The sequence below is a fragment of the Astyanax mexicanus genome, unplaced genomic scaffold (genome assembly GCF_023375975.1).
Source record: "Astyanax mexicanus isolate ESR-SI-001 unplaced genomic scaffold, AstMex3_surface scaffold_35, whole genome shotgun sequence".
NCBI lineage: Eukaryota > Metazoa > Chordata > Actinopteri > Characiformes > Acestrorhamphidae > Astyanax > Astyanax mexicanus.
Genome location: NW_026040045.1, coordinates 284,168 through 353,800, shown reverse-complemented (window position 1 = coordinate 353,800; position 69,633 = coordinate 284,168). Strand labels below are relative to the sequence as shown.

The following is a 69,633-nucleotide window of genomic DNA, read 5'->3' as shown; positions in this document are numbered from 1 at the left end:
GTGGCAATAATCAAAAAAAGAGCAACCATAGACTGTATTATTTTCAGAAACTCACACACAAACACAAACCCATTAAAACACACACAAACACTCCTTCGCTGCCATAATGCACTCCAGCCAAGAGGAAAAAAATGCTTGTGAACATAACAGTGTTTAAATAATTAATAATCTAGGGTAAAGGAGACCTTAAACTTAATTAAACAGTGAAACTAAAGATTATATCTGTGTTCCATTCGGTTTTAAAATGTGCGTTGCTTCTTATTTACAGCAAAATGTAAAAAATATCTAACTACTTTACTGGTCTGTATTTTTACACCCAAGCCTGTGTTCAGTGAGTGTGTTTTTACACTGAAACCCCATAAACATTCCCTTTAAAAAACTGTACAGTCAAATAAAAAAACTGAGGATTCTTGCCATTTAAATTTATAGATTTCAACTGTGTTTACAGAAGATTCGTTGAAAGAGGTGTTTTTACTACATAATGTCACCTGTAGGTGGCAGTAAAGCAGTAAATGACCACTCGAACCTTAAAAACATAATGAAGGAGAGAGCCCACTCATTTCTTCTGAAGTGCACTTGATTAGTTAATAAGCTTTTCATTTTACACCCACTGAAGCACTGAACTGTTTAACTGTAAGTCCTTAACCTCGTTACTGTTTTCCTCAGTGCCTTTTTCTCTGAAATAAAAAGAACATTGTGTAAAAGGTATTTTACCTACAATAAGGAATCATAGGGAGTAGGGAGAAGGGACCATGTTGTGAACTGGACGCGCCCCACAGACGTGCCCTAGCAGCGCGCGCAGAGGAGCGGCTTATTGCTTGGTCTGAGGTAAGTGTGGCTAACAGTCACTGGAATGAGTTTAATGTGTGATAACGGTGAAAATACAACAAAAAACGCCACGTTTAATGTCTTCTTCGTATATTTAGTTAGAAATCCGACAAATAAATATAAATCATACAGAATTATTTAGAAAAGAAAGGCTAAAATACTGTTATTTCTGTGTTTGTACAAACCTTGGTAGCTAGCGCTCTAGCTAACAGGCAGCTCAGAGTTAGCAGGCTAACTAGCGTTAGCTCCCTCAGAATAATACAGGAATTCTAACATTTACACTCGTACACAGACCTCAGACACCTGAATATTTGAGAAACAGAAAATAAAAAAGCATAATGAGCTAGCTAGCTAGTTCATTATTGGGCTTTTCACTTTTTCAGGCAGTATTTTAGCTAGCACTAGCGGCTAGCCATCCACTGCAGTCTGCCATGCACTGGTTTAAACCGGTTTAATCTGGTTTAAACCAATGTAAAGTGTTCTAAAGACTGACTGACTGAACACTACTGCAACGCTGCTGCAAATTTTCTCTTTCTCCATGATTATGTATGTACAATTACAAGCATTTAAACATTATTTTAACAGGTTCTGTTCCTGACTGGGGTTATCTATTATCATCACTGTTCAAAATCTACCGCAGACACAATCAATAGTATAAAGCTGCAGTCTTGGAGACTGCAGTTTTAGGACTAGCAGTTGTAGGACCCTTTGTTTTCGCGACACTGCCACCTAGCGAAATTAATGACTTACTATTCCTTAATATAATATCAATGTTTAACTACTTAAAGATTTAAAGGCTTATTTCACACAAATATCACCAATTCAGCTACTTACACTTTTAGTGTTTATTTCACCCAAATATTACTCTGTCTTAAAATATGTCTTAGAACTCCCAACCACATATCAGAGAAACAAGAAAGACTTGGGCTATAATATTTAATATTAATATGTAACTTTATTTAATATCTGAAATGGATTCAAACTACTTTTCGGAAGATTGAAATCTTTTTGGAACTTCAAACTACTCTAGTGTCTATTAGAGCTGGGCGATATTGTAAAAAAAAAATCTCAATATTCTTCAAATATATGAGCAATTCTTAATTATGATTAAAAATGACAAATTTTCAGTTCTTATATATATATATATATATATATATATATATATTTAATTGTAAACAGACAGCACCATTTAAAATGAGGCAAACTCTAGTTCCTTTTAAAGTTAATTTTATTTTTTACAAATAGTAAGCAGCCCCCTTCAAACTTACATGCAGCTTTTATATTAAGGATGGTAAAAACATAACCTAATTGTTATATGCATCTTGAAAAGCAGACTTGATAATCTGTAAAATAAAAAAAAAACATAAAAGTATTATTATAAATGACAACACGTATTGTTTAAGATTATTAACTTATTAACTTATTCATTAAATAAGTATTTATCGTTACACCCAAGAAAGTAGGCTAACGTTACACTGGTTTAATGTACTGAAACGTGGTAAACATATAATACAGACATTGTCATATTTTATATTTCAATCAATGTGCTAAGCAGAACTAATTATCATATCGTGCTATTCTTTCATTAAAAATATAACTAAAAGGCTAATAGATGTTTTGAAGCAAGCAATCCTAGGTTAACACGTAATGTTAGGTGCTTGTAATGCTTTTTAGGCTAAGGTTACATATACAGTCACATCCTGTGTAGATTACATTGATGTCTAATTCAAAACATCTGAATATTTTAATACTTTAAATTTAGGCTATAACTTGATTCACTTTCCGACTGTAATCCATCGTGTCCACGATCACTTTTTTAAAGTGGCAGTGTCGCGAAAACTGCAGGTCCTGAAACTTCGGGTCCTAAAACTGCAGTCTCCGAGGCTGCAGCTTTACCCTTCTCGACACAATTAGTAACAAGCTCTCTGTTCTAAATATTTTTAATAAATGTATTTGACTAAAATATTCTAAAGTCTGTCTAAGGGGTTTTGTATTATTCAGCATTAAACTTTAATTGTTAATTGTAAATTATAGCAAATTAGGGTGTTAAACATCTATTTTGTTATAAATGCCAATAAATGTTAACTCAACATTGCAATTTAAAAAAATCACAATTTTCTTAAAAAGATGTGTAATAAAATTAATAAAGTAATTAATAACTAATTAACTCATTTTTCATAGTTATTGCTGTTACAGTATAAGTTGAAAATAATTTATTTATTTTCGGTTTTTAAAAGTAAGTAAGTTTTTGCCTGTTGACACACTAACAATGTTAACAACAGTAAAAATATGCTAGACATTTTAAATGTAAATTTTACTTAGTAAATTGTGGAGTGTACTGTAATGATTATAATAATAATAATACTAATACATTTAATTTATATAGCGCTTTTCAAGATTCTAAAAGACGCTTAAGTTTGCATCTGACATATAATTGACTTCATATTATTTATTGTGGTTGTGAGCTCAAAAAGAGTTACTAATTACTTCCTTTTTTAATTGTACAGGATCAAGAAAGCTGTGGCGTTATAGCACTTGTAAGTATAAACAATTGATCAATTTGAACAGTTAAATAATTCATAATTAGAAATGGAAAGATCTTAAAGTAAAGTCTGTGATCAGCCGATATTTCTCAATTTAGCCGATCCTCTGATCAGATAATATTAGTGAGATTAGGTTTATAGCAGCTCTGTGTAGCTCACTGTTCCTTGTTCAACAGCTAGATGTTACTCTTCACTAAATTCAATAGTATGTCTTTTTTAAAATCCTGCTTCACTAGCCTTAAGATTTACATTTGTTAGACAAATAATTTGTAGGCTGTAATTTATGTATGTATAAAACTTTTATCTGAATGTAGTTTATTTATTAGAGGTAGCTGTTAGAAGTTGTTAGAACAAAACCTAATGTTAGTGCAATTTGCATTTCTCTGTTTTTACAGGTCCCGAAAGTCCTTCTCCAAACTGACTCTGTTGAGAAAACGGCACCAAACTTACTCTGTTGAGAAAACGGCACCAAACTAACTCTGTTGAGAAAACGGCACCAAACTGACTCTGTTGAGAAAACGGCACCAAACTGACTCTGTTGAGAAAACGGCACCAAACTTACTCTGTTGAGAAAACGGCACCAAACTGACTCTGTTGAGAAAACGGCACCAAACTGACTCTGTTGAGAAAACGGCACCAAACTGACTCTGTTGAGAAAACGGCACCAAACTTACTCTGTTGAGAAAACGGCACCAAACTGACTCTGTTGAGAAAACGGCACCAAACTGACTCTGTTGAGAAAACGGCACCAAACTGACTCTGTTGAGAAAACGGCACCAAACTGACTCTGTTGAGAAAACAGAACAATTTGAGATAATATTGTTGTAAATCCATAACCATTTGAGATCAGACACTGTTGTGAATACAAAACACCCTTTGAAGACAGACATTTGTGAAAACTGAACCCCCTGAAAACGGAACCCTTTAAACACACTGTTGTGACAAGATAATCCTTTTTCCTTATTTATCCTGTTAGAATTTTCTTGTGATTTGTTTCAGTTCTGGTGATCTAAAGAAGCAGACTATCTGAAGCTGAAGACCATCTCCATCTGGACCTTATCTGCATTTCAAGACTGTCAAACATCCACATCTTTACATTTAGTTAATTTCCTTGCCATTTTATTGCTTATTCATAATTTTAATCCAACTTTCATGTATTAACGACTGCATATTGCTTGTGGATTGGATTCCTTCTGTTTTTGAATTATAAGTACACTTTATTGTTATATTAAATATTGTGTGTGGATACTAAGTTTTTTCTGAATTTATTTTAGATCTATTTAAGCCTTATAAATAAGGTTGTTTCATAAGAAACTATTTTTGCTTTTAGAAACTGACTCTAGTAAATTGATATCTTGAACCAACAAATATATCTTGGGTACTGAGTTTTGTAAGTGTGAAAATAATTTGATTAAATTGAGAAAAATATACATAGTCTTTGGGAAAACTGAAAGTCTTTAAAGAAACTTTGTAAGGGATATAAATATATATATATATATATATATATATATATATATATATATATATATATATATATATATATATATATATATATATATATATCTCATCTGGATAAAGGTTCTCCAATCAGAAAAGGTATTATTCCCATTTCAATCCATATAGTTGTGGACATTTTGTTAGGTTGTTATATACCTTGGGTACTGAGTTTTGTAAGTGAAAAATTATTTGATTAAATTGAGGAAAAATATACACAGTCTTTGGAAAAAACAGAAAGTCTTTATTAAAGAATCGTTATAAGGGATCTATATCTTATCTGGATAAAAGTTCTTCAGTCAGAAAAGGTATTATACCCATTTCACTCCATATAGTTGTGAACATTTTGTAAGGTTGTTATATATCTTGGGTACTGAGTTTTGTAAGTGTGAAAAATAATTTGATTAAATTGAGGAAACATATACACAGTTTTTGGAAAAAACTGAAAGTCTTTTTTAAAATAACATTGTAAGGGATATATATCTCATCTGGATAAAGGTTCTCCAATCAGAAAAGGTATTATACCCATTTTACTCCATATAGTTGTGGACATTTTGTTAGGTTGTTATTTGAGGTACTTGCTATACAGCAGTAACAAACTAATCAAGCAAAAGTAGCTAAACAATATATTTGAGTAGTCAACAATAAAACTGCAAGAACGTCTTAGTTTTACTGGGTAAGATTTACATTTTTTATACTAAAGTTTATTGTGGTATACTGTTAAAACTAAAAAATGCTGAGGAAAAGCAAGAAAGCCATCGCAGCAAAGCAACGTGAGGCAGCAAAGGTAAAACCTGGAAGTGCTGAACAGCCGGTAAACAACGTTAGTGCAAATGTGACCACAGTCTGTGCATTTCATAATCAAGACGATGACCGCTATGAGCTGTTTAGTAGAGGAGTTCAGTGTACCTGTAATTCACTTACATTTCTAGCAGTACACAGTGAAAATAATGACCTGACCAGCCTAAACCTAGACCAGATATTAACACAGGGTGATGCTGTTTATACTCAGGTTAAACAATCATTACTGAATGAAGGGAGGTTTCAGAGTAACCTGCTGACATCTGATGAGCTTCCCTGTACACTAGAGACAGACACGCAGTGTTACAGTGTTATTAAACACCCACAGAGATTCGGGTTTCTGAGAGACGAGGCCCCACAGGGGATGGATGAGTATGTGAATTTGGAGAGAGCACTAAACTGTCTGAGAGGTGATGTAACTGATGCTCTGCTGATCACTGGAGGAACGTGTGTTGCTGTGTTCAGAGATCGCTCAGGTAGATTCGGGTTCTTTGATCCTCACTGTAGAACACCTGACGGACTAGAAGCTGATGAGAATGCAGGTACAGCTGTGATGCTCACATTTGCAAATTTAGAGGACATGACTGAAAGATTACTAATACTGTACCAGGTGTGTCTTGACCTGCATGATGACCATCAGTATGAGCTCCTCCCAGTGTCTTTTATAAACAGAAACACAGCTACTGCTGCAGAAGCTACTGATAATCAAATAACAGCAGACCCCTGTCCTGATCTGCAGGCTGACATTAGCCAATCTGTGCCACAACCTGTGACCAAATTAACCAAAACTCAAAAAAGGAGGATATATTTACGTCAAAAACACATTAAGAGAAAAAAGCAGTCTGTACAGACAGAGGGAATAAAGAACAGATTAAACCGGAAAAACAAATATGCAAATGATCCCAAATTCAAAGAAAAGATGAAACAGCGCAGTCGAGTGTTTTACAATGAAAATGTAAATTACAAACTTGCAAAGCAAAAGTCTGTGAAAGTTAATTACATAATGAACCCAACGTATAGGACAAAGCAAAAACTGTACATTACCTACAGGTACAAAAATAATCCAGATTACAGGAAAAAACAAAGGCAGTATGTTACAAACAGCTATAAAAATAATCCCGATTACAGAGAAAAACAAAGGCAGTATGTTACAAACAGCTACAGAAATTACCCTGACTACAGAAAAAAGCAGAGACAGTACATTACAAACAGATACAGAAATGACCCTGACTACAGAAAAAAGCAGAGACAGTACATTACAAACAGATACAGAAATGACCCTGACTTCAGAAAAAAGCAGAGACAGTACATTACAAACAGCTACAGAAATGACCCTGACTTCAGAAAAAAGCAGAGACAGTACATTACAAACAGCTACAGAAATGACCCTGACTTCAGAAAAAAGCAGAGACAGTACATTACAAACAGCTACAGAAAAGATGAGGCTTTCAGGCAAAGACAGAAACAGTATTTTACTTATCGATACAGAACTGATCTGAATTTTTCTGAGCAGAAGAAACTGAAATTTAAAAGCCTGCACCAGACTGATGTGCATTTCAGGATGAATCACAGAGAACAGTGCTTACTGCGATTAAAAAATAGAACGTCTAGACGAAACACCCTACACAAGATACACTGTGCTCAACAAATACAGAGGAAATACAGACTAAACAGCTTCCAGCTGCAGGGAAACACACCATTACAAACACAACAATCACTAAAAAATGAATGCCTGAATCCAGAAGTGCAGAAAGCTCTAGTCCATTTTAAGGAAATTATAAAAGCTGGTCCAAGTTACATTTGCACAGTCTGTCACAGAGCATTGTTTTCTGATCAGGTCCGTCTGTGTGATCACACAAACTATCAAAAAAATCTAGCAATAAATTCAAATTGCTTGACTGGAAAATATGTTCACACCTGTTCCTCTGAGTGTCCTGATAACTGTGCACCTGAAGAAATGAAAAATGAGTGGATCTGCCACAGCTGTCATGATAATTTAGGTAAAGGGAGAATGCCTTCCATCGCTTCTGTAAACAAACTCCAACTCGCACCCATTCCAGCAGAACTGTGTGATTTAAATATACTGGAGAGACATGTTATATCTAAATATGTGTGTTTTGCCAAGGTCATCAGTCTTCCAAAAGGTCAGCAGAGAGCCATTAAAGGTGCTGTTGTGTCGGTTCCTTCAGATGTTGAAACAACAGTAAATGTTTTACCCAGACCGAGCAGTGAATCACAGCTACTCACAGTGAAGCTGAAAAGACGACTGTGTTACTCAGGCCATTATCAGTTCCAGACCATATCCATGCAGAAAGTCCTGTCTGCCCTACAAAAACTGAAGGAAATCCACCCTGAATACAGAGACATTGTAATAAACAATGTGGAGCAGGATGAATTATTTGATGATTTTCCAGACCAAATAAATGCTGATGATATTTCAGATGAAATAGACTTGAATATGAACTCTGACAATCAGGAATCAACAGAGCAGAACCCTGAGAGTGAACATGATGTAGATAATGAGGCTGAAAGCACAGAACAGAGCGCAGGTCTCGCATTAGACACATGTCTACAACCTCCAGATCTCGGTCAGCATCTGTTGTCATTCAATGATGGAATATTTTGCATTGCCCCAGCTGAGAGAAACAATCCAGTAAGCATGTTTAAAGTTCCTAAACTGGAAGCAATGGCTTTTCCTGTTCAATTTCCTACTGGAGAAAACACATTTGATGAACCAGACAGACACACAGCTCTCTCACCCAGCAGATATTTCAATGCCAGGCTGTTTTCTGCTGATAATCGCTTTGCAAGAGACACAAACTACATTTTCTTTGCTCAGTTTGTAACTGAAATGAACCAAGCAACTTCCAGCATGTCAATCCAACTGAGAAAAGCAAAATCTGTAACACGTGAAGGCCGGAAAATCAACAGTGCACTATTACAGGACAAACGTGAATTAGAGAAACTCATACATAATAATGAGGTCACAAGGTTTTTGCAACCCCTCAGAGGCACGCCTGCCTATTGGCAGAAAACACTCAGAGACCTTTTTGCAATGCTTCGTCAATTGGGAACACCCACATTCTTCTGTACATTTAGTGCTGCAGAGATGAGATGGCCTGAGGTGATCACAGCGATTAAAGCACAGCAAGGTGAATCTGTGGACTTTTCAGCCCTGGACTGGTCAGAGAAATGTGAGATACTGCGCAGTAATCCTGTCACAGCCATGCGCATGTTTGAGAAACGTGTAGAAGCTCTTATGAACCTTATTCAGTCTCCTGCTCAGCCCATTGGTCAGATCGTTGACTTCTTTTTTCGCGTTGAGTTCCAACAGAGAGGCTCTCCACACATTCACTGCTTATTCTGGGTAAACGGTGCTCCAGAGTTTGAAAATGACCAAGATCAGGATGTTTGTGATTTCATTGACAGACACATTTCATGCAAACTGCCAGACCCAAACACAGATCCTGAACTGAACAGAATTGTATCAGAAGTTCAAACACACAGCAGAAATCACTCTAAATCATGCAAAAAGAACAATAAACACTGCAGGTTTGGATTTCCTAAACCCCCCATGATGAAAACACTCATTACACGCCCCAGACCACCCCCTGACACTGACTCAGATGATGAAGGTGCAGAAAATGATGAACCTGTGACACAAGCTAAATCAAAGCTTCAGCCAGTGTGGGATCTGCTGAATGATAAGACTCAGAACTTTGAAAGCATCACACAGCTGCTAGAAACTGTAAACATGACATACGAGGAGTATAAAGACAATGTAAACAGTCTCAGTTCAGCAAGTGTAGTTATAATGCAACGTGAACCAAATGATTGCTGGGTAAACGGCTACAATCCACTGCTACTAAGAGCCTGGGACGCCAACATGGATATACAGTTCATCCTGAACCCGTACACCTGTATAATGTACATTCTGTCATACATCTCAAAAGGTGAACATGAGATGAGTGAATACCTGAAAGGAGTGATTAAAGAAATGTGTCCAAACACATCTGAGAGAGAAAGCATGAAACAGGTGATGCATGCCTATGCTAAAAACAGAGAGGTCAGTGCACAGGAAGCTGTAGCTCGAACCTGCAGTCTAAAACTGAAATCATCATCCCGTGCTGTGATTTTCATACCCACTGATGATAATGCAGTAAAGATGAGTCTGCCTATGAGCTGCTTACAGGACAAAGCCCCTGATGATGAGAATGTTTGGATGACGGGATTAGCAGAAAAGTACATGGCCAGGCCTGAAACACCAGAGTTTGAGAACATGTGCATGGCTGAATTTGCTAGTGAATATCGGATTGTTTATTCAGATCAGAGAAAAGGTAAAAATGTACTTCCACTTCAGAATGACATGGGACACATCAAAAAGCGAACCAGAGGAAAACCTGCCATCATTCGATTTGCACGTTTTTCACAACAGAAACATCCAGAAAAATTCTATGGAACACTACTAAAATTGTACCTGCCCCACCGCTGCAGCTCACAGCTTAAAACTGCTCAGTTCAACACATATGAAGCCTTTTATGCCTTCGCCTCAGTTAAACTGCCAGGAACAGACACACTGCAGCGTGTTCACACCACTGTAAATGAGAACAGAAAGAAGTATGAAAAGAACAGTGAAGCTATTGATAAGGCCATTGAGAATTTTGAACAGAATGGTCCTATTGAAGATGCCTGGACTAACTTGGCTCCAACAAATGAACTGATCAGATTAGAGTGCATGATAGAGCAAGAACCCACAGATACCACTGACATAACTGAGGCAGATGATGTTCCAGATTGTGCTCCATCCACATCTGATAACAGAACAGCCATGCCTGTTATAGAAGCTCCACAGGTAAATCCTGTAGTGATCAGAAAATTGTATCAGAGCCTAAATGAGACACAAGCTGCTGTGTTCTATGACATAAGGGACTGGTGTAAAAGAAAAGTGCAGAATGAAAATCCAGAACCATTTTTTTATTATGTAGCTGGAACAGCAGGAACAGGAAAGAGTCACCTTATTAAGTCTGTGTATGCAGAGGCCACTAAAATCTTACAGAAACTGCCATGTATAAGAGAGGAAGCTGATATGTCAAAACCCACAGTGCTTCTGAGTGCATTTACCGGCTGTGCCAGTCATAACATTAATGGAAAAACACTCCACGCACTCCTGAAACTCCCAAGAAGCCTAAAACCTCCATATCAGGGACTCGGAAACAGTCTGGATGAGATCAGAGCAAACTTTTCTAATTTACAGATCATGATCATTGATGAAATATCCATGGTGTCTAAACCATTATTCGCCTATGTAAATTGGAGATTGCAGCAGATTAAGGGAAATGATAAACCCTTTGGCAAAATTTCTATTATGGCTGTCGGTGATTTTCAGCAGTTACCACCACTAGGAAAAGCCAGGCCACTGTGTGTGTATGAGGATCATGTGCTGGACTTCTGGAGAGATCACTTTAAGATGATCACACTGACTGAAATCATGCGTCAGAAAGATGATCTTGCCTTTGCTGAGCTGCTGAACAGACTGAGAGTGAAACAGAAACATGAAGCTCTGACTGATGCTGACAGACGTATGCTGGAACAGGTCATTAAACCTATTGAAGACTGTCCCCCAGAAGCATTACACATATTTCCTACTAATAAAGAAGTGGATGATTTCAACTCAGCAGCCATAACCTCACGATTTTCAGATATCACTAATATAGATGCAGAGGATTATAAGAAAGACCCTCGATCAGGACAGATGCAGAGACAGGGTGCCCCCTTTAAAGGAGATAAAGGTGATCTAATGGACACACTACAGATGGCAGTTGGTGCACGAGTGATGCTCACCAGAAATATTGATGTAGAATCTGGGCTGGTGAATGGATCTTTTGGTAAAGTGGCTAAAATAATCACACAGACCCGTAACAGTGTTCCTGTGGTTCAGATGATCGGTGTTGAGCTGGATAATGCTGATGCAGGAAGGAAACACCGTAATAAAGTGCCTGGAGAAACTGATAATCTCGTTTACATTGAGAGAGAAGAGGAAAGTCTGAAAAAGAAAGGAACAGTTCGAAGACAGTTTCCAATGAAGTTAGCATTTGCATGCACTGCTCATAAAGTCCAGGGAATGACGACTCATTCTGCTGTTGTGTCACTAAAGAAAATTTTTGAACCAGGCATGGCTTATGTTGCACTAAGCAGAACTACATCACTCAGTGGACTACACATTATTGACTTTGATGAGATAAAGATTTTCTGTGACCCACAAATCAGCGCTGCACTGGAGAACATGCCCAAAGCTGACCTGCGTACTGTCCAGCCACTTCTGCACATTGCAAGAGACCTAAATCTCACTACAGCTCTAAAGATCATTCATCACAACACAGAAGGTTTACAGAGTCATATTGAAGACATCAAAAGCCATCATGAACTCCTCCTATCGGATGTTCTATGTCTGACTGAGACTCATCTGACTGGTTCTTCTGTTGCTGATTGTCTTCAGTTAAATGGTTACAGAATGTATCAGCGTAACCGACATGTTTCCTACACAAACTACACTTACCTGTCCAACAAAAGTGGAGGAGGGGTTGCCATTTATGTTAAAAATCACCTTCAGGCCCGTCCAGTGCAATATGTGCAGAATGTCACAGATCTGGAGTTTTTGCTTTTAAAGGTTGATGCCCCAAAACAGGTTGTGATTGCAGTTGTGTACAGACCTCCAAACTACAGACTGTCAGACTTCATGCCGAACCTAGATGCCCTTTTGAACTTCCTGGAGATCATGGACTACAAACCTGCTGTGGTATGTGGAGACTTTAATGAAGATCAACTAAGTAACATAAACAAACCCATTCTGAACTTATTCCAATCAAAAGGATTCACACAGACTATTAATCATGCTACAACGGAGAAAAACACACTATTAGATCCAGTTTTTATTTCTAACCCAAACACGAGTGTTGCATCAGGAATTCTAAATACATACTACAGCTACCATAATCCTGTATATTGTGTAGTATAACAAAATCAACATTATAACAAACTGAATGTGTGTAGTGCAAACCAGTATATTTAGAATACGTAATAAAATCTTGTATACATTCTTTTAGGTATTGATAAAAAGAAAGTCCTTACTTATACAAATAAAGGCATTTATTTTCTATTATTTTTATTGAGTAATTGGAACAGTCTACACCCAAACTTACAACAGAACTGTCAGAAAGAAAATTTTGCCTTTGCTGAGCTGCTAAATACAGACAAAGTGAAACAGAAACATGAAGCTTTGACTGATGCTGACAGACTTATACTGGAACAGGTCATTAAACATTGAAGAATGTCCCCCAGAAGCATTACACATATTTCCTACTACAGTTTTTTTACAGCTGCTAAGAAGCCTTTACCAATACTTTAGACACCTTTTTACTTTAGTCAATCGCTGTGAAACCACTGTCAAAATAATAAAAGCTAGTGACATTACAGAAACAGCTTCACGTTTGCTTTGTATAAAATAAAAAAATTTAAGTAATTGAATGATATTTATCATATAGAACTACAGTGACAAAAATAGTCTGTGGCAGTCATTCAGTAAAAAAGGAGCATGATAGGGACATGACATTGTTGTCAAACTCTATAAAAATGTTATTATAAATGTCATTAGCCTTAGTTCCATATGTGCACAATAAAATACACAAATATAAAAATAATCCTTACTTTTATTTGAACACCGCCACACATTCTTACTCCTCTATTATCCCTCTCTTTTATCGTGGAAAAACAATTTATTTCCAGAGGTGTCAAATAACAAAGAATAAATACTTTGTCACTTGTTAATTAAGTAGAAATGTAGGTTATCTACACTTTACAGGAATAATTATTTTTACATCTTCACACAATTATCTGAACTTTCTACTCCTTACCTTTTAAAAATAGTCTATTTCATTTTAGCTTGTTTTCAAATGTCTAACTAAGCTTCTTTACAGTATTTTACAGCTGCTAAGAAGCATTTATCAGTACTTTAGACACTTTTTCTAAACTCTAAATACAGCAACACACCCACTTTATACAATAAACCGAGTAGTTGATTTCCTGCACAAAAGCACATTTTGTTTCCTCATGACAAAAACCTGGATCCACATCAACTAATTATTTCAAAACAGTAACACATGTTCTCTGTTCCAGAACTAGGTATAGTCAATCACTGTGCAACCACTGACAAATTAATAAAAGCTACTGACATTATAGAAACAACTCCCTGTTTGTTTTTTTATTAATAATTTTAAAAACGTACTTGAGTTTTCAATGTGTGCAACATGTTGTCTACAAGTAATTGAGTGACATTTATTTTATAAAGTAGAGTAGACAAAAATAGTAAGTTGCAGTCATTCAGTAAAAAACAGTAAACAGTAAACAGTAAAATATTATTATAAATGTCATTAGCCTCAGTTCACAATTAAAATGCACAAATACAAAAATAATCCTTACTTTTATTTGAACACCACCACACATTCTTACTCCTCTACTTCTTTCTTATTTTGGAACAACTATTTCTTTCCAGAGGTGTCAAATAACAAAGAACAAATACTTTGATACGTTACTTAAGTAGAAATGTAGGTTACCTATACTTTACAGGAGTAATTATGTTTTACATTTTCACACAATTATCTGAACTTTCTACTCCTTACCTTTTCAAAATAGCCTCGTTTTCATTCTGGCTGCTCATCAAAACCCCTATCCAGATAATCTGATTGTAATTGGATAATAAGTATAAACATTCACAGCCTATTGGTTTTCTTTTCGTAAAAGCTGACACTTAAGTTAATACTTTAACTTCTTCAGAAGTATTTTAAACCCTGGTATCTATACTTCTACCTGAGTAATGAATGGAGATACTTTTCACACTTTTGTTCCTCTCCTTTATCCTAACATAACATAGCCTCTTATTTATTAATAATAATCTGTAAATTCAAAATGGTGTAATAGTTATGATAACGTTACACCTGCTATTGTTGCAGAAGCAGTAGTTATATAATGTTTTTAAGGTTTGGAACATGAGGTAGTTAATTTTGGCATGCTGTATTCAAACAATTGTAAATAAGATAAGAAAGATGCAGAATTGTGTGAGGGGGGAATCCTGTTTGTTATTCAAATTTAAGCATGTTTAAGTCATGTTAATTGAATGTATATTTTGTGATAGCAACATAATTTGTATGAACATATCGTCCACAACAGACAGATGTTGTGTTAAGCGTATTTTGATTTTTGAAAATGTGAATACAGATTGGACAAATGCATTTTAGCGACTGTAAAAAACTGTAACATATTTACATTGTACTAAAAAACATTTATTTTCAATGTGTATATATGCCACTGATTCAGGGAGTTACCAAAAGTATCAACATTAACATTTTAATATAACATTATAGTCATAGTCATGGGGAGGGGGGTAATGCACTATAGGTGCAGCCTAAGCTTTTCCCTTCCATTACTTTTACTTTTATACTTTTTAGTTTTGAAACCAGTACTTTTACATTTTTACTTGAGTAGAATTTGATACGTAAGTTGACACTTTAACTTCTACAAAAGTATTTTAAACTCTAGTATCTATACTTCTACATACAGCATAATGGAGATACGTTTTACACTGTTTTCCTCTCCTTTATCCTGACCCAACTCTTCCTTTCCCTTGTTATAGTTTATCTAACCTTTTCCTGAAATTACTATATAATAACTGAAGACATCAGAACCAGTCTACACACAAATGTACACCAGAAATATTGTTATTTTAAAGAAACACCTTAAGAAAAGCATAAAAAAATTGTAACTTTACTTCGATTAAAAATATATGCCTGTCACATCAGAATGTTAGTAGGTGACTAATGCTACACAAGGCTACACAGAGAGCCGCACCAATCTCTCTGGCAGCCTGAGAAAGCTGTGAAAGTCCCACAGGAGATCTCCTCCTGTTATTGTAGGGGGGGGGGTGCTTAGCCGAGTACACCGGTGTACTTAGCTTAAATTTTCTGGTGGCAGTTGAATACTCAGTGCTGAGAAAAGACCAGAGACTTCAACCAGCCAAGAGAGTTAGAGTGTTTATTCTGCATTGCTGAAATAGCCCAAGGCTACAAGCATGACCAGTGCACCACCCAAGGCCAACCCCCTCTCTTTACATTGAGGAACAGGAACACCCCAACAGCCATAATAGACAGTCTATGGGCAGCACAGAGCAACAACCCCAACACTATGGAGACTTCAGTTGCACAGAGAACCCCTCCAACTTGCCAGGCACCCAGCACCACCAAAGCACAACCAAACCTTCCCCCCATCTCTTTATGGTTTAAGGGACAGCAACAGCCACAGCCACAGTGGACAGTCCAGGGACTGCACAGGGAACGCTGCCAAACACCACCAGTGCACTACCACCAGAAGTTTCCCATCTCCTTATCATCTCCCCATGTGGCTCATGGGAAACCAACAACCCCAACACAATAGAGACTCCAGCGGCTACACAGAGAACTATGATAAGCAGCAACACAGAAAAAAAATGCATATTCCTGGCCCCAAAGCAAAATACCTGAGCTGATCAGAATAATTATGGCTACAGCAGACAGTGCAGTGGGATAAAGTTACCCCTTTTGTTGTTGTTGCCCTTAAAAAGGAGGTGATTGTCAGTTGAAACTGGGACTGTTAAGTCACACATTTACTGCACTTGAACAAAGTTGGGGGCAGTCTGACTTAAGTTTAGTGTGTGTGATGTGATTAGGCATCAACACTATTTTTTATGTGTGATTGTTTCAATAAAAATAAATATTATGCAGAGTATTTGTAAATTGTTCTCATTTTAGGGGGCCATGTTGCTTTTCCGAGTCTGAGAGAGTGTAGTTGGCCAAGCTCATGTTCTTTCTATATATATATTTTTTATATAATACATAAGAATATGTAAGTCCAAAATTATTTGGTAAACTGCTGAGGTCTACAAGCTTTTGGTTAAATGCTGAAATTTAAAATCTTTTGGAAATGCTGAAATCTAAAACTTTTGGTTAAATGCTGAAATCCAAAAACTTTTGGTTAAATGCTGAAATCCAAAAACTTTTGGTTAAATGCTGAAATCTAGAAACGTTTGGTTAAATGCTGAAATCTAAAACGTTTAGTTAAATGCTGGAATCTAAAAACATTTGGTCAAATGCTGGAATCTAAAAACGTTTGGTTAAATGCTGAAATCTAAAAACATTTGGAAATGCTGAAATCTAAAAACATTTGGTTAAATGCTTAAATCTAAAAACTTTTGGAAATGCTGAAATCTAAAAACATTTGGTTAAATGCTTAAATCTAAAAACTTTTTGTTAAATGCTTAAATCTAAAAACATTTGGTTAAACGCTGAAATCTAAAAGCATTTGGTTAAATGCTGAAATCTAAAAACGTTTGGTTAAAAGCTGAAATCTAAAAACATTTGGAAATGCTGAAATCTAAAAACGTTTAGTTGAATGCTGAAATCTAAAAACATTTGGTTAAATGCTGAAATCTAAAAACGTTTGGTTAAATGCTGAAATCTAAAAACGTTTGGTTAAAAGCTGAAATCTAAAAACATTTGGTTAAATGCTTAAATCTAAAAACTTTTTGTTAAATGCTTAAATCTAAAAACATTTGGTTAAATGCTGAAATCTAAAAACATTTGGAAATGCTGAAATCTAAAAACATTTGGTTAAATGCTGAAATCTAAAAACATTTGGAAATGCTGAAATCTAAAAACATTTGGTTAAATGCTTAAATCTAAAAACTTTTTGTTAAATGCTTAAATCTAAAAACATTTGGTTAAATGCTGAAATCTAAAAACATTTGGTTAAATGCTGAAATCTAAAAACGTTTGGTTAAATGCTGAAATCTAAAAACGTTTGGAAATGCTGAAATCTAAAAACATTTGGTTAAATGCTTAAATCTAAAAACTTTTTGTTAAATGCTTAAATCTAAAAACATTTGGAAATGCTGAAATCTAAAAACATTTGGTTAAATGCTGAAATCTAAAAACGTTTGGTTAAATGCTGAAATCTAAAAACGTTTGGTTAAATGCTGAAATCTAAAAACGTTTGGTTAAATGCTGAAATCTAAAAACTTTTGGTTAAATGCTGAAATCTAAAACGTTTGGTTAAATGCTGAAATCTAGAAACGTTTGGTTAAATACTGAAATCTTAAAACGTTTGGTTAAATGCTGAAATCCAAAAAGTTTTGATTGCTAATGTGTTGCTAGGCGGTTGCTATCATTTCTGAAGTGGTTGCCAAGCTGTTGCTAGGCAGTTGCTAATGTTTTCCAGGTGGTTGCTAAGCTGTTGCTAACTGGTTGCTAGGCAATTGCTAACATATACCAGGTAGTTGCTAAGGTGTTGCTAGGGTGTTGCTAGGGTGTTGCTAGGTTGTTGCTAAGGTGTTGCTATGGTAACTGGTTGCTAGACAGTTGGTTGCTAAGATGTTATTATGTGGTTGCTAGGCAGTTGCTAACATTTTCTAAGTGGTTGCTAAGGTGTTGCTATGGTATCTGGGGTGGTTGCTAAGCTGTTGCTAGGTGGTTGCTAGGGTGTTGCTATGGTATCCGGGGTGGTTGCTAAGGTGTTGCTAGGTGGTTGCTAAGGTGTTGCTAGGTGGTTGCTAAGGTGTTGCTATGGTATCTAGGGTGGTTGCTAAGGTGTTGCTAGGTGGTTGCTATGTGGTTGCTAAGGTGTTGCTATGCGGTTGCTAAGGTGTTTCTAAAGTGGTTGCTAAGTGGTTGCTAGGCAGTTGCTAACGTTTTCCATGTGGTTGCTAAGTGGTTGCTAGGCAGTTGCTATCATTTCTAAAGTGGTTGCTAAGTGGTTGCTAGGCAGTTGCTATCATTTCTAAAGTGGTTGCTAAGTGGTTGCTAGGCAGTTGCTAACGTTTTCCTAATGGTTGTTAAGGTGTTGCTAAGTGGTTGCTAGGCAGTTGCTAACGTTTTCCAGGTGGTTGCTAAGGTGTTGCTAAGTGGTTGCTAGGCAGTTGCTAACGTTTTCCAGGTGGTTGCTAAGGTGTTGCTAACTGGTTGCTAGGCAGTTGCTATAATTTCTAAAGTGGTTGCTAAGTGGTTGCTAGGCAGTTGCTAACGTTTTCCTAGTGGTTGCTAAGGTGTTGCTAAGTGGTTGCTAGGCAGTTGCTATCGTTTCTAAAGTGGTTGCTAAGCTGTTGCTAGGCTGTTTCTAATGTTTTCCAGGTGGTTGCTAAGGTGTTGCTAACTGGTTGCTAGGCAGTTGCTATAATTTCTAAAGTGGTTGCTAAGTGGTTGCTAGGCAGTTGCTAACGTTTTCCAGGTGGTTGCTAAGGTGTTGCTAAGTGGTTGCTAGGCAGTTGCTAACGTTTTCCAGGTGGTTGCTAAGGTGTTGCTAACTGGTTGCTAGGCAGTTGCTATAATTTCTAAAGTGGTTGCTAGGCAGTTGCTAACGTTTTCCAGGTGGTTGCTAAGCAGTTAATAGGTGGTTGCTAAACCCTGGCTGGGGTGCCGGGGTGTCCAAACTTTTGACTGATAGCTGCTCCATACAGCAGCTCCTCCATACACTCACAGTACTGGAGGAGCAGGGGAGAGAAGGGGTTCCGTGCGCAGAGCTGCTCGTGTGCGAGATGGAACTCTGGGCCCCGCATTCATTTCTATGGGAAAACTTCGTACGACAATTGTACGAAAACCGTACGACGTATCGTCAAAACGTTTACATTTTCGTAAAGAACGCGGTAAGGTCTATAGACCGTCCAATTTTTGTATTTGTATGTCAAAAATTGTGGCGGTTACGGACGTTTAAAATTTCGCCCCATTCATTCCTATGGGGAAAAAATGCGTACGTTTACGAAGTTTTTACGAAAACCGTACGATGTATCGCTTCAAAAAGCACAACCAACCTATTCGGGTATAGGTCCTACGATACTGCAAAGTTTCGTGATTCTACGTCAAAAGCCCTAGGAGGAGTAGTCGATTAAATTTTGAGCGCGGAATAATAATAATAACTAGAAAAGGAAAGTTCGATAACGAACTTTAAGTTGGCTTGGAAAAGTACGTTAATAACGTTGAAAAAGTTAAAATGGTTGCTAAGATATTTCTGTCTAAAGCGTGTGAAGAGTGGTTGCTTTGCTGTTGATTTTCAGCTAAATGTTAAAGTCCAAAACGTTTTGGCTAACATGGTGAAAAGCTAATATTTGTCTTATAATGTAATATAAACACTTTACTTTATATATACCTATATAAAGTAAAGTGTTGCTAAGTGGTTGCTAGGTAGTTACTAGGCAGTTGCTAATGTATTCCACATCGTTGCTTAGTGTTTGCTAATTGGTTGCTAAGCAGATTCTTACATATTCCAGGTGGTTGCTAAGCTGTTGCTAACTGGTTGCTAGGCAATTGCTAACATATTCCACATGGTTTCCAAGTGGTTGCTAAGGTGTTGATATGGTATCCGGGTTGGTTGCTTAGGTGTTGCTAGGTGGTTGCTAAGGTGTTGCTATGGTATCCAGGGTGGTTGGTAAGGTGTTGCTAGGTGGTTGCTAGGTGGTTGTTAAGGTGTTGCTATGGTATCCGGGGTGTTGCCAAGGTGTTGCTAGGTGGTTGCTAGGTGGTTGCTAAGGTGTTGCTATGTGGTTGCTAAGGTGTTGCTATGGTATCTGGGGTGGTTGCTAAGGTGTTGCTAGGTGGTTGCTAGGGTGTTGCTATGCTATCTGGGGTGGTTGGTAAGGTGTTGCTAGATGGTTGGTAAGGTGTTGCTATGGTATCCGGGGTGGTTGCTAAGGTGTTGCTAGGTGGTTGCTAAGGTGTTGTTATGGTATCCTGGGTGGTTGCTAAGGTGTTGCTAGGTGGTTGCTAGGCGGTTGCTAAGGTGTTGTTATGGTATCCGGGGTGGTTGCTAAAATGTTGCTAGGTGGTTGCTAAGGTGTTGCTATGGTATCCGGGGTGGTTGCTAAGGTGTTGCTAGGTGGTTGCTAAGGTGTTGCTAGGTGGTTGCTAAGGTGTTGCTATGGTATCTGGGGTGGTTGCTAAGGTGTTGCTAGGTGGTTGCTAAGGTGTTGCTAGGTGGTTGCTAAGGTGTTGCTAGGTGGTTGCTAAGGTTTTGCTAGGTGGTTGCTAAGGTTTTGCTAGGTGGTTGCTAAGGTGTTGCTATGGTATCTGTGGTGGTTGCTAAGGTGTTGCTATGGTATCCGGGTGGTTGCTAGGTGGTTGCTAATGTGTTGCTAGGCGGTTGCTAAGGTGTTGCTATGGTATCCAGGGTGGTTGCTAAGGTGTTGCTAGGCAGTTGCTAAGGTATTGCTATGGTATCCGGGGTGGTTGCTAAGGTGCTGCTAGGTGGTTGCAAGGTGGTTGCTAAGGTGTTGCTAGGTGGTTGCTAAGGTGTTGCTATGGTGTCTGGGGTGGTTCCTAAGGTGTTGCTAGGTGGTTGCTAAGGTGTTGCTATGGTATCTGGGGTGGTTGCTAAGGTGTTGCTAGATGGTTGCTAAGGTGTTGCTATGGTATCCAGGGTGGTTGCCAAGGTGTTGCTAGGTGGTTGCTAGGGTGTTGCTAGGTGGTTGCTAAGCGGTTGCTATGGTATCCGGGGTGGTTGCTAAGGTGTTGCTAGGTGGTTGCTAGGTGGTTGCTAAGGTGTTGCTAGGCGGTTGCTATGGTATCCGGGTTGGTTGCTAAGGAGTTGCTAGGTGGTTGCTAAGGTGTTGCTAGATGGTTGCTAAGGTGTTGCTAGATGGTTGCTAAGGTGTTGCTATGGTATCCTGGGTGGCTGCTAAGGTGTTGCTAGGTGGTTGCTAGGTGGTTGCTAAGGTGTTGCTATGGTATCTGGGGTGGTTGCTAAGGTGTTGCTAAGTGGTTGCTAAGGTGTTGCTAGATGGTTGCTAAGGTGTTGCTATGGTATCCTGGGTGGCTGCTAAGGTGTTGCTAGGTGGTTGCTAGGTGGTTGCTAAGGTGTTGCTATGGTATCCGGGGTGGTTGCTAAGGTGTTGCTAGGTGGTTGCTAGGCGGTTGCTAAGGTGTTGCTATGGTATCCGAGGTGGTTGCTAAACGGTTACTAGGCAGTTGCTAACGTATTCCACATGGTTGCTAAGTGGTTGCTAGGCACTTGCTAATGTTTTCCAGGTGGTTGCTAAGGTGTATCTAACTGGTTGCTAGGCAGTTGCTAATATTTCTAAAGTGGTTGCTAAGCAGTTGCTAGGCAGTTGCTAACGTTTTCCAGGTGGTTGCTAAGGTGTTGCTAAATGGTTGCTAGGCAGTTGCTAACGTATTCCACATGGTTGCTAAGCGGTTGCTAGGCAGTTGTGATCATTTCTAAAGTGGTTGCTAAGTGGTTTCTAGGCAGTTGCTAACATTTTCCAGGTGGTTGCTAAGGTGTTGCTAACTGGTTGCTAGGCAGTTGCTAACATATTCCAGATGGTTGCTGAGCGGTTGTGATCATTTCTAAAGTGGTTGCTAGGCAGTTGCTAATGTTTACCAGGTGGTTGCTAAGGTGTTGATAACTGGTTGCTAGGTTGTTGCTATCATTTCTAAAATGGTTGAAGTAGAGAAAAAGAGAGAGTGTTAAATGTAGAAGTACAGAAAAAGGGAGAGCAAGAAATAAAGAAGTAGGGAGAAAATCGCGAGAAAAAGAGAAAGAACACGTGAGAATGTGAGAAAAAGAGTGACAAGTTGAGAGAAATATTGAGCGAGAAAAAGAGAATTAGAGAAAAAGGGACATCGAGAAATAAAGAAGTAGAGAAAGATAGATTTACTTATGTATTTTATTTTTGTTATTATTGTTAGTATTTATTTATTATTATTTTTATTATTTTATAACGTCTGTTTACTTGTATTATTAATTGCTTTGGCAATAGTGTATGTAATTACATTCATGCTAATAAAGCACCTCTGAACTGAACTGAACTGAACTGAAAGAAAGAGGAAGTAGTAGAGAGATAGATAGAAAGAGAAAGCAAGACAGAAAAGTAGAGTGAAAGAGAAGTAGAGAGAAGAGCGAGAAATAAAGAAAGAGTAAGAGAGAATAGAGAAATAGAAAAGTAGCGAAAAAGAGAAATTGAGACGTAGAGAGAGAGTGAGAGAGAAAGAAAGAGTGAGAAATAGAGAAGTAGAGAGTAAAAGAGAGAGTGAGAAATAGAGACGTAGAGAGAGAGTGAGAAAGAGAGTGAGAAATTCAGAAGTAGAGTGAGAAAGAGAGTGAGAAATAGAGAAGTAGAGAGCAAAAGAGAGTGAGAAATAGAGAAGTAGAGAGAGAGTGAGAAAGAGAGAAAGAGAGAGTGAGAAATAAAGAAATGTAAAGAGCAAAAGAGAGAGTGAGAAATAGAGAAGTAGAGAGAAAAAGATATAGAGACATAGAGCGTGAGAAAGAGATAAGTAGAGAGCAAAAGAGAGTGAGAAAGAGAAGTAGAGAGCAAAAGAGAGAGTGAAAAATAGAGACGTAGAGAGAGTGAGAGATAGAGAAGTAGAGAGCAAAAGAGAGAGTGAGAAATAGAGAAGTAGAGAGAGTGAGAAAGAGAGTGTGAGAAATAGAGACGTAGAGAGAGAGTGAGAAAGAAAGAGTGAGAAATAGAGAAGTAGAGAGCAAAAGAGAGTGAGAAATAGAGAAGTAGAGAGCAAAAGAGAGAGTGAGAAATAGAGACGTAGAGAGAGTGAGAAAGAGAGAAGTAGAGAGCAAAAGAGAGAGTGAGAAGTAGAGAGCAAAAGAGAGAGCGAGAAGTAGAGAGCAAAAGAGAGAGTGAGAAATAGAGAAGTAGAAAGCAAAAGAGAGTGTGAGAAGTAGAGAGCAAAAGAGAGAGTGAGAAATAGAGAAGCAGAGAGCAAAAGAGAGAGTGAGAAGTAGAGAAGTAGAGAGCAAAAGAGAGAGTGAGAAGTAGATAAGTAGAGAGCAAAAGAGAGAGTGAGAAACAGAGAAGTAGAGAGCAAAAGAGAGAGTGAAAAGTAGAGAGAGAGTGAGAAAGAGAGAGTGAGAGAAGTAGAGAGAGAGTGAGAAAGAGAGAGTGAGAGAAGTAGAGAGAGAGTGAGAAAGAGAGAGTGGTTGCTAAGCAGTTAATAGGTGGTTGCAAAGCCCTGGCTGGGGTGCCGGGGTGTCCAAACTTTTGACTGATAGCTGCTCCATACAGCAGCTCCTCCATACACTCACAGTACTGGAGGAGCAGGGGAGAGAAGGGGTTCCGTGCGCAGAGCTGCTCGTGTGCGAGATGGAACTCTGGGCCCCCCATTCATTTCTATGGGAAAACTTCGTACGAAAATTGTACGAAAACCGTACGTTGTATCGCTTCGCAACCTGCTATTAATTTAAAGATCTCGGTAAGATCTATAAGCTCGCCAAATTTGGTCTTCGTATCTCAAAAATTGTGGCGGTTACGGACGTTTAAAATTTCGCCCCATTCATTCCTATGGGGAAAAAATGCGTACGTTTACGAAGTTTTTACGAAAACCGTACGATAAATCGCTCCAAAAAGCACAAGCACGCTAAGTTGGCATAGGTCCTACGATCCGTGAAAGTTTCGTGATTCTACGTTGAAAGCTCTAGGAGGAGTAGCGTACAGAAAAAAAGGCGTAAGAATAATAATAATAACTAGAAAAGGTAAAGTTCGTGAACGAACTTTAAGTTGGCTTGGAAAAGAACGCTAATAACGTTAAAAGTTTAAATGGTTGTTAAGCTGTTTCTGTCTGAAGAGTGTGAAGAGTCATTGATATGCTGTTAACTTTTGGCTAAACGCTAAATGCTAAAAACGCTGAAATCTAAAAACATTTGGTTAAACGCTGAAATCTAAAAACATTTGGTTAAATGCTGAAATCTAAAAACGTTTGATTAAACGCTGAAATCCAAAAACGTTTGGTTAAACGCTGAAATCTAAAAACATTTAGTTAAACGCTGAAATCTAAAAACGGTTGATTAAACGCTGAAATCTAAAAACGTTTGGTTAAACGCTGAAATCTAAAAACATTTGATTAAACACTGAAATCTAAAAACGCTTGTTTAAATGCTGAAATCGTAAAACTTTTGGTTAAACTTTTGATTGCTAATGTGTTGCTAGGCAGTTGCTATAATTTCTGAAAAGGTTGCTAAGCTGTTGCTAGGCAGTTGCTAATGTTTTCCAGGTGGTTGTTAAGCTATTGCTAACTGGTTGCTAGGCAATTGCTAACATATACCTGGTAGTTGCTAAGGTGTTGCTAGGTGGTTGCTAGGGTGTTGCTAGGTTGTTGCTAAGGTGTTGCTATGGTATCTGGGGTGGTTGCTAAGGTGTTTCTAGGTGGTTGCTAGGTGGTTGCTAAGGTGTTGCTATGGTATCCGTGGTGGTTGCTAAGATGTTGCTAGGTGGTTGCTAAGGTGTTGCTATGCGGTTGCTAAGGTGTTGCTATGGTATCTGGGGTGGTTTCTACGGTGTTGCTAGGTGGTTGCTAAGGTGTTGCTAGGTGGTTGCTAAGGTGTTCCTAGGTGGTTGCTAGGCAGTTGCTATCATTTCTAAAGTGGTTGCTAAGTGGTTGCTAGGCAGTTGCTAACGTTTTCCAGGTGGTTGCTAAGGTGTTGCTAAGTGGTTGCTAGGCAGTTGCTTACGTTTTCCAGGTGGTTGCTAAGGTGTTGCTAAGTGGTTGCTAGGCAGTTGCTATCGTTTCTAAAGTGGTTGCTAGGCAGTTGCTAACGTTTTCCATGTGGTTGCTAAGTGGTTGCTAGGCAGTTGCTATCATTTCTAAAGTGGTTTCTAAGTGGTTGCTAGGCAGTTGCTAACGTTTTCCTAGTGGTTGTTAAGGTGTTGCTAAGTGGTTGCTAGGCAGTTGCTATCATTTCTAAAGCGGTTGCTAGGCAGTTGCTAACGTTTTCCATGTGGTTGCTAAGTGGTTGCTAGGCAGTTGCTATCATTTCTAAAGTGGTTGCTAAGTGGTTGCTAGGCAGTTGCTAACGTTTTCCAAGTGGTTGCTAGGCAGTTGCTAAGTGGTTGCTAGGCAGTTGCTAACATTTTCCAGGTGGTTGCTAAGTGGTTGCTAGGTAGTTGCTAACATATTCCAGGTGGTTGCTAGGCAGCTGCTAAGTGGTTGCTAGGCAGTTGCTAACGTTTTCCAGGTAGTTGCTAAGTGGTTGCTAGGCAGTTGCTAACATTTTCCAGGTGGTTGCTAGGCAGTTGCTAAGTGGTTGCTAGGCAGTTGCTAACGTTTTCCAAGTGGTTGCTAGGCAGTTGCTAAGTGGTTGCTAGGCAGTTGCTAACGTTTTCCAGGTGGTTGCTAAGTGGTTGCTAACTGGTTGCTAGGCAGTTGCTATCATTTCTAAAGTGGTTGCTAAGTGGTTGCTAGGCAGTTGCTAACGTTTTCCTAGTGGTTGCTAAGTGGTTGCTAGGTAGTTGCTAACATATTCCAGGTGGTTGCTAGGCAGCTGCTAAGTGGTTGCTAGGCAGTTGCTAACGTTTTCCAGGTGGTTGCTAAGTGGTTGCTAGGCAGTTGCTAACGTTTTCCAGGTGGTTGCTAGGCAGTTGCTAAGTGGTTGCTAGGCAGTTGCTAACGTTTTCCAAGTGGTTGCTAGGCAGTTGCTAAGTGGTTGCTAGGCAGTTGCTAACGTTTTCCAGGTGGTTGCTAAGTGGTTGCTAGGCAGTTGCTAACGTTTTCCAGGTGGTTGCTAGGCAGTTGCTAAGTGGTTGCTAGGCAGTTGCTAACGTTTTCCAGGTGGTTGCTCAGTGGTTGCTAGGCAGTTGCTAACGTTTTCCAGGTGGTTGCTAAGTGGTTGCTAGGCAGTTGCTAACCTATTCCAGGTGGTTGCTAGGCAGTTGCTAAGTGGTTGCTAGGCAGTTGCTAACGTTTTCCAAGTGGTTGCTAGGCAGTTGCTAAGTGGTTGCTAGGCAGTTGCTAACGTTTTCCAGGTGGTTGCTAAGTGGTTGCTAGGCAGTTGCTAACGTTTTCCAGGTGGTTGCTAGGCAGTTGCTAAGTGGTTGCTAGGCAGTTGCTAACGTTTTCCAAGTGGTTGCTAGGCAGTTGCTAAGTGGTTGCTAGGCAGTTGCTAACGTTTTCCAGGTGGTTGCTAAGTGGTTGCTAGGCAGTTGCTAACATTTTCCAGGTGGTTGCCAGGCAAATGCTAAGTTGTTGCTAGGCAGTTGCTAACGTTTTCCAGGTGGTTGCTAAGTGGTTGCTAGGCAGTTGCTAACGTATTCCAGGTGGTTGCTAGGCAGTTGCTAAGTGGTTGCTAGGCAGTTGCTAACGTTTTCCAGGTGGTTGCTCAGTGGTTGCTAGGCAGTTGCTAACGTTTTCCAGGTGGTTGCTAAGTGGTTGTTAGGCAGTTGCTAACGTATTTCAGGTGGTTGCTAGGCAGTTGCTAAGTGGTTGCTAGGCAGTTGCTAACGTTTTCCAAGTGGTTGCTAGGCAGTTGCTAAGTGGTTGCTAGGCAGTTGCTAACGTTTTCCAGGTGGTTGCTAAGGTGTTGCTAAGTGGTTGCTAGGCAGTTGCTAACGTTTTCCAGGTGGTTGCTAAGGTGGTTGCTAAGCAGTTATTAGGGGGTTGCTAAGCCCTGGCTGGGGTGCCGGGGTGTCCAAACTTTTGACTGATAGCTGCTCCATACAGCAGCTCCTCCATACACTCACAGTACTGGAGGAGCAGGGGAGAGAAGGGGTTCCGTGCGCAGAGCTGCTCGTGTGTGAGATGGAACTCTGGGCCCCCCATTCATTTCTATGGGAAAACTTCGTACGACATTTGTACGAAATCCGTACGACGTATCGTTTCGTAAAGCATATTTTCGGAAAGAACTCACTAAGTTCTATAGACCGTCCGAATTTCGTCTTCATATCTCAAAAATTCTGACGTTCACAGCCGTTCAAAAATCTTCTAGTTCATTGTCTATGGAAAAAAGGGCGTACGTTTACGAAGTTTTTACGAAAACCGTACGATATATCGCTCCAAAAAGCACAAGCAACGTAATTCACTATAGGTCCCACGATCCCTGAAAGTTTCGTGATTCTACGTTAAAAGCCCTAGGAGGAGTAGCGTTTAACAAAAGTGAGGAAGAATAATAATAATAACTAGAAAAGGCAAAGTTCGTGAACGAACTTTAAGTTGGCTTGGAAAAGAACGCTAATAACGTTAAAAAGTTAAAATGGTTGCTAAGCTGTTTCTGTCTGAAGAGTGTGAAGAGTCGTGGATATGCTGTTAACTTTTGGCTAAACGCTAAATGCCAAAAACGCCGGAATCTAAAAATGTTTGGTTAAACGCTGAAATCTAAAAACGTTTGGTTAAACGCTGAAATCTAAAAACGTTTGGTTAAACGCTGAAATCTAAAAACGTTTGTTTAAATGCTGAAATCGTAAAACTTTTGGTTAATCTTTTGATTGCCAATTTGATGCTAGGCAGTTGCTATCATTTCTGAAGTGGTTGCTAAGCTGTTGCTAGGCAGTTGCTAAGGTTTTCCAGGTGGTTGCTAAGCTGTTGCTAACTGGTTGCTAGGCAGTTGCTAACATATTACAGGTGGTTGCTAAGGTGTTGCTAGGTGGTTGCTAGGTTGTTGCTAGGGTGTTGCTATGGTATGCGGGGTGGTTGCTAAGATGTTGCTAGGTGGTTGCTAGGTGGTTGATAACTTGTTGCTAGGTGGTTGCTAAGGTGTTGCTATGGTATCCGGGGTGGTTGCTAAGGTGTTGCTAGGTGGTTGCTAGGCAGTTGCTATCATTTCTAAAGTGGTTGCTAAGTGGTTGCTAGGCAGTTGCTAACGTTTTCCTAGTGGTTGTTAAGGTGTTGCTAAGTGGTTGCTAGGCAGTTGCTAACGTTTTCCAGGTGGTTGCTAAGTGGTTGCTAGGCAGTTGCTAACGTTTTCCAGGTGGTTGCTAGGCAGTTGATAAGTGGTTGCTAGGCAGTTGCTAACGTTTTCCAAGTGGTTGCTAGGCAGTTGCTAAGTGGTTGCTAGGCAGTTGCTAACGTTTTCCAGGTGGTTGCTAAGTGGTTGCTAGGCAGTTGCTAACGTTTTCCAGGTGGTTGCTAGGCAGTTGCTAAGTTGTTGCTAGGCAGTTGCTAACGTTTTCCAGGTGGTTGCTAAGTGGTTGCTAGGCAGTTGCTAACGTATTCCAGGTGGTTGCTAGGCAGTTGCTAAGTGGTTGCTAGGCAGTTGCTAACGTTTTCCAGGTGGTTGCTCAGTGGTTGCTAGGCAGTTGCTAACGTTTTCCAGGTGGTTGCTAAGTGGTTGCTAGGCAGTTGCTAACGTATTCCAGGTGGTTGCTAGGCAGTTGCTAAGTGGTTGCTAGGCAGTTGCTAACGTTTTCCAAGTGGTTGCTAGGCAGTTGCTAAGTGGTTGCTAGGCAGTTGCTAACGTTTTCCAGGTGGTTGCTAAGTGGTTGCTAGGCAGTTGCTAACGTTTTCCAAGTGGTTGCTAGGCAGTTGCTAAGTGGTTGCTAGGCAGTTGCTAACGTTTTCCAGGTGGTTGCTAAGTGGTTGCTAGGCAGTTGCTAACGTTTTCCAGGTGGTTGCTAGGCAGTTGCTAAGTTGTTGCTAGGCAGTTGCTAACGTTTTCCAGGTGGTTGCTAAGTGGTTGCTAGGCAGTTGCTAACGTATTCCAGGTGGTTGCTAGGCAGTTGCTAAGTGGTTGCTAGGCAGTTGCTAACGTTTTCCAGGTGGTTGCTCAGTGGTTGCTAGGCAGTTGCTAACGTTTTCCAGGTGGTTGCTAAGTGGTTGCTAGGCAGTTGCTAACGTATTCCAGGTGGTTGCTAGGCAGTTGCTAAGTGGTTGCTAGGCAGTTGCTAACGTTTTCCAAGTGGTTGCTAGGCAGTTGCTAAGTGGTTGCTAGGCAGTTGCTAACGTTTTCCAGGTGGTTGCTAAGTGGTTGCTAGGCAGTTGCTAACGTTTTCCAAGTGGTTGCTAGGCAGTTGCTAAGTGGTTGCTAGGCAGTTGCTAACGTTTTCCAGGTGGTTGCTAAGTGGTTGCTAGGCAGTTGCTAACATTTTCCAGGTGGTTGCTAGGCAGTTGCTAAGTTGTTGCTAGGCAGTTGCTAACGTTTTCCAGGTGGTTGCTAAGTGGTTGCTAGGCAGTTGCTAACGTATTCCAGGTGGTTGCTAGGCGGTTGCTAAGTGGTTGCTAGGCAGTTGCTAACATTTCTAAAGTGGTTGCTAAGTGGTTGCTAGGCAGTTGCTAACGTTTTCCTAGTGGTTGCTAAGGTGTTGCTAAGTGGTTGCTAGGCAGTTGCTAACGTTTTCCAGGTGGTTGCTAAGGTGGTTGCTAAGCAGTTAATAGGTGGTTGCAAAGCCCTGGCTGGGGTGCCGGGGTGTCCAAACTTTTGACTGATAGCTGCTCCATACAGCAGCTTCTCCATACACTCACAGTACTGGAGGAGCAGGGGAGAGAAGGGGTTCCGTGCGCAGAGCTGCTCGTGTGTGAGATGGAACTCTGGGCCCCCCATTCATTTCTATGGGGCAACTTCGTACGACATTTGTACGAAATCCGTACGACGTATCGTTTCGTAAAGCATATTTTCGGAAAGAACTCACTAAGTTCTATAGACCATCCGAATTTCGTCTTCATATCTCAAAAATTGTGACGTTCACAGCCGTTCAAAAATCTTCTAGTTCATTGTCTATGGAAAAAATGACGTACGTTTACGAAGTTTTTACGAAAACCGTACGATATATCGCTCCAAAAAGCACAAGCAACGTAATTCACTATAGGTCCCACGATCCCTGAAAATTTCGTGATTCTACGTTGAAAGCCCTAGGAGGAGATGCGTTTAACAAAAGTGGGGAAGAATAATAATAATAATAATAATAATAATAATAATAAGAAGATTACGAAGAACAATAAGTTGGCTTTTCCAAGCCAACTTAATAACTAGAAAAGGAAAGTTCGATAACGAACTTTAAGTTGGCTTGGAAAAGTACGTTATTAACGTTGAATAGTTAAAATGGTTGCTAAGATATTTCTGTCTAAAGCGTGTGAAGAGTGGTTGCTATGCTGTTGACTTTCGGCTAAATGTTGAAGTCCAAAAAGTTTTGGCTAACATGGTGAAAAGCTTATAATTATCTTATAAAGTAAAGTGTTGCTAAGTGGTTGCTAGGTAGTTGCTAGGCAGTTGCTAATGTAGTCCACATCGTTGCTTAGTGTTTGCTAATTGGTTGCTAGGCAGTTGCGAACATATTCAAGGTGGTTGCTAAGCTGTTGCTAACTTGTTGCTAGGCAACTCCTAACGTATTCCAAATGGTTTTTAAGTGGTTATTAGGCAGTTTCTAATATTTTCCAGGTGGTTGCTAACTGGTTGCTATGGTATCCGGGGTGGTTGCTAAGGTGTTGCTAGGTGGTTGCTAAGGTGTTGCTATGGTATCTGGGGTGGTTGCTAAGGTGTTGCTAGGTGGTTGCTAGAGGGTTGCTAGGTGGTTGCTAAGGTGTTGCTATGGGATCCGGGGTGGTTGCTAAGGTGTTGCTATGGTATCCGGGTTGGTTGCTAAGGTGTTGCTAGGTGGTTGCTAAGGTGTTGCTATGGTATCCAGGGTGGTTGCTAAGGTGTTGCTAGGTGGTTGCTAGGGTGTTGCTAGGCGGTTGCTATGGTATCCAGGGTGGTTGCTAAGGTGTTGCTAGGTGGTTGCTAAGGTGTTGCTAGGTGGTTGCTATGGTGTTGCTATGGTATCTGGGGTGGTTGCTAAGGTGTTGCTAGGTGGTTGCTAAGGTGTTGCTATGGTATCCAGGGTGGTTGCTAAGGTGTTGCTAGGTGGTTGCTAGGTGGTTGCTAGGGTGTTGCTAGGTGGTTGCTAAGGTGTTGATTTGGTATCCAGGGTGGTTGCTAAGGTATTGCTAGGTGGTTGCTAAGGTGTTGCTAGGTGGTTGCTAAGGTGTTGCTATGGTATCCGGGGTGGTTGCTACGGTGTTGCTAGGTGGTTGCAAGGTGGTTGCTAAGGTGTTGCTAGGTGGTTGCTAGGGTGTTGCTAGGTGGTTGCTAAGGTTTTGCTAGGTGGTTGCTAAGGTGTTGCTATGGTATCCAGGGTGGTTGCTAAGGTGTTGCTAGGTGGTTGCTAAGGTGTTGCTATGGTATCCGGGGTGGTTGCTAAGGTGTTGCTAGGTGGTTGCTAAGGTGTTGCTATGGTATCCTGGGTGGTTGCTAAGGTGTTGCTAGGTGGTTGCTAGGCAGTTGCTAAGGTGTTGCTATGGTATCCTGGGTGGTTGCTAAGGTGTTGCTAGGTGGTTGCTAGGCAGTTGCTAAGGTGTTGCTATGGTATCCTGGGTGGTTGCTAAGGTGTTTCTAGGTGGTTGCTAAGGTGTTGCTAGGTGGTTGCTAAGGTGTTGCTAGGTGGTTGCTAAGGTGTTGCTATGGTATCCGGGGTGGTTGCTAAGGTGTTGCTAGGTGGTTGCTAGGCGGTTGCTTAAGTGTTGCTATGGTATCCGGGGTGGATGCTATGGTGTGGTTGCTAAGGTGTTGCTAGGTGGTTGCTAAGGTGTTGCTATGGTATCCAGGGTGGTTGCTAAGGTGTTGCTAGGTGGTTGCTAAGGTGTTGCTATGGTATCCTGGGTGGTTGCTAAGGTGTTTCTAGGTGGTTGCTAAGGTGTTGCTAGGTGGTTGCTAAGGTGTTGCTATGGTATCCAGGGTGGTTGCTAAGGTGTTGCTAGGTGGTTGCTAGGTGGTTGCTAGGGTGTTGCTAGGTGGTTGCTAAGGTGTTGCTAGGTGGTTGCTAAGGTGTTGCTATGGTATCCAGGGTGGTTGCTAAGGTGTTGCTAGGTGGTTGCTAAGGTGTTGCTAGGTGGTTGCTAAGGTGTTGCTATGGTATCCGGGGTGGTTGCTAAGGTGTTGCTAGGTGGTTGCAAGGTGGTTGCTAAGGTGTTGCTAGGCGGTTGCTATGGTGTTGCTATGGTGTCTAGGGTGGTTGCTAAGGTGTTGCTAGGTGGTTGCTAAGATGTTGCTATGGTATCTGGGGTGGTTGCTAAGGTGTTGCTAGGTGTATCTAACTGGTCGCTAGGCAGTTGCTACCATTTCTAAAGTGGTTGCTAAGCAGTTGCTAGGCAGTTGCTAACGTTTTCCAGGTGGTTGCTAAGGTGTTGCTATCTGGTTGCTAGGCAGTTGCTAACGTATTACACATGGTTGCTAAGTGGTTGCTAGGCAGTTGCTAATGTTTTCCAGGTGGTTGCTAAGGTGTATCTAACTGGTTCCTAGCCAGTAGTAGATAAAAAGAAAGAGTGTTAAATGTAGAAGTACAGAAAAAGGGAGAGCCTGAAATAGAGAAGTAGAGAGAAAATCAGCGTGAGAAGTAGAGAAAGAACACCCGAGAATGTGAGAAAAAGAGTGACAAGTAGAGAGAAATATTGAGCGAGAGAAAGAGAATTAGGGAAAAAGAGAGATCGAGAAATAAAGAAGTAGAGAAAGAAAAAGGATGTAGTAGAGAGATAGATAGAAAGAGAAAGCAAGACAGAAAAGTAGAGTGAAAGAGAAGTAGAGAGAAGAGCGAGAAATAAAGAGAGAGTAAGAGAGAAATAGAGAAATAGAAAAGTAGAAAGAAAGAGACATAGAAAAGTAGAGAGAGTGAGAAAGAGAGAGTGAGAAATAGAGAAGTAGAGAGAGAGTGAGAAAGAGAGAGTGAGAAATAGAGAAGTAGAGAGAGTGAGAAACAGAGACGTAGAGAGAGAGTGAGAAAGAGAGTGAGAAATAGAGAAGTAGAGAGAGAGTGAGAAATAGAGACGTAGAGAGAGAGTGAAAAAGAGAGTGAGAAATATAGAAGTAGAGAGAGTGAGAAATAAAGAGAAATAGAGACGTAGAGAGAGAGTGAAAAAGAGAGTGAGAAATATAGAAGTAGAGAGAGTGAGAAATATAGAAGTAGAGAGAGAGAGTGAGAAATAGAGACGTAGAGAGAGAGTGAGAAATAGAGACGTAGAGAGAGAGTGAGAAAGAGTGAGAAATAGAGAAGTAGAGAGAGTGAGAAATAGAGACGTAGAAAAGAGTGAGAAAGAGAGAGTGAGAAATAGAGAAGTAGAGAGAGAGTGAGAAATAGAGACGTAGAGAGAGAGTGAGAAATAGAGAAGTAGAGAGCAAAAGAGAGAGTGAGAAGTAGAGAGCAAAAGAAAGAGTGAGACAGAGAAGTAGAGAGCAAACGAGAGAGTGAGAAGTAGAGAAGTAGAGAGCAAAAGAAAGAGTGAGAAATAGAGAAGTAGAGAGAGAGTGGGAAAGAAAGTGAGAATTAGAGAAGTAGAGAGAGAGTGAGAAAGAGAGAGTGAGATAGAGAAGTAGAGAGAGAGTGAGAAATAGAGACGTAGAGAGAGTGAGAAATAGAGTGAGATAGAGAAGTAGAGAGAGAGTGAGAAATAGAGTGAGAAATAGAGACGTAGAGAGAGAGTAAGAAAGAGAGTGAGAAATAGAGGAGTAGAGAGCAAAAGAGAGTGAGAAATAGAGAAGTAGAGAGCAAAAGAGAGAGTGAGAAGTAGAGAAGTAGAGAGCAAAAGAAAGAGTGAGAAATATAGAAATAGAGAGAGAGTGGGAAAGAGAGTGAGAATTAGAGAAGTAGAGAGCGAAAGAGAGAGTGAGAAAGAGAGAGTGGTTGCTAAGCAGTTAATAGGTGGTTGCTAAACCCTGGCTGGGGTGCCGGGGTGTCCAAACTTTTGACTGATAGCTGCTCCATACAGCAGCTCCTCCATACACTCACAGTACTGGAGGAGCAGGGGAGAGAAGGGGTTCCGTGCGCAGAGCTGCTCGTGTGCGAGATGGAACTCTGGGCCCCCCATTCATTTCTATGGGAAAACTTCGTACGAAAATTGTACGAAAACCGTACGTCGTATCGCTTCGCAACCATTCGGCTAAATGTTGAAGTCCAAAAAGTTTTGGCTAACATGGTGAAAAGCTTATAATTATCTTATAAAGTAAAGTGTTGCTAAGTGGTTGCTAGGTAGTTGCTAGGCAGTTGCTAATGTAGTCCACATCGTTGCTTAGTGTTTGCTAATTGGTTGCTAGGCAGTTGCGAACATATTCCAGGTGGTTGCTAAGCTGTTGCTAACTTGTTGCTAGGCAATTCCTAACGTATTCCAAATGGTTTTTAAGTGGTTATTAGGCAGTTTCTAATATTTTCCAGGTGGTTGCTAACTGGTTGCTATGGTATCTGGGGTGGTTGCTAAGGTGTTGATAGGTGGTTGCTAAGGTGTTGCTATGGTATCTGGGGTGGTTGCTAAGGTGTTGCTAGGTGGTTGCTAGAGGGTTGCTAGGTGGTTGCTAAGGTGTTGCTATGGGATCCGGGGTGGTTGCTAAGGTGTTGCTATGGTATCCGGGTTGGTTGCTAAGGTGTTGCTAGGTGGTTGCTAAGGTGTTGCTATGGTATCCAGGGTGGTTGCTAAGGTGTTGCTAGGTGGTTGCTAGGGTGTTGCTAGGCGGTTGCTATGGTATCCAGGGTGGTTGCTAAGGTGTTGCTAGGTGGTTGCTAAGGTGTTGCTAGGTGGTTGCTAGGTGGTTGCTAGGGTGTTGCTAGGTGGTTGCTAAGGTGTTGATTTGGTATCCAGGGTGGTTGCTAAGGTATTGCTAGGTGGTTGCTAAGGTGTTGCTAGGTGGTTGCTAAGGTGTTGCTATGGTATCCGGGGTGGTTGCTAAGGTGTTGCTAGGTGGTTGCAAGGTGGTTGCTAAGGTGTTGCTAGGTGGTTGCTAGGGTGTTGCTAGGTGGTTGCTAAGGTTTTGCTAGGTGGTTGCTAAGGTGTTGCTATGGTATCCAGGGTGGTTGCTAAGGTGTTGCTAGGTGGTTGCTAAGGTGTTGCTATGGTATCCGGGGTGGTTGCTAAGGTGTTGCTAGGTGGTTGCTAAGGTGTTGCTATGCTATCCTGGGTGGTTGCTAAGGTGTTGCTAGGTGGTTGCTAGGCAGTTGCTAAGGTGTTGCTATGGTATCCTGGGTGGTTGCTAAGGTGTTTCTAGGTGGTTGCTAAGGTGTTGCTAGGTGGTTGCTAAGGTGTTGCTAGGTGGTTGCTAAGGTGTTGCTATGGTATCCGGGGTGGTTGCTAAGGTGTTGCTAGGTGGTTGCTAGGCGGTTGCTTAAGTGTTGCTATGGTATCCGGGGTGGATGCTATGGTGTGGTTGCTAAGGTGTTGCTAGGTGGTTGCTAAGGTGTTGCTATGGTATCCAGGGTGGTTGCTAAGGTGTTGCTAGGTGGTTGCTAAGGTGTTGCTATGGTATCCTGGGTGGTTGCTAAGGTGTTTCTAGGTGGTTGCTAAGGTGTTGCTAGGTGGTTGCTAAGGTGTTGCTATGGTATCCAGGGTGGTTGCTAAGGTGTTGCTAGGTGGTTGCTAGGTGGTTGCTAGGGTGTTGCTAGGTGGTTGCTAAGGTGTTGCTATGGTATCCAGGGTGGTTGCTAAGGTGTTGCTAGGTGGTTGCTAAGGTGTTGCTAGGTGGTTGCTAAGGTGTTGCTATGGTATCCGGGGTGGTTGCTAAGGTGTTGCTAGGTGGTTGCAAGGTGGTTGCTAAGGTGTTGCTAGGCGGTTGCTAAGGTGTTGCTATGGTGTCTAGGGTGGTTGCTAAGGTGTTGCTAGGTGGTTGCTAAGATGTTGCTATGGTATCTGGGGTGGTTGCTAAGGTGTTGCTAGGTGTATCTAACTGGTCGCTAGGCAGTTGCTACCATTTCTAAAGTGGTTGCTAAGCAGTTGCTAGGCAGTTGCTAACGTTTTCCAGGTGGTTGCTAAGGTGTTGCTATCTGGTTGCTAGGCAGTTGCTAACGTATTACACATGGTTGCTAAGTGGTTGCTAGGCAGTTGCTAATGTTTTCCAGGTGGTTGCTAAGGTGTATCTAACTGGTTCCTAGGCAGTAGTAGATAAAAAGAAAGAGTGTTAAATGTAGAAGTACAGAAAAAGGGAGAGCCTGAAATAGAGAAGTAGAGAGAAAATCAGCGTGAGAAGTAGAGAAAGAACACCCGAGAATGTGAGAAAAAGAGTGACAAGTAGAGAGAAATATTGAGCGAGAGAAAGAGAATTAGGGAAAAAGAGAGATCGAGAAATAAAGAAGTAGAGAAAGAAAAAGGATGTAGTAGAGAGATAGATAGAAAGAGAAAGCAAGACAGAAAAGTAGAGTGAAAGAGAAGTAGAGAGAAGAGCGAGAAATAAAGAGAGAGTAAGAGAGAAATAGAGAAATAGAAAAGTAGAAAGAAAGAGACATAGAAACGTAGAGAGAGTGAGAAAGAGAGAGTGAGAAATAGAGAAGTAGAGAGAGAGTGAGAAAGAGAGAGTGAGAAATAGAGAAGTAGAGAGAGTGAGAAATAGAGACGTAGAGAGAGAGTGAGAAAGAGAGTGAGAAATAGAGAAGTAGAGAGAGAGTGAGAAATAGAGACGTAGAGAGAGAGTGAAAAAGAGAGTGAGAAATATAGAAGTAGAGAGAGTGAGAAATAAAGAGAAATAGAGACGTAGAGAGAGAGTGAAAAAGAGAGTGAGAAATATAGAAGTAGAGAGAGTGAGAAATATAGAAGTAGAGAGAGAGAGTGAGAAATAGAGACGTAGAGAGAGAGTGAGAAATAGAGACATAGAGAGAGAGTGAGAAAGAGTGAGAAATAGAGAAGTAGAGAGAGTGAGAAATAGAGACGTAGAAAAGAGTGAGAAAGAGAGAGTGAGAAATAGAGAAGTAGAGAGAGAGTGAGAAATAGAGACGTAGAGAGAGAGTGAGAAATAGAGAAGTAGAGAGCAAAAGAGAGAGTGAGAAGTAGAGAGCAAAAGAGAGAGTGAGACAGAGAAGTAGAGAGCAAACGAGAGAGTGAGAAGTAGAGAAGTAGAGAGCAAAAGAAAGAGTGAGAAATAGAGAAGTAGAGAGAGAGTGGGAAAGATAGAGTGAGAAATAGAGAAGTAGAGAGAGAGTGGGAAAGATAGAGTGAGAATTAGAGAAGTAGAGAGAGAGTGAGAAAGAGAGAGTGAGATAGAGAAGTAGAGAGAGAGTGAGAAATAGAGACGTAGAGAGAGTGAGAAAGAGAGAGTGAGATAGAGAAGTAGAGAGAGAGTGAGAAATAGAGTGAGAAATAGAGACGTAGAGAGAGAGTGAGAAAGAGAGTGAGAAATAGAGGAGTAGAGAGCAAAAGAGAGTGAGAAATAGAGAAGTAGAGAGCAAAAGAGAGAGTGAGAAGTAGAGAAGTAGAGAGCAAAAGAAAGAGTGAGAAATATAGAAATAGAGAGAGAGTGGGAAAGAGAGTGAGAATTAGAGAAGTAGAGAGCGAAAGAGAGAGTGAGAAAGAGAGAGTGGTTGCTAAGCAGTTAATAGGTGGTTGCTAAACCCTGGCTGGGGTGCCGGGGTGTCCAAACTTTTGACTGATAGCTGCTCCATACAGCAGCTCCTCCATACACTCACAGTACTGGAGGAGCAGGGGAGAGAAGGGGTTCCGTGCGCAGAGCTGCTCGTGTGCGAGATGGAACTCTGGGCCCCCCATTCATTTCTATGGGAAAACTTCGTACGAAAATTGTACGAAAACCGTACGTCGTATCGCTTCGCAACCTGCTATTAATTTAAAGATCTCGGTAAGATCTATAAGCTCGCCAAATTTGGTCTTCGTATCTCAAAAATTGTGGCGGTTACGGACGTTTAAAATTTCGCCCCATTCATTCCTATGGGGAAAAAATGCGTACGTTTACGAAGTTTTTACGAAAACCGTACGATAAATCGCTCCAAAAAGCACAAGCACGCTAAGTTGGCATAGGTCCTACGATCCGTGAAAGTTTCGTGATTCTACGTTGAAAGCTCTAGGAGGAGTAGCGTACAGAAAAAAAGGCGTAAGAATAATAATAATAAGAAGAAGATTACGAAGAACAATAAGTTGGCTTTTCCAAGCCAACTTAATAATAATAATAATAAGAAGATTACGAAGAACAAGAAGTTGGCTTTTCCAAGCCAACTTAATAAGAAGATTACGAAGAACAATAAGTTGGCTTTTCCAAGCCAACTTAATAATAATAACTAGAAAAGGAAAGTTCGATAACGAACTTTAAGTTGGCTTGGAAAAGTATGTTAAATAGTTAAATAACGTTGAATAGTTAAAATGGTTGCTAAGATATTTCTGTCTAAAGCGTGTGAAGAGTGGTTGCTATGCTGTTGACTTTCGGCTAAATGTTGAAGTCCAAAAAGTTTTGGCTAACATGGTGAAAAGCTTATAATTATCTTATAAAGTAAAGTGTTGCTAAGTGGTTGCTAGGTAGTTGCTAGGCAGTTGCTAATGTAGTCCACATCGTTGCTTAGTGTTTGCTAATTGGTTGCTAGGCAGTTGCGAACATATTCAAGGTGGTTGCTAAGCTGTTGCTAACTTGTTGCTAGGCAACTCCTAACGTATTCCAAATGGTTTTTAAGTGGTTATTAGGCAGTTTCTAATATTTTCCAGGTGGTTGCTAACTGGTTGCTATGGTATCCGGGGTGGTTGCTAAGGTGTTGCTAGGTGGTTGCTAAGGTGTTGCTATGGTATCTGGGGTGGTTGCTAAGGTGTTGCTAGGTGGTTGCTAGAGGGTTAATAGGTGATTGCTAAGGTGTTGCTATGGGATCCGGGGTGGTTGCTAAGGTGTTGCTATGGTATCCGGGTTGGTTGCTAAGGTGTTGCTAGGTGGTTGCTAAGGTGTTGCTATGGTATCCAGGGTGGTTGCTAAGGTGTTGCTAGGTGGTTGCTAGGGTGTTGCTAGGCGGTTGCTATGGTATCCAGGGTGGTTGCTAAGGTGTTGCTAGGTGGTTGCTAAGGTGTTGCTATGGTATCCGGGGTGGTTGCTAAGGTGTTGCTAGGTGGTTGCTAAGGTGTTGCTATGGTATCCTGGGTGGTTGCTAAGGTGTTGCTAGGTGGTTGCTATGGTGTTGCTATGGTATCCAGGGTGGTTGCTAAGGTGTTGCTAGGTGGTTGCTAAGGTGTTGCTAGGTGGTTGCTAAGGTGTTGCAATGGTATCCGGGGTGGTTGCTAAGGTGTTGCTAGGTGGTTGCTAGGCAGTAGCTAAGGTGTTGCTATGGTATCCTGGGTGGTTGCTAAGGAGTTTCTAGGTGGTTGCTAAGGTGTTGCTAGGTGGTTGCTAAGGTGTTGCAATGGTATCCGGGGTGGTTGCTAAGGTGCTGCTAGGTGGTTGCTAGGCGGTTGCTTAGGTGTTGCTATGGTATCCGGGGTGGTTGCTACGGTGTTTCTAAGTGGTTGCTAAGGTGTTGCTAGGTGGTTGCTAAGGTGTTGCTATGGTATCCAGGGTGGTTGCTAAGGTGTTGCTAGGTGGTTGCTAAGGTGTTGCTATGGTATCCAGGGTGGTTGCTAAGGTGTTGCTAGGTGGTTGCTAGGTGGTTGCTAGGGTGTTGCTAGGTGGTTGCTAAGGTGTTGCTATGGTATCCAGGGTGGTTGCAAAGGTGTTGCTAGGTGGTTGCTAGGTGGTTGCTAGGGTGTTGCTAGGTGGTTGCTAAGGTGTTGCTAGGTGGTTGCTAAGGTGTTGCTATGGTATCCAGGGTGGTTGCTAAGGTGTTGCTAGGTGGTTGCTAAGGTGTTGCTAGGTGGTTGCTAAGGTGTTGCTATGGTATCCGGGGTGGTTGCTAAGGTGTTGCTAGGTGGTTGCAAGGTGGTTGCTAAGGTGTTGCTAGGTGGTTGCTAGGGTGTTGCTAGGTGGTTGCTAAGGTTTTGCTAGGTGGTTGCTAAGGTGTTGCTATGGTATCCAGGGTGGTTGCTAAGGTGTTGCTAGGTGGTTGCTAAGGTGTTGCTATGGTATCCGGGGTGGTTGCTAAGGTGTTGCTAGGTGGTTGCTAGACGGTTGCTAGGCGGTTGCTAAGGTGTTGCTATGGTGTCTGTGGTGGTTGCTAAGGTGTTGCTAGGTGGTTGCTAAGATGTTGCTATGGTATCTGGGGTGGTTGCTAAGGTGTTGCTAGGTGTATCTGACTGGTCGCTAGGCAGTTGCTACCATTTCTAAAGTGGTTGCTAAGCAGTTGCTAACGTTTTCCAGGTGGTTGCTAAGGTGTTGCTATCTGGTTGCTAGGCAGTTGCTAACGTATTACACATGGTTGCTAAGTGGTTGCTAGGCAGTTGCTAATGTTTTCCAGGTGGTTGCTAAGGTGTATCTAACTGGTTGCTAGGCAGTAGTAGATAAAAAGAAAGAGTGTTAAATGTAGAAGTACAGAAAAAGGGAGAGCCTGAAATAGAGAAGTAGAGAGAAAATCAGCGTGAGAAGTAGAGAAAGAACACCCGAGAATGTGAGAAAAAGAGTGACAAGTAGAGAGAAATATTGAGCGAGAGAAAGAGAATTAGGGAAAAAGAGAGATCGAGAAATAAAGAAGTAGAGAAAGAAAGAGGATGTAGTAGAGAGATAGATAGAAAGAGAAAGCAAGACAGGAAAGTAGAGTGAAAGAGAAGTAGAGAGAAGAGCGAGAAATAAAGAGTAAGAGAGAAATAGAGAAATAGAAAAGTAGAAAGAAAGAGACATAGAAAAGTAGAGAGAGTGAGAAATAGAGAAGTAGAGAGAGAGTGAGAAAGAGAGAGTGAGAAATAGAGAAGAAGAGAGCAAAAGAGAGTGAGAAATAGAGAAGCAGAGAGAGAGTGAGAAATAGAGAAGTAGAGAGAGAGTGAGAAAGAGAGAGTGAGAAATAGAGAAGTAGAGAGAGTGAGAAATAGAGACGTAGAGAGAGAGTGAGAAAGAGAGTGAGAAATAGAGAAGTAGAGAGAGAGTGAGAAATAGAGACGTAGAGAGAGAGTGAAAAAGAGAGTGAGAAATATAGAAGTAGAGAGAGTGAGAAATATAGAAGTAGAGAGAGAGAGTGAGAAATAGAGACGTAGAGAGAGAGTGAGAAAGAGAGAGTGAGATAGAGAAGTAGAGAGAGAGTGAGAAAGAGAGTGAGAAATAGAGACGTAGAGAGAGAGTGAGAAATAGAGACGTAGAGAGAGAGTGAGAAAGAGAGTGAGAAATAGAGGAGTAGAGAGCAAAAGAGAGTGAGAAATAGAGAAGTAGAGAGCAAAAGAGAGAGTGAGAAGTAGAGAAGTAGAGAGCAAAAGAAAGAGTGAGAAATATAGAAATAGAGAGAGAGTGGGAAAGAGAGTGAGAATTAGAGAAGTAGAGAGCGAAAGAGAGAGTGGTTGCAAAGCCCTGGCTGGGGTGCCGGGGTGTCCAAACTTTTGACTGATAGCTGCTCCATACAGCAGCTCCTCCATACACTCACAGTACTGGAGGAGCAGGGGAGAGAAGGGGTTCCGTGCGCAGAGCTGCTCGTGTGCGAGATGGAACTCTGGGCCCCCCATTCATTTCTATGGGAAAACTTCGTACGAAAATTGTACGAAAACCGTACGTCGTATCGCTTCGCAACCTGCTATTAATTTAAAGATCTCGGTAAGATCTATAAGCTCGCCAAATTTGGTCTTCGTATCTCAAAAATTGTGGCGGTTACGGACGTTTAAAATTTCGCCCCATTCATTCCTATGGGGAAAAAATGCGTACGTTTACGAAGTTTTTACGAAAACCGTACGATAAATCGCTCCAAAAAGCACAAGCACGCTAAGTTGGCATAGGTCCTACGATCCGTGAAAGTTTCGTGATTCTACGTTGAAAGCTCTAGGAGGAGTAGCGTACAGAAAAAAAGGCGTAAGAATAATAATAATAACTAGAAAAGGCAAAGTTCGTGAACGAACTTTAAGTTGGCTTGGAAAAGTACGCTTATAACGTTGAAAAGTTAAAATGGTTGCTAAGTGGTTGCTAGGTAGTTGTGATCATTACTAAAGTGGTTGCTAAGCATTTGCTAGGCAGTTGCTAATGTTTTCCAGGTGGTTGCTTAGGTGTTGCTAAGCAGTTGCTAGGCAGTTGCTAACGTATTCCACACGGTTGCTAAGCAGTTGCTAACGTTTTCCAAGTGGTGGCTAAAGTATAGCTAACTGGTTGCTAGGCAGTTGCTATCATTTCTAAAGTGGTTGCTAAGCAGTTGCTAGGCAGTTGCTAACATATTCCACATGGTTGCTAAGTGGTTGCTAGGCAGTTGCTAACATTTTCCAGGTGGCTGATAAGATGTTGTTAAGTGGTTGCTAGGCAGTTGCTATAATTTCTAAAGTGGTTGCTAGGCAGTTGCTATAATTTCTAAAGTGGTTGCTAGGCAGTTGCTAACGTTTTCCTAGTGGTTGCTAAGGTGTTGCTAAGTGGTTGCTAGGCAGTTGCTATCATTACTAAAGTGGTTGCTAGGCAGTTGCTAACGTTTTCCTAGTGGTTGCTAAGGTGTTGCTAAGTGGTTGCTAGGCAGTTGCTATCGGTTCTAAAGTGGTTGCTAAGCAGTTGCTAGGCAGTTGCTAACATATTCCACATGGTTGCTAAGTGGTTGCTAGGCAGTTGCTAACATTTTCCAGGTGGTTGCTAAGATGTTGTTAAGTGGTTGCTAGGCAGTTGCTATAATTTCTAAAGTGGTTGCTAGGCAGTTTCTAACGTTTCCCTAGTGGTTGCTAAGGTGTTGCTAAGTGGTTGCTAGGCAGTTGCTATCATTACTAAAGTGGTTGCTAAGTGGTTGCAAGGCAGTTACTAACGTTTTCCTAGTGGTTGCTAAGGTGTTGCTAAGTGGTTGCTAGGCAGTTGCTAACGTTTTCCTAGTGGTTGCTAAGGTGTTGCGAAGTGGTTGCTAGGCAGTTGCTATCATTTCTAAAGTGGTTGCTAAGTGGTTGCTAGGCAGTTGCTAACGTTTTCCAAGTGGTTGCTAAGGTGTAGCTAACTGGTTGCTAGGCAGTTGCTATAATTTCTAAAGTGGTTGCTAGGCAGTTGCTAACGTTTTCCTAGTGGTTGCTAAGGTGTTGCTAAGTGGTTGCTAGGCAGTTGCTATCATTACTAAAGTGGTTGCTAAGTGGTTGCTAGGCAGTTGCTAACGTTTTCCTAGTGGTTGCTAAGGTGTTGCTAAGTGGTTGCTAGGCAGTTGCTATCGGTTCTAAAGTGGTTGCTAAGCAGTTGCTAGGCAGTTGCTAACATATTCCACATGGTTGCTAAGTGGTTGCTAGGCAGTTACTATAATTTCTAAAGTGGTTGCTAGGCAGTTTCTAACGTTTCCCTAGTGGTTGCTAAGGTGTTGCTAAGTGGTTGCTAGGCAGTTGCTATCATTACTAATGTGGTTGCTAAGCAGTTGCTAACGTTTTCCTAGTGGTTGCTAAGGTGTTGCTAAGTGGTTGCTAGGCAGTTGCTATCATTACTAAAGTGGTTGCTAAGAGGTTGCAAGGCAGTTACTAACGTTTTCCTAGTGGTTGCTAAGGTGTTGCTAAGTGGTTGCTAGGCAGTTGCTAACGTTTTCCTAGTGGTTGCTAAGGTGTTGCGAAGTGGTTGCTAGGCAGTTGCTATCATTTCTAAAGTGGTTGCTAAGTGGTTGCTAGGCAGTTGCTAACGTTTTCCAAGTGGTTGCTAAGGTGTAGCTAACTGGTTGCTAGGCAGTTGCTATAATTTCTAAAGTGGTTGCTAGGCAGTTGCTAACGTTTTCCTAGTGGTTGCTAAGGTGTTGCTAAGTGGTTGCTAGGCAGTTGCTATCATTAGTATAGTGGTTGCTAAGTGGTTGCTAGGCAGTTGCTAACGTTTTCCTAGTGGTTGCTAAGGTGTTGCTAAGTGGTTGCTAGGCAGTTGCTATCGGTTCTAAAGTGGTTGCTAAGCAGTTGCTAGGCAGTTGCTAACATATTCCACATGGTTGCTAAGTGGTTGCTAGGCAGTTGCTATAATTTCTAAAGTGGTTGCTAGGCAGTTTCTAACGTTTCCCTAGTGGTTGCTAAGGTGTTGCTAAGTGGTTGCTAGGCAGTTGCTATCATTACTAATGTGGTTGCTAAGCAGTTGCTAACGTTTTCCTAGTGGTTGCTAAGGTGTTGCTAAGTGGTTGCTAGGCAGTTGCTATCATTACTAAAGTGGTTGCTAAGTGGTTGCAAGGCAGTTACTAACGTTTTCCTAGTGGTTGCTAAGGTGTTGCTAAGTGGTTGCTAGGCAGTTGCTAACGTTTTCCTAGTGGTTGCTAAGGTGTTGCTAAGTGGTTGCTAGGCAGTTGCTATCATTTCTAAAGTGGTTGCTAAGTGGTTGCTAGGCAGTTGCTAACGTTTTCCAAGTGGTTGCTAAGGTGTAGCTAACTGGTTGCTAGGCAGTTGCTATCATTTCTAAAGTGGTTGCTAAGTGGTTGCTAGGCAGTTGCTAACGTTTTCCAAGTGGTTGCTAAGGTGTAGCTAACTGGTTGCTAGGCAGTTGCTATCATTTTTAAAGTAGTTGCTAGGCAGTTGCCAACACATTCCACATAGTTGCTAAGTGGTTGCTAGACAGTTTGCTATCATTTCTAAAGTGGTTGCTAAGCGGTTGCTAGGCAGTTGCTAACCTTTTCCAGGTGGTTGCTAAGGTGTAGCTAACTGGTTGCTAGGCAGTTTCTAATATTTTCCAGGTGGTTGCTAAGGTGTTGCAAGGCAGTTGCCATCATTTCTAAAGTGGTTGCTAAGTGGTTGCTAGGCAGTTGCTAAAGTTTTCCAGGTGGTTGCTAAGGTGGTTGCTAAGCAGTTAATAGGTGGTTGCTAAAACCTGGCTGGGGTGCCGGGGTGTCCAAACTTTTGAGTGATAGCTGCTCCATACAGCAGCTCCTCCATACACTCACAGTACTGGAGGAGCAGGGGAGAGAAGGGGTTCCGTGCGCAGAGCTGCTTGTGTGCGAGATGGAACTCTGGGCCCCCCATTCATTTCTATGGGGCAACTTCGTACGACATTTGTACGAAATCCGTACGACATATCGTTTCGTAAAGCATATTTTCGGAAAGAACTCACTAAGTTCTATAGACCATCCGAATTTCGTCTTCGTATCTCAAAAATTGTGACGCTCACAGCCATTCAAAATTCTTCTAGTTCATTGTCTATGGAAAAAAGGGCGTACGTTTACGAAGTTTTTACGAAAATCGTACGATGTATCGCTCCAAAAAGCACAAGCACACCCCGCGGCTATAAGTTCTACCATTGTGTGAAGTTTCGTGGTTCTAGCTCGAAAGCTCTAGGAGGAGTAGTTGTTTATAAAACGTGGCGAGAATAATAATAATAACTAGAAAAGGCAAAGTTCGTGAACGAACTTTAAGTTGGCTTGGAAAAGTACGCTAATAACGTTGAAAAGTTAAAATGGTTGCTTAGTGGTTGCTAGGCAGTTGTGATCATTTCTAAAGTGGTTGATAAGCGTTTGCTATGCAGTTGCTAACGTTTTCCAGGTGGTTGCTTAGGTGTTGCTAAGCAATTGCTAGGCAGTTGCTAACATATTCCACATGGTTGCTAAGTGGTTGCTAGGTGGTTGCTAAGCAGTTGCTAACGTTTTCCAAGTGGTGGCTAAAGTGTAGCTAACTGGTTGCTAGGCAGTTGCTAACGTTTTCCAAGTGGTTGCTAGGCAGTTGCTAAGTGGTTGCTAGGCAGTTGCTAACATTTTCCAGGTGGTTGCTAAGTGGTTGCTAGGTAGTTGCTAACATATTCCAGGTGGTTGCTAGGCAGCTGCTAAGTGGTTGCTAGACAGTTGCTAACGTTTTCCAGGTGGTTGCTAAGTGGTTGCTAGGCAGTTGCTAACGTTTTCCAGGTGGTTGCTAGGCAGTTGCTAAGTGGTTGATAGGCAGTTGCTAACGTTTTCCAAGTGATTGCTAGGCAGTTGCTAAGTGGTTGCTAGGCAGTTGCTAACGTTTTCCAGGTGGTTGCTAAGTGGTTGCTAGGCAGTTGCTAACGTTTTCCAGGTGGTTGCTAGGCAGTTGCTAAGTTGTTGCTAGGCAGTTGCTAAGGTTTTCAAGGTGGTTGCTAAGTGGTTGCTAGGCAGTTGCTAACGTATTCCAGGTGGTTGCTAGGCAGTTGCTAAGTGGTTGCTAGGCAGTTGCTAACGTTTTCCAGGTGGTTGCTCAGTGGTTGCTAGGCAGTTGCTAACGTTTTCCAGGTGGTTGCTAAGTGGTTGCTAGGCAGTTGCTAAGTGGTTGCTAGGCAGTTGCTATCGTTTTCCAAGTGGTTGCTAGGCAGTTGCTAAGTGGTTGCTGGGCAGTTGCTAACGTTTTCCAGGTGGTTGCTAAGTGGTTGCTAGGCAGTTGCTAACGTTTTCCAGGTGGTTGCTAGGCAGTTGCTAAGTGGTTGCTAGGCAGTTGCTAACGTTTTCCAAGTGGTTGCTAGGCAGTTGCTAAGTGGTTGCTAGGCAGTTGCTAACGTTTTCCAGGTGGTTGCTAAGTGGTTGCTAGGCAGTTGCTAACGTTTTCCAGGTGGTTGCTAGGCAGTTGCTAAGTGGTTGCTAGGCAGTTGCTAACGTTTTCCAGGTGGTTGCTAGGCAGTTGCTATGTGGTTGCTAGGCAGTTGCTAACGTTTTCCAAGTGGTTGCTAGGCAGTTGCTAAGTGGTTGCTAGGCAGTTGCTAACGTTTTCCAGGTGGTTGCTAAGTGGTTGCTAGGCAGTTGCTAACATTTTCCAGGTGGTTGCTAGGCAGTTGCTAAGTTGTTGCTAGGCAGTTGCTAACGTTTTCCAGGTGGTTGCTAAGTGGTTGCTAGGCAGTTGCTAACGTATTCCAGGTGGTTGCTAGGCAGTTGCTAAGTGGTTGCTAGGCAGTTGCTAACGTTTTCCAGGTGGTTGCTCAGTGGTTGCTAGGCAGTTGCTAACGTTTTCCAGGTGGTTGCTAAGGTGTTGCTAAGTGGTTGCTAGGCAGTTGCTAACGTTTTCCAGGTGGTTGCTAAGGTGGTTGCTAAGCAGTTATTAGGTGGTTGCTAAGCCCTGGCTGGGGTGCCGGGGTGTCCAAACTTTTGACTGATAGCTGCTCCATACAGCAGCTCCTCCATACACTCACAGTACTGGAGGAGCAGGGGAGAGAAGGGGTTCCGTGCGCAGAGCTGCTCGTGTGTGAGATGGAACTCTGGGCCCCCCATTCATTTCTATGGGAAAACTTCGTACGACAATTGTACGAAAACCGTACGTTGCTAAGTGGTTGCTAGGCAGTTGCTAACGTTTTCCAGGTGGTTGCTAAGTGGTTGCTAGGCAGTTGCTAACGTTTTCCAGGTGGTTGCTAGGCAGTTGCTAAGTGGTTGCTAGGCAGTTGCTAACGTTTTCCAGGTGGTTGCTAGGCAGTTGCTATGTGGTTGCTAGGCAGTTGCTAACGTTTTCCAAGTGGTTGCTAGGCAGTTGCTAAGTGGTTGCTAGGCAGTTGCTAACGTTTTCCAGGTGGTTGCTAAGTGGTTGCTAGGCAGTTGCTAACATTTTCCAGGTGGTTGCTAGGCAGTTGCTAAGTTGTTGCTAGGCAGTTGCTAACGTTTTCCAGGTGGTTGCTAAGTGGTTGCTAGGCAGTTGCTAACGTATTCCAGGTGGTTGCTAGGCAGTTGCTAAGTGGTTGCTAGGCAGTTGCTAACGTTTTCCAGGTGGTTGCTCAGTGGTTGCTAGGCAGTTGCTAACGTTTTCCAGGTGGTTGCTAAGGTGTTGCTAAGTGGTTGCTAGGCAGTTGCTAACGTTTTCCAGGTGGTTGCTAAGGTGGTTGCTAAGCAGTTATTAGGTGGTTGCTAAGCCCTGGCTGGGGTGCCGGGGTGTCCAAACTTTTGACTGATAGCTGCTCCATACAGCAGCTCCTCCATACACTCACAGTACTGGAGGAGCAGGGGAGAGAAGGGGTTCCGTGCGCAGAGCTGCTCGTGTGTGAGATGGAACTCTGGGCCCCCCATTCATTTCTATGGGAAAACTTCGTACGACAATTGTACGAAAACCGTACGTCGCATCATTTCGTAAAGCATATTTTCGGAAAGAACGCGGTAAGTTTTATAGACCAGCCGAATTACGTCTTCATATCTCAAAAATTGTGACGTTCATGGCCGTTCAAAATTCTCCCCCATTCATTCCTATGGGAAAAAAAAGCGTACGTTTACGAAGTTTTTACGAAAACCGTACGATATATCGCTTCAAAAAGCACAAGCAACCTAATCGGGCATAGGTCCGACGATCCTGTAAAGTTTCGAGTTTCTACGTTAAAAGCCCTAGGAGGAGATAGTGATTAAATTTTGCGAAGAGAATAATAATAACTAGAAAAGGAAAGTTCGATAACGAACTTTAAGTTGGCTTGGAAAAGTACATTAGTAACGTTGAATAGTTAAAATGGTTGCTAAGATATTTCTGTCTAAAGCGTGTGAAGAGTGGTTGCTATGCTGTTGACTTTCGGCTAAATGTTGAAGTCCAAAAAGTTTTGGCTAACATGGTGAAAAGCTTATAATTATCTTATAAAGTAAAGTGTTGCTAAGTGGTTGCTAGGTAGTTGCTAGGCAGTTGCTAATGTAGTCCACATCGTTGCTTAGTGTTTGCTAATTGGTTGCTAGGCAGTTGCGAACATATTCAAGGTGGTTGCTAAGCTGTTGCTAACTTGTTGCTAGGCAACTCCTAACGTATTCCAAATGGTTTTTAAGTGGTTATTAGGCAGTTTCTAATATTTTCCAGGTGGTTGCTAACTGGTTGCTATGGTATCCGGGGTGGTTGCTAAGGTGTTGCTAGGTGGTTGCTAAGGTGTTGCTATGGTATCTGGGGTGGTTGCTAAGGTGTTGCTAGGTGATTGCTAAAGGGTTAATAGGTGGTTGCTAAGGTGTTGCTATGGGATCCGGGGTGGTTGCTAAGGTGTTGCTATGGTATCCGGGTTGGTTGCTAAGGTGTTGCTAGGTGGTTGCTAAGGTGTTGCTATGGTATCCTGGGTGGTTGCTAAGGTGTTGCTAGGTGGTTGCTAGGCAGTCGCTAAGGTGTTGCTATGGTATCCTGGGTGGTTGCTAAGGAGTTTCTAGGTGGTTGCTAAGGTGTTGCTAGGTGGTTGCTAAGGTGTTGCTAGGTGGTTGCTTAGGTGTTGCTATGGTATCCTGGGTGGTTGCTAAGGTGTTTCTAGGTGGTTGCTAAGGTGTTGCTAGGTGGTTGCTAAGGTGTTGCTATGGTATCCGGGGTGGTTGCTAAGGTGTTGCTAGGTGGTTGCTAGGCGGTTGCTTAAGTGTTGCTATGGTATCCGGGGTGGATGCTATGGTGTGGTTGCTAAGGTGTTGCTAGGTGGTTGCTAAGGTGTTGCTATGGTATCCAGGGTGGTTGCTAAGGTGTTGCTAGGTGGTTGCTAAGGTGTTGCTATGGTATCCTGGGTGGTTGCTAAGGTGTTTCTAGGTGGTTGCTAAGGTGTTTCTAGGTGGTTGCTAAGGTGTTGCTATGGTATCCAGGGTGGTTGCTAAGGTGTTGCTAGGTGGTTGCTAGGTGGTTGCTAGGGTGTTGCTAGGTGGTTGCTAAGGTGTTGCTAGGTGGTTGCTAAGGTGTTGCTATGGTATCCAGGGTGGTTGCTAAGGTGTTGCTAGGTGGTTGCTAAGGTGTTGCTAGGTGGTTGCTAAGGTGTTGCTATGGTATCCGGGGTGGTTGCTAAGGTGTTGCTAGGTGGTTGCTAAGGTGTTGCTAGGCGGTTGCTAAGGTGTTGCTATGGTGTCTAGGGTGGTTGCTAAGGTGTTGCTAGGTGGTTGCTAAGATGTTGCTATGGTATCTGGGGTGGTTGCTAAGGTGTTGCTAGGTGTATCTAACTGGTCGCTAGGCAGTTGCTACCATTTCTAAAGTGGTTGCTAAGCAGTTGCTAGGCAGTTGCTAACGTTTTCCAGGTGGTTGCTAAGGTGTTGCTATCTGGTTGCTAGGCAGTTGCTAACGTATTACACATGGTTGCTAAGTGGTTGCTAGGCAGTTGCTAATGTTTTCCAGGTAGAGACGTAGAGAGAGAGTGAAAAAGAGAGTGAGAAATATAGAAGTAGAGAGAGTGAGAAATATAGAAGTAGAGAGAGAGAGTGAGAAATAGAGACGTAGAGAGAGAGTGAGAAATAGAGACGTAGAGAGAGAGTGAGAAAGAGTGAGAAATAGAGAAGTAGAGAGAGTGAGAAATAGAGACGTAGAAAAGAGTGAGAGAGAGTGAGAAATAGAGAAGTAGAGAGAGAGTGAGAAATAGAGACGTAGAGAGAGAGTGAGAAATAGAGAAGTAGAGAGCAAAAGAGAGAGTGAGAAGTAGAGAGCAAAAGAGAGAGTGAGACAGAGAAGTAGAGAGCAAACGAGAGAGTGAGAAGTAGAGAAGTAGAGAGCAAAAGAAAGAGTGAGAAATAGAGAAGTAGAGAGAGAGTGGGAAAGATAGAGTGAGAATTAGAGAAGTAGAGAGAGAGTGAGAAAGAGAGAGTGAGATAGAGAAGTAGAGAGAGAGTGAGAAATAGAGACGTAGAGAGAGTGAGAAAGAGAGAGTGAGATAGAGAAGTAGAGAGAGAGTGAGAAATAGAGTGAGAAATAGAGACGTAGAGAGAGAGTGAGAAAGAGAGTGAGAAATAGAGGAGTAGAGAGCAAAAGAGAGTGAGAAATAGAGAAGTAGAGAGCAAAAGAGAGAGTGAGAAGTAGAGAAGTAGAGAGCAAAAGAAAGAGTGAGAAATATAGAAATAGAGAGAGAGTGGGAAAGAGAGTGAGAATTAGAGAAGTAGAGAGCGAAAGAGAGAGTGAGAAAGAGAGAGTGGTTGCTAAGCAGTTAATAGGTGGTTGCTAAACCCTGGCTGGGGTGCCGGGGTGTCCAAACTTTTGACTGATAGCTGCTCCATACAGCAGCTCCTCCATACACTCACAGTACTGGAGGAGCAGGGGAGAGAAGGGGTTCCGTGCGCAGAGCTGCTCGTGTGCGAGATGGAACTCTGGGCCCCCCATTCATTTCTATGGGAAAACTTCGTACGAAAATTGTACGAAAACCGTACGTCGTATCGCTTCGCAACCCGCTATTAATTTAAAGATCTCGGTAAGATCTATAAGCTCGCCAAATTTGGTCTTCGTATCTCAAAAATTGTGGCGGTTACGGACGTTTAAAATTTCGCCCCATTCATTCCTATGGGGAAAAAATGCGTACGTTTACGAAGTTTTTACGAAAACCGTACGATAAATCGCTCCAAAAAGCACAAGCACGCTAAGTTGGCATAGGTCCTACGATCCGTGAAAGTTTCGTGATTCTACGTTGAAAGCTCTAGGAGGAGTAGCGTACAGAAAAAAAGGCGTAAGAATAATAATAATAATAATAATAACTAGAAAAGGAAAGTTCGATAACGAACTTTAAGTTGGCTTGGAAAAGTACGTTAAATAGTTAAATAACGTTGAATAGTTAAAATGGTTGCTAAGATATTTCTGTCTAAAGCGTGTGAAGAGTGGTTGCTATGCTGTTGACTTTCGGCTAAATGTTGAAGTCCAAAAAGTTTTGGCTAACATGGTGAAAAGCTTATAATTATCTTATAAAGTAAAGTGTTGCTAAGTGGTTGCTAGGTAGTTGCTAGGCAGTTGCTAATGTAGTCCACATCGTTGCTTAGTGCTTGCTAATTGGTTGCTAGGCAGTTGCGAACATATTCCAGGTGGTTGCTAAGCTGTTGCTAACTTGTTGCTAGGCAATTCCTAACGTATTCCAAATGGTTTTTAAGTGGTTATTAGGCAGTTTCTAATATTTTCCAGGTGGTTGCTAACTGGTTGCTATGGTATCTGGGGTGGTTGCTAAGGTGTTGCTAGGTGGTTGCTAAGGTGTTGCTATGGTATCTGGGGTGGTTGCTAAGGTGTTGCTAGGTGGTTGCTAGAGGGTTGCTAGGTGGTTGCTAAGGTGTTGCTATGGGATCCGGGGTGGTTGCTAAGGTGTTGCTATGGTATCCGGGTTGGTTGCTAAGGTGTTGCTAGGTGGTTGCTAAGGTGTTGCTATGGTATCCAGGGTGGTTGCTAAGGTGTTGCTAGGTGGTTGCTAGGGTGTTGCTAGGCGGTTGCTATGGTATCCAGGGTGGTTGCTAAGGTGTTGCTAGGTGGTTGCTAAGGTGTTGCTAGGTGGTTGCTATGGTGTTGCTATGGTATCCGGGGTGGTTGCTAAGGTGTTGCTAGGTGGTTGCTAAGGTGTTGCTATGGTATCCAGGGTGGTTGCTAAGGTGTTGCTAGGTGGTTGCTAGGGTGTTGCTAGGTGGTTGCTAAGGTGTTGATTTGGTATCCAGGGTGGTTGCTAAGGTATTGCTAGGTGGTTGCTAAGGTGTTGCTAGGTGGTTGCTAAGGTGTTGCTATGGTATCCAGGGTGGTTGCTAAGGTGTTGCTAGGTGGTTGCAAGGTGGTTGCTAAGGTTTTGCTAGGTGGTTGCTAAGGTGTTGCTGTGGTATCCAGGGTGGTTGCTAAGGTGTTGCTAGGTGGTTGCTAAGGTGTTGCTATGGTATCCGGGGTGGTTGCTAAGGTGTTGCTAGGTGGTTGCTAAGGTGTTGCTATGGTATCCTGGGTGGTTGCTAAGGTGTTGCTAGGTGGTTGCTAGGCAGTTGCTAAGGTGTTGCTATGGTATCCTGGGTGGTTGCTAAGGTGTTTCTAGGTGGTTGCTAAGGTGTTGCTAGGTGGTTGCTAAGGTGTTGCTAGGTGGTTGCTAAGGTGTTGCTATGGTATCCGGGGTGGTTGCTAAGGTGTTGCTAGGTGGTTGCTAGGCGGTTGCTTAAGTGTTGCTATGGTATCCGGGGTGGATGCTATGGTGTGGTTGCTAAGGTGTTGCTAGGTGGTTGCTAAGGTGTTGCTATGGTATCCAGGGTGGTTGCTAAGGTGTTGCTAGGTGGTTGCTAAGGTGTTGCTATGGTATCCTGGGTGGTTGCTAAGGTGTTTCTAGGTGGTTGCTAAGGTGTTGCTAGGTGGTTGCTAAGGTGTTGCTATGGTATCCAGGGTGGTTGCTAAGGTGTTGCTAGGTGGTTGCTAGGTGGTTGCTAGGGTGTTGCTAGGTGGTTGCTAAGGTGTTGCTAGGTGGTTGCTAAGGTGTTGCTATGGTATCCAGGGTGGTTGCTAAGGTGTTGCTAGGTGGTTGCTAAGGTGTTGCTAGGTGGTTGCTAAGGTGTTGCTATGGTATCCGGGGTGGTTGCTAAGGTGTTGCTAGGTGGTTGCAAGGTGGTTGCTAAGGTGTTGCTAGGCGGTTGCTAAGGTGTTGCTATGGTGTCTAGGGTGGTTGCTAAGGTGTTGCTAGGTGGTTGCTAAGATGTTGCTATGGTATCTGGGGTGGTTGCTAAGGTGTTGCTAGGTGTATCTAACTGGTCGCTAGGCAGTTGCTACCATTTCTAAAGTGGTTGCTAAGCAGTTGCTAGGCAGTTGCTAACGTTTTCCAGGTGGTTGCTAAGGTGTTGCTATCTGGTTGCTAGGCAGTTGCTAACGTATTACACATGGTTGCTAAGTGGTTGCTAGGCAGTTGCTAATGTTTTCCAGGTGGTTGCTAAGGTGTATCTAACTGGTTCCTAGGCAGTAGTAGATAAAAAGAAAGAGTGTTAAATGTAGAAGTACAGAAAAAGGGAGAGCCTGAAATAGAGAAGTAGAGAGAAAATCAGCGTGAGAAGTAGAGAAAGAACACCCGAGAATGTGAGAAAAAGAGTGACAAGTAGAGAGAAATATTGAGCGAGAGAAAGAGAATTAGGGAAAAAGAGAGATCGAGAAATAAAGAAGTAGAGAAAGAAAAAGGATGTAGTAGAGAGATAGATAGAAAGAGAAAGCAAGACAGAAAAGTAGAGTGAAAGAGAAGTAGAGAGAAGAGCGAGAAATAAAGAGAGAGTAAGAGAGAAATAGAGAAATAGAAAAGTAGAAAGAAAGAGACATAGAAAAGTAGAGAGAGTGAGAAAGAGAGAGTGAGAAATAGAGAAGTAGAGAGAGAGTGAGAAAGAGAGAGTGAGAAATAGAGAAGTAGAGAGAGTGAGAAATAGAGACGTAGAGAGAGAGTGAGAAAGAGAGTGAGAAATAGAGAAGTAGAGAGAGAGTGAGAAATAGAGACGTAGAGAGAGAGTGAAAAAGAGAGTGAGAAATATAGAAGTAGAGAGAGTGAGAAATAAAGAGAAATAGAGACGTAGAGAGAGAGTGAAAAAGAGAGTGAGAAATATAGAAGTAGAGAGAGTGAGAAATATAGAAGTAGAGAGAGAGAGTGAGAAATAGAGACGTAGAGAGAGAGTGAGAAATAGAGACGTAGAGAGAGAGTGAGAAAGAGTGAGAAATAGAGAAGTAGAGAGAGTGAGAAATAGAGACGTAGAAAAGAGTGAGAAAGAGAGAGTGAGAAATAGAGAAGTAGAGAGAGAGTGAGAAATAGAGACGTAGAGAGAGAGTGAGAAATAGAGAAGTAGAGAGCAAAAGAGAGAGTGAGAAGTAGAGAGCAAAAGAGAGAGTGAGACAGAGAAGTAGAGAGCAAACGAGAGAGTGAGAAGTAGAGAAGTAGAGAGCAAAAGAAAGAGTGAGAAATAGAGAAGTAGAGAGAGAGTGGGAAAGATAGAGTGAGAATTAGAGAAGTAGAGAGAGAGTGAGAAAGAGAGAGTGAGATAGAAAAGTAGAGAGAGAGTGAGAAATAGAGACGTAGAGAGAGTGAGAAATAGAGTGAGATAGAGAAGTAGAGAGAGAGTGAGAAATAGAGTGAGAAATAGAGACGTAGAGAGAGAGTGAGAAAGAGAGTGAGAAATAGAGGAGTAGAGAGCAAAAGAGAGTGAGAAATAGAGAAGTAGAGAGCAAAAGAGAGAGTGAGAAGTAGAGAAGTAGAGAGCAAAAGAAAGAGTGAGAAATATAGAAATAGAGAGAGAGTGGGAAAGAGAGTGAGAATTAGAGAAGTAGAGAGCGAAAGAGAGAGTGAGAAAGAGAGAGTGGTTGCTAAGCAGTTAATAGGTGGTTGCTAAACCCTGGCTGGGGTGCCGGGGTGTCCAAACTTTTGACTGATAGCTGCTCCATACAGCAGCTCCTCCATACACTCACAGTACTGGAGGAGCAGGGGAGAGAAGGGGTTCCGTGCGCAGAGCTGCTCGTGTGCGAGATGGAACTCTGGGCCCCCCATTCATTTCTATGGGAAAACTTCGTACGAAAATTGTACGAAAACCGTACGTCGTATCGCTTCGCAACCTGCTATTAATTTAAAGATCTCGGTAAGATCTATAAGCTCGCCAAATTTGGTCTTCGTATCTCAAAAATTGTGGCGGTTACGGACGTTTAAAATTTCGCCCCATTCATTCCTATGGGGAAAAAATGCGTACGTTTACGAAGTTTTTACGAAAACCGTACGATAAATCGCTCCAAAAAGCACAAGCACGCTAAGTTGGCATAGGTCCTACGATCCGTGAAAGTTTCGTGATTCTACGTTGAAAGCTCTAGGAGGAGTAGCGTACAGAAAAAAAGGCGTAAGAATAATAATAATAATAATAAGAAGAAGATTACGAAGAACAAGAAGTTGGCTTTTCCAAGCCAACTTAATAATAAGAAGATTACGAAGAACAAGAAGTTGGCTTTTCCAAGCCAACTTAATAAGAAGATTACGAAGAACAAGAAGTTGGCCTTTCCAAGCCAACTTAACTAGAAAAGGAAAGTTCGATAACGAACTTTAAGTTGGCTTGGAAAAGTACATTAAATAGTTAAATAACGTTGAATAGTTAAAATGGTTGCTAAGATATTTCTGTCTAAAGCGTGTGAAGAGTGGTTGCTATGCTGTTGACTTTCGGCTAAATGTTGAAGTCCAAAAAGTTTTGGCTAACATGGTGAAAAGCTTATAATTATCTTATAAAGTAAAGTGTTGCTAAGTGGTTGCTAGGTAGATGCTAGGCAGTTGCTAATGTAGTCCACATCGTTGCTTAGTGCTTGCTAATTGGTTGCTAGGCAGTTGCGAACATATTCCAGGTGGTTGCTAAGCTGTTGCTAACTTGTTGCTAGGCAATTCCTAACGTATTCCAAATGGTTTTTAAGTGGTTATTAGGCAGTTTCTAATATTTTCCAGATGGTTGCTAACTGGTTGCTATGGTATCTGGGGTGGTTGCTAAGGTGTTGCTAGGTGGTTGCTAAGGTGTTGCTATGGTATCTGGGGTGGTTGCTAAGGTGTTGCTAGGTGGTTGCTAGAGGGTTGCTAGGTGGTTGCTAAGGTGTTGCTATGGGATCCGGGGTGGTTGCTAAGGTGTTGCTATGGTATCCGGGTTGGTTGCTAAGGTGTTGCTAGGTGGTTGCTAAGGTGTTGCTATGGTATCCAGGGTGGTTGCTAAGGTGTTGCTAGGTGGTTGCTAGGGTGTTGCTAGGCGGTTGCTATGGTATCCAGGGTGGTTGCTAAGGTGTTGCTAGGTGGTTGCTAAGGTGTTGCTAGGTGGTTGCTATGGTGTTGCTATGGTATCCGGGGTGGTTGCTAAGGTGTTGCTAGGTGGTTGCTAAGGTGTTGCTATGGTATCCAGGGTGGTTGCTAAGGTGTTGCTAGGTGGTTGCTAGGGTGTTGCTAGGTGGTTGCTAAGGTGTTGATTTGGTATCCAGGGTGGTTGCTAAGGTATTGCTAGGTGGTTGCTAAGGTGTTGCTAGGTGGTTGCTAAGGTGTTGCTATGGTATCCGGGGTGGTTGCTAAGGTGTTGCTAGGTGGTTGCAAGGTGGTTGCTAAGGTGTTGCTAGGTGGTTGCTAGGGTGTTGCTAGGTGGTTGCTAAGGTTTTGCTAGGTGGTTGCTAAGGTGTTGCTATGGTATCCAGGGTGGTTGCTAAGGTGTTGCTAGGTGGTTGCTAAGGTGTTGCTATGGTATCCGGGGTGGTTGCTAAGGTGTTGCTAGGTGGTTGCTAAGGTGTTGCTAGGCGGTTGCTAAGGTGTTGCTATGGTGTCTTGGGTGGTTGCTAAGGTGTTGCTAGGTGGTTGCTAAGATGTTGCTATGGTATCTGGGGTGGTTGCTAAGGTGTTGCTAGGTGTATCTAACTGGTCGCTAGGCAGTTGCTACCATTTCTAAAGTGGTTGCTAAGCAGTTGCTAGGCAGTTGCTAACGTTTTCCAGGTGGTTGCTAAGGTGTTGCTATCTGGTTGCTAGGCAGTTGCTAACGTATTACACATGGTTGCTAAGTGGTTGCTAGGCAGTTGCTAATGTTTTCCAGGTGGTTGCTAAGGTGTATCTAACTGGTTCCTAGGCAGTAGTAGATAAAAAGAAAGAGTGTTAAATGTAGAAGTACAGAAAAAGGGAGAGCCTGAAATAGAGAAGTAGAGAGAAAATCAGCGTGAGAAGTAGAGAAAGAACACCCGAGAATGTGAGAAAAAGAGTGACAAGTAGAGAGAAATATTGAGCGAGAGAAAGAGAATTAGGGAAAAAGAGAGATCGAGAAATAAAGAAGTAGAGAAAGAAAAAGGATGTAGTAGAGAGATAGATAGAAAGAGAAAGCAAGACAGAAAAGTAGAGTGAAAGAGAAGTAGAGAGAAGAGCGAGAAATAAAGAGAGAGTAAGAGAGAAATAGAGAAATAGAAAAGTAGAAAGAAAGAGACATAGAAAAGTAGAGAGAGTGAGAAAGAGAGAGTGAGAAATAGAGAAGTAGAGAGAGAGTGAGAAAGAGAGAGTGAGAAATAGAGAAGTAGAGAGAGTGAGAAATAGAGACGTAGAGAGAGTGAGAAAGAGAGTAAGAAATAGAGAAGTAGAGAGAGAGTGAGAAATAGAGACGTAGAGAGAGAGTGAAAAAGAGAGTGAGAAATATAGAAGTAGAGAGAGTGAGAAATATAGAAGTAGAGAGAGAGAGTGAGAAATAGAGACGTAGAGAGAGAGTGAGAAATAGAGACGTAGAGAGAGAGTGGGAAAAGAGTGAGAAATAGAGAAGTAGAGAGAGTGAGAAATAGAGACGTAGAAAAGAGTGAGAAAGAGAGAGTGAGAAATAGAGAAGTAGAGAGAGAGTGAGAAATAGAGACGTAGAGAGAGAGTGAGAAATAGAGAAGTAGAGAGCAAAAGAGAGAGTGAGAAGTAGAGAGCAAAAGAGAGAGTGAGACAGAGAAGTAGAGAGCAAACGAGAGAGTGAGAAGTAGAGAAGTAGAGAGCAAAAGAAAGAGTGAGAAATAGAGAAGTAGAGAGAGAGTGGGAAAGATAGAGTGAGAATTAGAGAAGTAGAGAGAGAGTGAGAAAGAGAGAGTGAGATAGAGAAGTAGAGAGAGAGTGAGAAATAGAGACGTAGAGAGAGTGAGAAAGAGAGAGTGAGATAGAGAAGTAGAGAGAGAGTGAGAAATAGAGTGAGAAATAGAGACGTAGAGAGAGAGTGAGAAAGAGAGTGAGAAATAGAGGAGTAGAGAGCAAAAGAGAGTGAGAAATAGAGAAGTAGAGAGCAAAAGAGAGAGTGAGAAGTAGAGAAGTAGAGAGCAAAAGAAAGAGTGAGAAATATAGAAATAGAGAGAGAGTGGGAAAGAGAGTGAGAATTAGAGAAGTAGAGAGCGAAAGAGAGAGTAAGAAAGAGAGAGTGGTTGCTAAGCAGTTAATAGGTGGTTGCAAAGCCCTGGCTGGGGTGCCGGGGTGTCCAAACTTTTGACTGATATCTGCTCCATACAGCAGCTCCTCCATACACTCACAGTACTGGAGGAGCAGGGGAGAGAAGGGGTTCCGTGCGCAGAGCTGCTCGTGTGCGAGATGGAACTCTGGGCCCCCCATTCATTTCTATGGGAAAACTTCGTACGAAAATTGTACGAAAACCGTACGTCGTATCGCTTCGCAACCTGCTATTAATTTTAAGATCTCGGTAAGATCTATAAGCTCGCCAAATTTGGTCTTCGTATCTCAAAAATTGTGGCGGTTACGGACGTTTAAAATTTCGCCCCATTCATTCCTATGGGGAAAAAATGCGTACGTTTACGAAGTTTTTACGAAAACCGTACGATAAATCGCTCCAAAAAGCACAAGCACGCTAAGTTGGCATAGGTCCTACGATCCGTGAAAGTTTCGTGATTCTACGTTGAAAGCTCTAGGAGGAGTAGCGTACAGAAAAAAAGGCGTAAGAATAATAATAATAACTAGAAAAGGTAAAGTTCGTGAACGAACTTTAAGTTGGCTTGGAAAAGAACGCTAATAACGTTAAAAAGTTAAAATGGTTGCTAAGCTGTTTCTGTCTGAAGAGTGTGAAGAGTCGTTGATATGCTGTTAACTTTTGGCTAAACGCTAAATGCCAAAAACGCTGAAATCTAAAAACATTTGGTTAAACGCTGAAATCTAAAAACATTTAGTTAAACGCTGAAATCTAAAAACGTTTGGTTAAACGCTGAAATCTAAAAACATTTGGTTAAACGCTGAAATCTAAAAACGTTTGATTAAACGCTGAAATCTAAAAACGTTTGGTTAAACGCTGAAATCTAAAAACGTTTGGTTAAACGCTGAAATCTAAAAACGCTTGTTTAAATGCTGAAATCGTAAAACTTTTGGTTAAACTTTTGATTGCTAATGTGTTGCTAGGCAGTTGCTATCATTTCTGAAAAGGTTGCTAAGCTGTTGCTAGGCAGTTGCTAATGTTTTCCAGGTGGTTGCTAAGCTATTGCTAACTGGTTGCTAGGCAATTGCTAACATATACCAGGTAGTTGCTAAGGTTTTGCTAGGTGGTTGCTAGGGTGTTGCTAGGTTGTTGCTATGGTATCTGGGGTGGTTGCTAAGATGTTGCTACGTGGTTGCGAGGGTGTTGCTATGGTATCCGGGGTGGTTGCTAAGGTGTCGCTAGGTGGTTGCTAGGGTGTTGCTAGGTGGTTGCTAAGGTGTTGCTATGGTATCTGGGGTGGTTGCTAAGGTGTTTCTAAGTGGTTGCTAGGTGGTTGCTAAGGTGTTGCTATGGTATCCGGGGTGGTTGCTAAGATGTTGCTAGGTGGTTGCTAAGGTGTTTCTATGGTATCTGGGGTGGTTGCTAAGGTGTTTCTAGGTGGTTGCTAGGTGGTTGCTAAGGTGTTGCTATGGTATCCGGGGTGGTTGCTAAGATGTTGCTAGGTGGTTGCTAAGGTGTTGCTATGGTATCTGGGGTGGTTGCTAAGGTGTTTCTAGGTGGTTGCTAGGTGGTTGCTAAGGTGTTGCTATGGTATCCGGGGTGGTTGCTAAGATGTTGCTAGGTGGTTGCTAAGGTGTTGCTATGCGGTTGCTAAGGTGTTGCTATGGTATCTGGGGTGGTTGCTACGGTGTTGCTAGGTGGTTGCTAAGGTGTTGCTATGGTATCCGGGGTGGTTGCTAAGGTGTTGCTAGGTGGTTGCTAGGTGGTTGCTAAGGTGTTGCTAGGTGGTTGTTTAGGTGCTGCTATGGTATCTGGGGTGGTTGCTAAGTGTTGCTAGGTGGTTGCTAGGTGGTTGCTAAGTGGTTGCTAGGTGGTTGCTAAGGTATTGCTAGGTGGTTGCTAAGGTGTTGCTATGGTAACCGGGGTGGTTGCTAAGGTGTTGCTAGGTGGTTGCTAGGTGGTTGCTAAGGTGTTGCTATGGTATCTGGGGTGGTTGCTAAGGTGTTGCTAGGTGGTTGTTAGGCAGTTGCTATCATTTCTAAAGTGGTTGCTAAGTGGTTGCTAGGCAGTTGCTAACGTTTTCCTAATGGTTGCTAAGGTGTTGGTAAGTGGTTGCTAGGCTGTTGCTATCATTTCTAAAGTGGTTGCTAGGCAGTTGCTATCGTTTCTAAGGTGGTTGCTAAGTGGTTGCTAACGTTTTCCTAGTGGTTGTTAAGGTGTTGCTAAGTGGTTGCTAGGCAGTTGCTAACGTTTTCCAGGTGTTTGCTAAGTGGTTGCTAACTGGTTGCTAGGCAGTTGCTATAATTTCTAAAGTGGTTGCTAAGTTGTTGCTAAGTGGTTGCTAGGCAGTTGCTAACGTTTTCCAGGTGGTTGCTAAGGTGTTGCTAAGTGGTTGCTAGGCAGTTGCTAACACTTTCCAGGTGGTTGCTAAGCAGTTAATAGGTGGTTGCTAAACCCTGGCTGGGGTGCCGGGGTGTCCAAACTTTTGACTGATAGCTGCTCCATACAGCAGCTCCTCCATACACTCACAGTACTGGAGGAGCAGGGGAGAGAAGGGGTTCCGTGCGCAGAGCTGCTCGTGTGTGAGATGGAACTCTGGGCCCCCCATTCATTTCTATGGGAAAACTTCGTACGACAATTGTACGAAAACCGTACGTCGTATCACTTCGCAACCTGCTATTAATTTAAAGATCTCGATAAGATCTATAAGCTCGCCGAATTTGGTGTTCGTATCTCAAAAATTGTGGCGGTTACGGACGTTTAAAATTTGGCCCCATTCATTCCTATGGGAAAAAAATGCGTACGTTTACGAAGTTTTTACGAAAACCGTACGATGTATCGCTTAAAAAAGCACAAGCAACCTATTCGGGTATAGGTCCTACGATACTGCAAAATTTCGTGGTTCTACGTCAAAAGCCCTAGGAGGAGATAGTGATTAAATTTTGCGAATAGAATAATAATAATAACTAGAAAAGGTAAAGTTCGTGAACGAACTTTAAGTTGGCTTGGAAAAGAACACTAATAACGTTAAAAAGTTAAAATGGTTGCTAAGCTTTTTCCGTCTGAAGAGTGTGAAGAGTCATTGATATGCTGTTAACTTTTGGCTAAACGCTAAATGCTAAAAACGCTGAAATCTAAAAACATTTGGTTTAACGCTGAAATCTAAAAACATTTGGTTAAACGCTGAAATCTAAAAACGTTTGATTAAACGCTGAAATCTAAAAACGTTTAGTTAAACGCTGAAATCTAAAAACGTTTGTTTAAATGCTGAAATCGTAAAACTTTTGGTTAATCTTTTGATTGCCAATTTGTTGCTAGGCAGTTGTTATCATTTCTGAAGTGGTTGCTAAGCTGTTGCTAGGCAGTTGCTAACATATTAAAGGTGGTTGCTAAGGTGTTGCTAGGTGGTTGCTAGGTTGTTGCTAGGGTGTTGCTATGGTATGCGGGGTGGTTGCTTAGATGTTGCTAGGTGGTTGCTAGGTGGTTGATAACTTGTTGCTAGGTGGTTGCTAAGGTGTGCTATGGTATCCGGGGTGGTTGCTAAGGTGTTGCTAGGTGGTTGATAGGTGGTTGCTAGGGTGTTGCTTGGTGGTTGCTAAGGTGTTGCTATGGTATCCGGGGTGGTTGCTAAGGTGTTGCTAGGTGGTTGCTAGGCAGTTGCTATCATTTCTAAAGTGGTTGCTAAGTGGTTGCTAGGCAGTTGCTAACGTTTTCCTAGTGGTTGTTAAGGTGTTGCTAAGTGGTTGCTAGGCAGTTGCTATCATTTCTAAAGTGGTTGCTAAGTGGTTGCTAGGCAGTTGCTAACGTTTTCCTAGTGGTTGTTAAGGTGTTGCTAAGTGGTTGCTAGGCAGTTGCTATTGTTTCTAAAGTGGTGGCTAAGTGGTTGCTAGGCAGTTGCTATAATTTCTAAAGTGGTTGCTAAGTGGTTGCTAGGCAGTTGCTAACGTTTTCCTAGTGGTTGCTATGGTATTGTTAAGTGGTTGCTAGGCAGTTGCTATCATTTCTAAAGTGGTTCCTAAGTGGTTGCTATGCAGTTGCTAACGTTTTAATAGTGGTTGCTAAGGTGTTGCTAGGCAGTTGCTATCATTTCTAAAGTGGTTGCTAGGCAGTTGCTATCGTTTTCCTAGTGGTTGTTAAGGTGTTGCTAAGTGGTTGCTAGGCAGTTGCTATCATTTCTAAAGTGGTTGCTAGGCAGTTGCTAACGTTTTCCCAATGGTTGTTAAGGTGTTGCTAAGTGGTTGCTAGGCAGTTGCTTTCGTTTCTAAAGTGGTTGCTAAGTGGTTGCTAGGCAGTTGCTAACGTTTTCCAGGTGGTTGCTAAGTGGTTGCTAGGCAGTTGCTAACGTTTTCCAGGTGGTTGCTAGGCAGTTGCTAAGTGGTTGCTAGGCAGTTGCTAACGTTTTCCAAGTGGTTGCTAGGCAGTTGCTAAGTGGTTGCTAGGCAGTTGCTAACATTTTCCAGGTGGTTGCTAAGTGGTTGCTAGGTAGTTGCTTACATATTCCAGGTGGTTGCTAGGCAGCTGCTAAGTGGTTGCTAGGCAGTTGCTAACGTTTTCCAGGTGGTTGCTAAGTGGTTGCTAGGCAGTTGCTAACGTTTTCCAGGTGGTTGCTAGGCAGTTGCTAAGTGGTTGCTAGGCAGTTGCTAACGCTTTCCAAGTGGTTGCTAGGCAGTTGCTAAGTGGTTGCTAGGCAGTTGCTAACGTTTTCCAGGTGGTTGCTAAGTGGTTGCTAGGCAGTTGCTAACGTTTTCCAGGTGGTTGCTAGGCAGTTGCTAAGTTGTTGCTAGGCAGTTGCTAATGTTTTCCAGGTGGTTGCTAAGTGGTTGCTAGGCAGTTGCTAATGTATTCCAGGTGGTTGCTAGGCAGTTGCTAAGTGGTTGCTAGGCAGTTGCTAACGTTTTCCAGGTGGTTGCTCAGTGGTTGCTAGGCAGTTGCTAACGTTTTCCAGGTGGTTGCTAAGTGGTTGCTAGGCAGTTGCTATCATTTCTAAAGTGGTTGCTAAGTGGTTGCTAGGCAGTTGCTAACGTTTTCCAAGTGGTTGCTAGGCAGTTGCTAAGTGGTTGCTAGGCAGTTGCTAACATTTTCCAGGTGGTCGCTAAGTGGTTGCTAGGTAGTTGCTAACATATTCCAGGTGGTTGCTAGGCAGCTGCTAAGTGGTTGCTAGGCAGTTGCTAACGTTTTCCAGGTGGTTGCTAAGTGGTTGCCAGGCAGTTGCTAACGTTTTCCAGGTGGTTGCTAGGCAGTTGCTAAGTGGTTGCTAGGCAGTTGCTAACGTTTTCCAAGTGGTTGCTAGGCAGTTGCTAAGTGGTTGCTAGGCAGTTGCTAACGTTTTCCAGGTGGTTGCTAAGTGGTTGCTAGGCAGTTGCTAACGTTTTCCAGGTGGTTGCTAGGCAGTTGCTAAGTGGTTGCTAGGCAGTTGCTAACGTTTTCCAAGTGGTTGCTAGGCCGTTGCTAAGTGGTTGCTAGGCAGTTGCTAACGTTTTCCAGGTGGTTGCTAAGTGGTTGCTAGGCAGTTGCTAACGTTTTCTAGGTGGTTGCTAGGCAGTTGCTAAGTGGTTGCTAGGCAGTTGCTAACGTTTTCCAAGTGGTTGCTCAGTGGTTGCTAGGCAGTTGCTAACGTTTTCCAGGTGGTTGCTAAGTGGTTGCTAGGCAGTTGCTAACGTATTCCAGGTGGTTGCTAGGCAGTTGCTAAGTGGTTGCTAGGCAGTTGCTAACGTTTTCCAAGTGGTTGCTAGGCCGTTGCTAAGTGGTTGCTAGGCAGTTGCTAACGTTTTCCAGGTGGTTGCTAAGTGGTTGCTAGGCAGTTGCTAACGTTTTCTAGGTGGTTGCTAGGCAGTTGCTAAGTGGTTGCTAGGCAGTTGCTAACGTTTTCCAAGTGGTTGCTAGGCAGTTGCTAAGTGGTTGCTAGGCAGTTGCTAACGTTTTCCAGGTGGTTGCTAAGGTGTTGCTAAGTGGTTGCTAGGCAGTTGCTAACGTTTTCCAGGTGGTTGCTAAGGTGGTTGCTAAGCAGTTATTAGGTGGTTGCTAAGCCCTGGCTGGGGTGCCGGGGTGTCCAAACTTTTGACTGATAGCTGCTCCATACAGCAGCTCCTCCATACACTCACAGTACTGGAGGAGCAGGGGAGAGAAGGGGTTCCGTGCGCAGAGCTGCTCGTGTGTGAGATGGAACTCTGGGCCCCCCATTCATTTCTATGGGAAAATTTCGTACGACAATTGTACGAAAACCGTACGTCGTATCATTTCGTAAAGCATATTTTCGGAGAGAACGCGGTAAGTTTTATAGACCAGCCGAATTACGTCTTCATATCTCAAAAATTGTGACGTTCACGGCCGTTCAAAATTCCCCCCCATTCATTCCTATGGGAAAAAAACGCTCACGTTTACGAAGTTTTTACGAAAACCGTACGATATATCGCTCCAAAAAGCACAAGCAACCTAATCGGGTATAGGTCCGACGATCCTGTAAAATTTCGCATCTCTACGTTAAAAGCTCTAGGAGGAGTAGTCGATTAAATTTTTCGAATAGAATAATAATAATAAGAAGAATAAGAAGATTACGAAGAACAATAAGTTGGCTTTTCCAAGCCAACTTAACTAGAAAAGGAAAGTTCGATAACGAACTTTAAGTTGGCTTGGAAAAGTACGTTAAATAGTTAAATAACGTTGAATAGTTAAAATGGTTGCTAAGATATTTCTGTCTAAAGCGTGTGAAGAGTGGTTGCTATGCTGTTGACTTTCGGCTAAATGTTGAAGTCCTAAAAGTTTTGGCTAACATGGTGAAAAGCTTATAATTATCTTATAAAGTAAAGTGTTGCTAAGTGGTTGCTAGGTAGTTGCTAGGCAGTTGCTAATGTAGTCCACATCGTTGCTTAGTGTTTGCTAATTGGTTGCTAGGCAGTTGCGAACATATTCAAGGTGGTTGCTAAGCTGTTGCTAACTTGTTGCTAGGCAACTCCTAACGTATTCCAAATGGTTTTTAAGTGGTTATTAGGCAGTTTCTAATATTTTCCAGGTGTTTGCTAACTGGTTGCTATGGTATCCGGGGTGGTTGCTAAGGTGTTTCTAGGTGGTTGCTAAGGTGTTGCTATGGTATCTGGGGTGGTTGCTAAGGTGTTGCTAGGTGGTTGCTAGAGGGTTAATAGGTGGTTGCTAAGGTGTTGCTATGGGATCCGGGGTGGTTGCTAAGGTGTTGCTATGGTATCCGGGTTGGTTGCTAAGGTGTTGCTAGGTGGTTGCTAAGGTGTTGCTATGGTATCCAGGGTGGTTGCTAAGGTGTTGCTAGGTGGTTGCTAGGGTGTTGCTAGGCGGTTGCTATGGTATCCAGGGTGGTTGCTAAGGTGTTGCTAGGTGGTTGCTAAGGTGTTGCTATGGTATCCGGGGTGGTTGCTAAGGTGTTGCTAGGTGGTTGCTAAGGTGTTGCTATGGTATCCTGGGTGGTTGCTAAGGTGTTGCTAGGTGGTTGCTATGGTGTTGCTATGGTATCCAGGGTGGTTGCTAAGGTGTTGCTAGGTGGTTGCTAAGGTGTTGCTATGGTATCCTGGGTGGTTGCTAAGGTGTTGCTAGGTGGTTGCTAGGCAGTAGCTAAGGTGTTGCTATGGTATCCGGGGTGGTTGCTACGGTGTTTCTAAGTGGTTGCTAAGGTGTTGCTAGGTGGTTGCTAAGGTGTTGCTATGGTATCCAGGGTGGTTGCTAAGGTGTTGCTAGGTGGTTGCTAAGGTGTTGCTATGGTATCCAGGGTGGTTGCTAAGGTGTTGCTAGGTGGTTGCTAGGTGGTTGCTAGGGTGTTTTTAGGTGGTTGCTAAGGTGTTGCTAGGTGGTTGCTAAGGTTTTGCTATGGTATCCAGGGTGGTTGCTAAGGTGTTGCTAGGTGGTTGCTAAGGTGTTGCTAGGTGGTTGCTAAGGTGTTGCTATAGTATCCGGGGTGGTTGCTAAGGTGTTGCTAGGTGGTTGCAAGGTGGTTGCTAAGGTGTTGCTAGGTGGTTGCTAGGGTGTTGCTAGGTGGTTGCTAAGGTTTTGCGAGGTGGTTGCTAAGGTGTTGCTATGGTATCCAGGGTGGTTGCTAAGGTGTTGCTAGGTAGTTGCTAAGGTGTTGCTATGGTATCCGGGGTGGTTGCTAAGGTGTTGCTAGGCGGTTGCTAAGGTGTTGCTATGGTGTCTGTGGTGGTTGCTAAGGTGTTGCTAGGTGGTTGCTAAGATGTTGCTATGGTATCTGGGGTGGTTGCTAAGGTGTTGCTAGGTGTATCTGACTGGTCGCTAGGCAGTTGCTACCATTTCTAAAGTGGTTGCTAAGCAGTTGCTAACGTTTTCCAGGTGGTTGCTAAGGTGTTGCTATCTGGTTGCTAGGCAGTTGCTAACGTATTACACATGGTTGCTAAGTGGTTGCTAGGCAGTTGCTAATGTTTTCCAGGTGGTTGCTAAGGTGTATCTAACTGGTTGCTAGGCAGTAGTAGATAAAAAGAAAGAGTGTTAAATGTAGAAGTACAGAAAAAGGGAGAGCCTGAAATAGAGAAGTAGAGAGAAAATCAGCGTGAGAAGTAGAGAAAGAACACCCGAGAATGTGAGAAAAAGAGTGACAAGTAGAGAGAAATATTGAGCGAGAGAAAGAGAATTAGGGAAAAAGAGAGATCGAGAAATAAAGAAGTAGAGAAAGAAAGAGGATGTACTAGAGAGATAGATAGAAAGAGAAAGCAAGACAGAAAAGTAGAGTGAAAGAGAAGTAGAGAGAAGAGCGAGAAATAAAGAGTAAGAGAGAAATAGAGAAATAGAAAAGTAGAAAGAAAGAGACATAGAAAAGTAGAGAGAGTGAGAAATAGAGAAGTAGAGAGAGAGTGAGAAAGAGAGAGTGAGAAATAGAGAAGAAGAGAGCAAAAGAGAGTGAGAAATAGAGAAGCAGAGAGAGAGTGAGAAATAGAGAAGTAGAGAGAGAGTGAGAAAGAGAGAGTGAGAAATAGAGAAGTAGAGAGAGTGAGAAATAGAGACGTAGAGAGAGAGTGAGAAAGAGAGTGAGAAATAGAGAAGTAGAGAGAGAGTGAGAAATAGAGACGTAGAGAGAGCGTGAAAAAGAGAGTGAGAAATATAGAAGTAGAGAGAGTGAGAAATATAGAAGTAGAGAGAGAGAGTGAGAAATAGAGACGTAGAGAGAGAGTGAGAAAGAGAGAGTGAGATAGAGAAGTAGAGAGAGAGTGAGAAATAGAGTGAGAAATAGACGTAGAGAGAGAGTGAGAAAGAGAGTGAGAAATAGAGACGTAGAGAGAGAGTGAGAAATAGAGTGAGAAATAGAGACGTAGAGAGAGAGTGAGAAAGAGAGTGAGAAATAGAGGAGTAGAGAGCAAAAGAGAGTGAGAAAAAGAGAAGTAGAGAGCAAAAGAGAGAGTGAGAATTAGAGAAGTAGAGAGCGAAAGAGAGAGTGAGAAAGAGAGAGTGGTTGCTAAGCAGTTAATAGGTGGTTGCAAAGCCCTGGCTGGGGTGCCGGGGTGTCCAAACTTTTGACTGATAGCTGCTCCATACAGCAGCTCCTCCATACACTCACAGTACTGGAGGAGCAGGGGAGAGAAGGGGTTCCGTGCGCAGAGCTGCTCGTGTGCGAGATGGAACTCTGGGCCCCCCATTCATTTCTATGGGAAAACTTCGTACGAAAATTGTACGAAAACCGTACGTCGTATCACTTCGCAACCTTCTATTAATTTTAAGATCTCGGTAAGATCTATAAGCTCGCCAAATTTGGTCTTCGTATCTCAAAAATTGTGGCGGTTACGGACGTTTAAAATTTCGCCCCATTCATTCCTATGGGGAAAAAATGCGTACGTTTACGAAGTTTTTACGAAAACCGTACGATAAATCGCTCCAAAAAGCACAAGCACGCTAAGTTGGCATAGGTCCTACGATCCGTGAAAGTTTCGTGATTCTACGTTGAAAGCTCTAGGAGGAGTAGCGTACAGAAAAAAAGGCGTAAGAATAATAATAATAACTAGAAAAGGAAAGTTCGATAACGAACTTTAAGTTGGCTTGGAAAAGTACGTTAAATAGTTAAATAACGTTGAATAGTTAAAATGGTTGCTAAGATATTTCTGTCTAAAGCGTGTGAAGAGTGGTTGCTATGCTGTTGACTTTCGGCTAAATGTTGAAGTCCAAAAAGTTTTGGCTAACATGGTGAAAAGCTTATAATTATCTTATAAAGTAAAGTGTTGCTAAGTGGTTGCTAGGTAGTTGCTAGGCAGTTGCTAATGTAGTCCACATCGTTGCTTAGTGCTTGCTAATTGGTTGCTAGGCAGTTGCGAACATATTCCAGGTGGTTGCTAAGCTGTTGCTAACTTGTTGCTAGGCAATTCCTAACGTATTCCAAATGGTTTTTAAGTGGTTATTAGGCAGTTTCTAATATTTTCCAGGTGGTTGCTAACTGGTTGCTATGGTATCTGGGGTGGTTGCTAAGGTGTTGCTAGGTGGTTGCTAAGGTGTTGCTATGGTATCTGGGGTGGTTGCTAAGGTGTTGCTAGGTGGTTGCTAGAGGGTTGCTAGGTGGTTGCTAAGGTGTTGCTATGGGATCCGAGGTGGTTGCTAAGGTGTTGCTATGGTAGCCAGGTTGGTTGCTAAGGTGTTGCTAGGTGGTTGCTAAGGTGTTGCTATGGTATCCAGGGTGGTTGCTAAGGTGTTGCTAGGTGGTTGCTAGGGTGTTGCTAGGCGGTTGCTATGGTATCCAGGGTGGTTGCTAAGGTGTTGCTAGGTGGTTGCTAAGGTGTTGCTATGGTATCCTGGGTGGTTGCTAAGGTGTTGCTAGGTGGTTGCTAGGCAGTAGCTAAGGTGTTGCTATGGTATCCTGGGTGGTTGCTAAGGAGTTTCTAGGTGGTTGCTAAGGTGTTGCTAGGTGGTTGCTAAGGTGTTGCTAGGTGGTTGCTAAGGTGTTGCAATGGTATCCAGGGTGGTTGCTAAGATGTTGCTAGGTGGTTGCTAGGCGGTTGCTTAGGTGTTGCTATGGTATCCGGGGTGGTTGCTACGGTGTTTCTAAGTGGTTGCTAAGGT

At 42.2% G+C, this 69,633-nt stretch overlaps 2 long non-coding RNA genes across 3 annotated transcripts; both read left to right on the top strand.

The window, feature by feature from the left end:
• Positions 1-636: 636 nt before the first annotated feature.
• LOC125790249 (uncharacterized) lies at positions 637-4,615 on the top strand. Of its 2 annotated transcripts, XR_007430049.1 has the most exons (3): positions 637-828; positions 3,336-3,365; positions 3,767-4,615. It is a non-coding gene; the product is annotated as an uncharacterized LOC125790249 (long non-coding RNA). The 2 variants fall into 2 exon arrangements; XR_007430048.1 differs by lacking the exon at positions 637-828 and having other exon boundaries at positions 3,222-3,365.
• Positions 4,616-18,268: 13,653 nt separating this feature from the next.
• LOC125790248 (uncharacterized) lies at positions 18,269-60,407 on the top strand. Its single transcript, XR_007430047.1, has 3 exons — positions 18,269-18,334; positions 24,882-24,968; positions 60,016-60,407. It is a non-coding gene; the product is annotated as an uncharacterized LOC125790248 (long non-coding RNA).
• The last annotated feature ends 9,226 nt before the right edge of the window (positions 60,408-69,633 follow it).